Source organism: Rhizophagus irregularis, chromosome 6, assembly GCF_026210795.1.
Source record: "Rhizophagus irregularis chromosome 6, complete sequence".
Lineage (NCBI taxonomy): Eukaryota > Fungi > Glomeromycota > Glomeromycetes > Glomerales > Glomeraceae > Rhizophagus > Rhizophagus irregularis.
Window position 1 is genome coordinate 1,688,995 of NC_089434.1, and position 72,089 is coordinate 1,761,083.

Consider the following 72,089-nt stretch of genomic DNA (forward strand, 5'->3'; position numbering starts at 1 on the left):
ATTATGAACTGTAACTCCAAAAAATTTACTTTGCATGTAATGTAACATACAACATTTATCACTTACTATACAAAACTTTTTGAAATGATTAAAGACGGCGATATAAAATCTTTCCTGAAAATTTATGATGCAGCAATATCATGACGTTTTATATTTTTTTAATAATTACTATTATTGTTCAGTCGAGCGGGATTAAGACATCCAATATTGAAATCAGTATTAGTAGCATTAATTCCTATTGGTCACCGCAGTATTCCAATAACTCCTAAACTTTTTTACATATATAACGAGAATTTGACCGTTACTTGACTAATAAATTTCACAATAATCGTTGTCGTTACCATTTAATGGCTAAATTGGAGCACCAAGTTATTATTTGGTATCGAAATGTTTTTTATTACTTGAGATTGTATACATGAATCCTAACGTTATAAATTATTTGGATAATATTTCTTCTTTTTTTTTACCAAAGAATGTTCGTTTCTTTATTGAATGCAAAAGGAATTATTTTTGGTATGAATTTCGTATGAATTGAATTCTTTTACAAAGTTTCAGGGTGTACGAAATAAATCATAATAATCACACGATATGTTAATCATTATTAAAAAAAATTGTGTTCATGTGTAAACTTTTATTTTTCCTAAATATTTATTTATGCTAATGGTTAACTGTTAAACATGTCTAAAAAATTCATGTTACACTATTAATAGTTTAAATATCAAAAATAATAATCATAATAATATTTTTTTTTATATTAACTTTATTAGTATTGCCATAGTTACAAAACGTAATTAATACCAATGTCGACGTAAATATATCGTGTTAATAAAGTATCTATCTATAAATCTAAATTAATATAAAAGATTCTTGATTTATACTACAAACAAACCTAACTATATTGTGATTAAGTTTATTACAATATAAAAATTGAAACTTACACACCATCACTGTCATCCCTAGCACCCTGAGTTTGCGCGATACATTTTATATTTACGTTCAATTTTTCACTATCCGTCTTAAATTTCTTTACCTTTACCTTTTGATCCTTCTGCGTTACCATTAATATCTTTAATTCTATCGCTAAAAACAGCATTCAATCTGTTAAATTATTCGATCAAATCCGTTTTATTAACCGTCAAAAATAATTTTTTTTCAAACTTTATCACTAAAAAATATTTTTTTAAATTTTTACAAGGAAATTCATTATGCTTACCATCCGACATGAATTAATTCATACAACACTTAATAGAGTGTATTCATTAATTGATTATAATATTTACACTGACATTCACAAACAATACAAATTTCTAAAAAAGAAAATTTTTGCTGACGGACTTAAAAAAAATATCAATTGACATTTCCTATTGTTCACATTAAAAGTTTCAATCATTAATTATTTTTTTTTCTCTGTATTTTGATTTTAAATTTATTAATAAGCCATAATATATATTTAAAAAAAAAATTATTTACATTACAAACTAAGGAATGCATAAAATATTTTGCTACTCTAGCCTTAGTGTTTAAATAATTCAAAATAAAATATTCAATATTGTTTGTATATAATTATAATTTTAAAATCCATCTAAAAAAAAAATGTATATAAATAAACAACAATTAGTAATTAAAATATTATTATTTATAAAATATTAATATTAAGAAACTAACCATCAGGAATCTCAAATTCATCTTGTTCTTCCGAATGAAGGTTTGGATTATTATGTATTTCATCATCGTCTATAAAAATATAAAAAAGTACTTATTTGGGGACCATGGTGAACTCTTCCGGACGATCATTCAGACCAAAAATTCACAGGAAGAAAAAAATTTAAAAAATACTTCATTTTCTAATAAAAACACTTATAAAAAGTCAAGGAAATGGAGTCATATCTACACCAGGATGAGTTTGACTCAAAAATACTAAGGGAAGTCAGCACTTTGGTGAATAAAAATTTTAAAAACGCAGAGACAAGGTCGTCAGAAAATTTGCAAGGCGAGCTTGATAAAATTTTTTTCAGAACGCTGCGAACACACAAAGTAATAGCAGATATAAGTGAAACTACGGGAATAAAGGGAGAGATAGTGGAACTACTCTTAAGAGGTTGCTTGAGATATGCTTATAGAGAATATGATAACGACGTTAAACAGATAGGAAAACAAAATACTAGGCTTCGTTCATGGCTGCGCCAGGCACAGCAAAAAAATCAGCCACATGAAGAAGTTCCAAAAAAAGTAATCGATAGCAATGTTAAAGCACCAACCAAAAGTCAGAACAAACAAAGAAAAAAGGGGAAAAAAAGAGAACGTGAAAAAGAAACGATTAGGGAAATTGCACTACATACACCGGACGATCAACAGCCGATCGTACAAAATTCAAGGGACGTATGTGCAACATCACGTGACATAATGTTTTATGATATACCAGCGCGTTATAGTGAAAGTGAAGTTATTTCAGCCATTAAAAATATAGGAAATGTTCATAGAATAAGGATTAAAAAGCACTATAAATACCAATCGGTAAGAGCTGAAATTAGTTTATTTGATGAATACGAAAGTGAGTTCGTGAGAGAAACGTGGAAAGTACAACTTTTATTTGGTAATAGTGAAAAGAAACAAACAACGATGCAAGTTCGTTGGTTTCCAGGACAAAGTACAGTCAAATCTATAAAAGAAAAATGTAAGTGGAAGGCATACAAAATAATTCGTTCAAATTATTATCAAGACGTAGCTAGAAAAAATTACTCTTTTGAGTATGGCAAAATGGCACGTTTTGGAAAAAACTTAGTATTTCTTGCATACTTTAAAGACAAAGATCAGTTGGACGCAGCTAAGGCATTGGACAAAGGAGCAGACGATACTTGGATTATTCATGGTAAGGGTTTGGGCAATCAACCGGTAGAGATCTCAAAAAGGGACTCACGTAGTGATTTGGTCAGCACTACGCCAAGAAATAATGGAAAAGTAACGCCTGCAACGAAAATACAACCTATAGCCAAGCCAACAATTATAGATAACGTTAGTACAGACGAGGTGGTTGATGTAGTAAATAAATATAGGAAGAATTTATTAGATGAATCTCCACAAAATATCGCATCAACATCGATAAAAGACTACGCCTCACCAAAGAAAGTTGTAGACATAGTTTTGGATTTGAGAGCAGAAATCAACAAAGAGTTGTCACAGGATGAAAAAGATGATGAAAAGTGGATTGACAGATGTAGAAATGGGTACGCTGTGCTAGTTACAGATTTAAAAGAAAGAAAAAAGAAGATGGATGAAGCAAGGTTGGAACGTGATACTTTACAAAAAGAATTGGAAGTAGTTCATACCAAAGTGAATGAAAATCAAAAAATACTGGATAAGATTAAAAGTGAAAAAGAGAAAAAAGCAAAATCCAATGAAAATACTAAACAGGTATCACCATTAGAATTACACGAGTATGAATCGATAAATGAAACATGTAGCAAGAGGCTAGATGAAAAAAAGAAGAATGAACCGATTCGTACTCCAGAATATATGGAGCGACTACAAGCGCAGCGTGATACTTACAGGAAGGCCTTCGAAAAAGCAAAAGAAGCAGCAGAACAACGGAAACGCCTAAGAAAGACACAAGGTGACCGTGTAAAAGAGGAAGAAGGAATAGAAAGTGATAGTGATGAAGAAGAAGAAGATCAAGTGGTGGTAAGTACAGAAGCGCATAACAAAAGAGGAGGAAAACCAGGTAGTCGTGGACAAGGTAGAGGAGGCAGACGTAGATTAGTTAAAAAGAAATAGTTTCACGTATATAGAAATTGTATAGTGTAGATATTTTATTTTAATTTTTATATAGATAGTTTTTTTCTCGTAGTTGTGTAGTTATTTTAAGGGGATCGTGGGTTGACCGAGCGGTAGGCCGAAGCGCCCGGTATGGAGAGGTTGAATTAGTGCTTGCACTGGTTACTTCAAGTGATTCTCCAGTTTAATTTTGTAATTGGTGCGCTTTTTATAATTTTAATAAAGGAGTTTCGCATTTACGCGAGTGAAAAAAAAAAAAAAAAAAAAAAAAAGTACTTATTTAATTAAAATATTGCAAAATTAAAAATTTATAATAAATATTCTACTTACCAATAACTGGTTCTCTCACTTGTTGTATTGTTTCTTTTTTATAATCATTTTGAATTTCTATATCTTTTTAAATAAAATAAATAAAATTTTATTAAATATTGCATAAACAATAAACTAAGATTTAAATTTATTTTACTTACCATTCTTGGAATTTATTTTTAAAGTTTTAAATACTTTAGACAAACTTTTACTGCTGGCTATAATTGAGATAAATTTGTATTATTATTTCAAAAATTTTGGATATATAAATAAATTACCTTTAAAAATACTATTCATTTTTGATGTTTTATTAATCTTTTGATCGTTTGAATTATTAAAATCTTCAACTAAAAATGAAAATTTGGTTAATAAATATTTCATCAAATGAAATTTTAATAAATACTTACTATTGTCAGGAATATTAAAGTCATATGTTTTACTATGAAATGCTATTTAAAATGGTTAAAAAATTATTATAATAGTTAAGAAAATAGCAATAAAAAATATCAACCTTCTTGTCCTTCTATAAACATTTAAATTAAAAAAGAAATTAGAAATGTCATGTCTTAATCAATAAACAAAAAAGTCTTATAAACAATACCTTCTGTTGCATTCTTTGGTTCAGGTAAATTTTCAAATTGATGAATTTTGCTTGTAAATAATTTGCTACTACTTGTATAATTTGTACTAGTTTTTGTTTCAAAATTACTTTTTGCTTTTGATTGAAATAATTCATTTGGCATATTTTGATATGATAAATGAATTTCTCTTATTTTATCATTAAAAGATACAATATCAAGTCTTTTTGATGGATTAGCATCCCAACATTGTTCCATTAAAGATTTATATTCTAAAGGAATTTCTGACATAATTTTTGGTCTCATACCATTAATTATATCCATTGCAAGATTATAATCATCATGCTTATAATTAACAAATGGTGGTTGTCCAAATGAAATTTCCCACATAAGTATTGCAACACTATAAATATCAGATTTAAAAGTATATCCTTTTCCATTAATAACTTCTGGTGCTATGTAAGGAAGATTTCCATATATACATTTTGATGATTTATCAGCAGGTCCACAAAATCCAAGATCACTAATATACCATCTATCATTAAATTGTGAAAATAATATATTTCCAGAGTGCAAATCTCTATGAATTGCCTTCTCATCATGAATCCAATATACTGCACTAGTTATTTCAAAAGTAATTTTAATTCTTTCTTTCCATGTGAGTCGTTCATTATTTTGTTGTAAATAATTTCTTAAATCTGTATCCATTTTTATCATTACAAGCATATAACTTCCATTTGATGGATTTTGTGTCATTCCATAACATCGGACAATTTCTGTACATTCATTATTTATTGTTAAATGTGATTTAGCCTGTAAATATAAAAATTCTTTATTGTAAAACAAACAATTGGCTAATTTATAAATACATTTAGAATACAAACCTCTTCAAACCAACTTTGATTTGCACTTTCAACATTTTCTAATTTTTTGAGTACTACTTTTGCTACCAAGTTTTGCATTCCAGGTCTTTCAATTCTTTTTAATTGTTGTTTTTTAGAATCCCATTCATCATAATATCCATTAATCCAATCTGCAGTATAAATTTCGGAGAAACCACCTTTTGTAAGATATTTAATATTTATTAAATTATTATATGGAATCCATTCAATTATCACATCTGGCATAAGTGATTCCATTTGACATTTCTGTATTAAATTATCAATATCATCATTTCCAGATGTCCAATGTGAAAATTTTCCTTTTAAATAATTTCGAATACAATATTCACAATATAATGTAGCTAAACATTCTTGATTGCAATTTTCACAAATTCTTTTTGTTCCCGTATTTTGAAGAATTTTATTTCGGTCGTAATCTTTAGTTATTTTTTTTATTGCTTCAGTTTTTTCATCATCTGTAAGAAGTTTATCAGCAAGAATTGTTTGTTTTCTAAATTCATGTCGTTTGTGAATATCAGTGTGAATATTATAATCAATTAACGAATATGCTCTATTAACTGTTGCATTAACTAATTCATATCGAATGGTAGACATAATGCAATTTAATTACAAAAGTTTAAAAAGAAAAATTTTTTTATTGGTATAAAAAAAAAAATATGAACTGGGAAAGGAATTTTTGACAACGAAATTTAAGTTTCAAAAAATTCCCGAATAGTGTAACCATAAATTCGAATTTTTTGTATGATCAGCAGAATAATGTCATGTGACAATTACACAATTTTAAAAGATAAACAAAATAAACTATTTTTAGATATGCTTGTTGATCATCCCTATAAATAAATATTTATTTTAAAAAAAAAACTAAAAATAGAAGATAGCGTGAATACTAAAGTAGGAAGTTACCGGATTGTGATGACAAATTTAAAAATAACATTGACAGTAGTAGTGATTATTGAATTAGTGATACATGAAATTACATAGAAAAATTTCTTGTAAAAAAAAGCTTTAAAATTAGTAAATAAAATAAAAATAATTTATATTATATGAAGCAGAATAGATGAATACTTTCGTATTATTTGAAATTATAATATTTCTACATTACTATCAAGTTTTATTGAAATTCTCACTCTATAATGAGTTAAGAAAAGCATCAAACAAAATAAATTAAGAATCTCATACTAACCTTTTTGAGTAAATCAAGTCTTAATTGTAAAATATACTAACATTATAACATTAAACTCAATTTCTTATAAGCCTGATTTCTATAAACAACTTAGCCTGTTTTAAACCAAAACTAGTACTATATTGAACTTATTAATAAATTAAATATTTTTCGTAACATTATAAATTGCAATTCTTTTTTTTTTATAATTCATACATAATTACTAGGAAACAGTAACTGTTGAAGCATCCGAAGCATTATAATCATCGTGATCAATTACTTATCACAAGAAATTGAAATTGTCTACAAAAAATATGTATTGCTAAAGTTAAAAATAATGTATTGCTAAAAAATGTATAGTTAAAAGATGCAGTTTTAGATAAAAATATTTATTACCACTTTAAAAAGCCAATGATATTTATTATTATAATTTATAATTCGGTACAAAAATTAATATGTAACATTTATATTTTGTTTCTACACAAGCGTTACGTCTGATTCTAAAATCCCATTGTAATTTATTGTTTTTGTTACTACGTTATTACTGTAATCGTTTCATAAACTTTATTGGCCATACACGTAGCGCGACGGACAGACATTGCATGAGTAGAATGGAAAGTTCTTCGATAACGCTTTGGACAATAAACTCAGAAACAGGAAATTGTATACTAGTACAACAGTATAAGCAAATTTCATATGATTGCATTTCATTTATAATGACTTAATAGTAATTGTTCATTAACTCGCTAATTAATTCGTTATTTTTGCATGACAGGCATTCTACGATTTCTGTAAAATTAAATTTAAACGCTTGTCAGCGACTGGTTTGATCAGGTTTAAACCAAATTTACTGTCAAGATAATTATTTATAAAATAATAATAAAATGAAATAATCTTTATTACAAATATTTAATGACTTTATGTTCATCCACCAATTAATCAACTATATCATTTGGCAATAAACTAGGATAACGGAAGGTCCGAAGTAGTGATTAAATTACGAAATCTGTCATCTAAGGAACATAGGTTCAGTTTCTAGGATGAGCGGAATAATTGGGAATTATACGGACATCTGGACATTATGTCATCAAGCGCATAAGTATATAGTCCTTCGTTACACTTCAGACTAACAAGGTGTTACTATAAAAAATTAATTTGTAATTTAAAATGATACATTTGATTTATGAAAATATTTTATGCTCTTAGTTAATTATCGCTGTTTTCAAATTAGTGGGACCCCTGTATGTCACCCCTAAGGAAATCGATTTCCAAAAATTTGCGAAAACCCAGAATTTTTCTGAATAACTATGTAGGAAAAGATCAATTATTAGCGATTTCCAGAGGAAATCTTAGGAAATTCTCAATTGTAAAGGTAGTTTGCTTATAAAAAAGTGTTTATGTTACACAAAGTTTTATCACTCACTTATAAGCAAACTATTTGAATAATTGAGAATTTCCTGAGATTTCCTCCAGAAATCACTAGCAATCGGACCTTTACTACAAAGTTATTCAGAAAAATTCTGGGGTTTCCACATTTGCGAAAACTGATTTCCTTAGTGGGTGACATGCAGGGGGTCCCACTAATTTGAAAACAGCGATAAATAACAAAAAAAAAAAAAAAAGTTTAGTTTATCATTACAGGATTTAAGTAGGGTTGAATCGGTCCGGTCTGGTCCCAAAAAGACTGGTCTTTCAATCTGGACCGGACCGATTTAAATTTAAGAAATGATTTTAAGACCTCTAAATTATGCTAAAACATTAAAGAACGTTTCGAAACGTTTTTTAACATGTAATTTAACAAATAAAAAACGTTTTTCGCAAATGTTTTTAATTATTTTAACAAACAACGTTGCGAAAACGTTTTTATTAAGTAATTTACGTTTTGCAACGTTTTTTATTAAAGCAATTTAATTAAAAAAAACGTTTTCGCACGTTTTTTTAATTATTTTATTAATAGGAAACGTTGCAAAAACGTTTTTTATTAATAATTTCACGTATTCGCACGTTTTTTTAATAAAAAACGTTGCGAAAACGTTAAAAACTGAACCGTTTTGGCAAAAACCGTGCCCTAAAAGTAGGACTGTTCACCAATAAGTCATCTAGTAATATTAAAAAAAAAAAATTTTACCATTTCTAGTTATTTCACGGGAAGCCGTTGATATCATTGATCATCATGGCGGAACCGTACCACGGAAACTAGCGTCCCGTATGCAATTTTAAACTACTAATAGACTTTTTTAGCTTTTCCTTTTAAATAATCATAATTGGTATAGTATTCCTTATTTGCATTAACATTTTTGTATTTAATTTAATCATCTGTTGAAGTTTTTAATAAAAAATTCCTCCAATGATAAATTAAAAGCAGCTGAAAAATTATTGAAAGAATGTTAAAAATTCAGTATGTTGGTATGATGATTAATTAAATCTCCACAAAAATCTTTTGATTTGATGGCTAAATTTAGCGTAACTAGTGCTACATTATGACGTACTTTACTGTACATTACTGTATTTGTATAAAACTTTCGGAAAAAATTGCTGAATATCATTCCCATGTTTTAATAAAAGTTACATTTCGATCAACACAATTATTTCTAAATATGTTAACCAACATTAATAGTTTTACTTCGGTAATGCTGGGGAGCCAGTTTTTTCTTTTTTTATTTTGTAATTTTTTGTATCAATCAATAGTTTTGTACCGTTTATTTTAATACTCTTAACAAAATCAAAACACAATTAACGCAGTTGCACTATTTAATTGTTACATATAGAGATGGTCATATCATGCGCATGATGCAACATGATGCAATTGATACATGTGATGCAGCATTTTGCGATCATACTATAAACTTTTTTTTTTTATAATTTACGTAATTTATTTGTATTATCGAATATATGGAAATTTTACAATAATAGTAATTTTACATGATTTTTTTCAGTTGTTTTTTTTCATCTTCATTGTCCGTTTCATCATTTTCTATTCTTCACTATCAATTACTTCATAATCTGAATCATTTTGTAATAATTCTTCACTTTCATCTTCTGTTAATATTTCCATTATATCAGGATGTAATTCTTGTCGCGGACAATTAATTTTATAATTGCTATAAATGTATACCAATTTTAATACCCGTTCATTAGTTAACCGATTTCGTTTCTTTTCATGTCCTAGTTGATTAAAACATGACCATATTAAATGGATCTGATAGTGGCATTATTGATAATAATTTTTATTGAAAATAATTTCATTGATTTTAAAATAATTTAATAATCCCATTTTGATGCGCAGTCATGCACGTGTATGAATCATGACTGCATGGGTGGGGCATCATGTGCATGATGCCTATCCCTAGTTACATAACATGATCAACAAATTTATTATGTTACACTTCGGAATTTTTTGAAAAAAAAAAAATTCATTTTTTCAATTTAAATATTTTAACAATAAAATAAACAAAAAAAATTTTTCCTTTTAAAAACTTTTTATAATAAAATTTTTATATTATGTCTACTATTATTCGAAGAGGATTAATTAATGAAACAGTTAGTAGAGCATGTTCGTTAACTGATTATAATATTCGTACTGATATGCATAAACAATTTGAATTTCGTAAACAATTCATTCTTGATGATAAAATTCTTACAGATGATGAAAAAACTTTAGCAATAAGAATAATAAATGAGTTTTATGATCAAAATAAAGTTCTTTCAAATTCTGGAATAAAAAGAATTTGTGAAAATTGTGATCAAGAATGTTTAGCAACATTATATTGTGAATTTTGTGTTCAAAATTTTTTAAAATTAAATTTTAAAAATTGGACATCAGGAAATTATGATATTGATAATTTAATACAAAAATGTCAATTAGAAACACTTATGCCAAGTAAAGTAATTGAATGGATTTCATATAAAAATTTAAGGGATATTAAATATTTAACAAAAGGTGGATTTTCTGAAATATATACTGCACGTTGGATTAATGGATATTATAAACAATGGGATTCTAAAAATCTACAATTAAAAAGATTTGGAACTATAAGAGTAATACTTAAAAGGTTAGAAAATGTTGAAAGTGCAAGTCAAAGTTGGTATGAGGAGGTATATATATATTTTTTAATTTATTTTATAAAATTGAATCATTCTTTATATATTAAACGATAAAATTCTTAAATTTTTATAGGCTAAATCGCATTTAACTATAAACAATAAACATACTACCATTGTTAAATGCTTTGGTTTAACAAGAGATATACCAAATGGAAATTATATGCTTGTAATGATGGAAATGGATATGGATTTAAGAAAATATTTACAAATTAATAATCAACTTACGTGGAAACAAAAAATTAGAATTGCTTTTGAAATAATTGATTCACTTTTTTTCATTCATCTTGAAAAAGCAATTCATAGAGATTTGCACTCTGGAAACATATTATATTCAAAATATAATGATCGTTGGTTTATTAGTGATCTCGGATTTTGTGGACCCACTGATAAATCATCGAAAAGTATATATGGAAATCTTCCATATATAGCACCAGAAGTTATTAATGGAAAAGGATATACTTTTAAATCTGATATTTATAGTGTTGCAATACTTATGTGGGAAATCTCAACTGGATATTCACCATTTATTGATTATGAGCATAATGATTATGAGCTTGCGATGAATATAATTGATGGCATGAGACCAGAAATTGCGTCAGACACTCCTTTAGAATATAAAAGTTTAATGAAGCAATGTTGGGATGATAATCCATCAAATAGACTTGATATTCAATCTCTTCGGGAAAAAATGAATGAAATTCATCTATTATATCAAAATATGCCAAATGAAGTTTTTCAGGCAAAAAAACTAAATAATATTGAAATAAAAATTAGTGATACAAGTAGCAGATTATTTACAAGTAAAATTTATCAATTTGACAATTTACTTGATCGAAAAAATACAACAGAAGGTACTACTTTTTATATTTTGTTAGAGGAACAAGAAGTTAAGATTATCATTTTATCAAATTATTATAACAACTTTTAAACGACTTTTCTTTTATAAATAGCAATTTATAGTAAAGTATATGACTTTAGTATTCCTGATAATAGTAAGTATTATTAAAAAGGTTTCATTTATTGTTAATATTTATTGAACGAATTTCATTTTTTAGTTGATGATTTTAATAATTCAAGCAATCTAAGGGTTAATAAAACATCAAGAATAAGTAGTAATTTTAAAGGTAATTTATTTATATATATATTTATTTAATTATCCCTTAAATAATAATGGCACAATTATATCTCAATTTTAGGCATTAATAAAGGATTATCTAAGGTATTTAAACCGTTAAAGATAAGTTCAAAGGATGGTAAGTAATATGATATTAAATATTAATTGTTCATTAAGCAATATTGATTGATCAATTGTTTAATAATATAGACATTCGAAATGATCATAAAAAAGTAATAATGCGACGAACGAAAGGATCAGTTAATGGTGAATAAAATTTTTTGACATAAATTTTTTAATTTTGCGATATTTAAATTAAATATTTTTGTCCTTTTATAGATGATGACGAAATACATAATAATCCAAACCTTCATTCAGAAGATCAAGATGAATTTGAAATTCCCGAGGGTTAGTTTCTTAATATTAATATTGTATAAATAATATCTTAATTACTAATTTATATTATTTATATGTATTTTTTTTTTTAGATGGATTTTAAAATTATATTTATAAGTAAATAATATTGAAAATTTTATTTAAACACTAAGGTTAGAATAGTAAAATATTTTACACGATTTCTTAGTTTGTAATTTAAATAATTTTTTTTTAATATTATATCTTATCAATAAATCTGAATCAATATTTTTATATATTAAATCGAAAAAAAAACAAAGAAAAAAAGTCAATGAGAAAGGGACGATAAGAAATATCGTGGTAAAGATTAAAATAAGAATATTCCAGAAAAAAATAAAAATATTAGTAATAATTAAAACCAAGTTATTATAAATTAGTAAAGAATTTTTAAAAAACAACGAAATATTCACTTATAATCTTTTAAATTCTTTAGTTTTAAAGAATTTCCAATTCTCATAAATCTCTAAATATTTATTATCATTCAAACATTTTATACAGTATTTTGACTTGTTTCTATAATAATGTAACGAACTTTTTCTAATAATAAATAATGTATTTCATCCGGTATTACGTGATTTTTTATAATTAAAAATGGTTATAATAAATCGTGTATCAAGCAAAAATTCGTGTATCAGGCAAAAAATTCGTGTATCAGGCAAAAATTCGTGTATCAGGCAATATTAAATCACGGGATACCAGATAAATCACTTATTCGGCACTTCGAACCGAATAACTAACGCTACCTAAAGGTAGCTTGTTATATTGGGAATCAAATTTGATCAGTTGATCTCGGGCTCCGAAGTGCCGAATAACTATTAAGTATCAAAAATAAATTTCATGTATTGATATCATCGATACAAAGAGTAATATTTTTTCTGCATGTAATAATAATTATTTTTTGCATGAGTTATAATTATTTGCATCAGTTATAATTAATAAATTTTTATTTTGCATCGCATATTCGCATCATTAAATTTTTTAATTTTTTTCTATATTAGACTTTTATTTATACATGATTAATTTAATAATCGCGGTGGTAATGTCACTAATGTGATTCGATTTCAGTGTAATTGTAGGTGACATAATTATTTATGCATCAATTAAACTTTTTTTAGTCCATAATTATTGTCAATAATTTTATATCACATCAGCTAATAATTCATAACGTTTTATATATTTTACACTAACTTTATTTCGATTATTAGATAAAATGGTCAAAATGGCCACTATTAATATTTTTATTATGATATTAACTATATGACTAATTAAGCATATTGTGATTATGATGTGTAAATTGTCACGAACTTCTGCCGATTTTCAGCCACAATAAATCAACATATGAGAAAAATCATTTGAATGGTTCGTAATAATTTGCGTGTTCTGAAACTAGAACTTTTTTCATAGTGCATAGAATAGAATAAATTAAAATTTAAGGACCTAAGAGGACCCCGAAATATATATGTAGAGGTCAGGTCCAGAAGTGGTCCAAAATACGCATTCTTTCAGGGCCGGAATTACGATAATTTCAGCCATTATCTAAATTAGGAAATATTATTTTGGCTGGGATTATCCATAAAAGGAATGATCTACATGATTTTTTTGACTCATTATACGCAAACTCTGACCTGACCCTTTTATGTATATTTCGGGGTCCTGACCTAAGAATAATCATCCCTTATAATATTATCATAATTTTTCAAGAGTTTTTTTTTGCATTCATATATATATAATTATCAAATTAAAATAATTCAAAGTAATCATAACGACAACTCAGCTGCGATAGTGCCGCAGTTGTGAGGTCACGTGTGCACGAGTAATTGTTTGCATAATAGGTATTTATTTTGTACCTTAGTTTTGTCATTTATTTCTAGAAATGTAAAAAATATTTTTTTATTACGTTAAACATGTCTAAAAATAGTTTATTTTTGTTGTTTATAATTGTTTGTGTAATTGCCACATGAACATTAGATCATATGGTTACACTTTTTAGAGTTTAGTAACTTTCAGTTCATCGTCAAAAATAATTTCTTTTTTTCACTTTTTTTCAATTCATATTTATTTTTTTTTTTAAACAAAAAAAAATTTTTCATTTTTTAAAATTTTAGCAACAAAATTGCAATTATGTCTAACATTCGATATGAATTAGTTAATTCAACAGTAAATAGAATAATTTTATTAACAGATTTAAAAATTTATAATAACATACATAAATATTATGAATTTCGAAAACAAACAATTCTTACTGATAAACTTCTTACAGATGACGAAAAAATTTATGCAATAAGATTATTAACTAAAAATTATGATCGAGATAAAGTTATTACTAATTCAGGAACGAAAAGAATTTGTGAAAATTGTAAGAAAAAATGTTTAGCTACATTATATTGTGAATATTGTATTCAAAATTATTTAAAAACAAATTTTAAAAATTGGACATCCGGAAATAATGATATTGATGATTTAATACAGAAATGTCAAATTAAAACTATTGGACCAAATTATATAGTTGAATGGATTCCATATAATAATTTAGAAAATATTAAATATCTAACAAAAGGTGGATTCTCCGAAATTTATACTGCTGATTGGATTAATAGCTTTTATAAAGAGTGGGATTCTAAAAATCAACAATTAAAAAGATTTGGAAGTGTAAAAGTAGTACTTAAAAAATTAGAGAATGTTGAAAGTGCAAATCAAAGATGGTTTGAGGAGGTTTGTATTTTAAATTTATTTATAAAGTTAACCAACTCTTTATTTACAATAAAAGTTTTATATTTTTATAGGCTAGATTACATTTAATTATAAGTAGTAAGCGTGGTAGCATTGTCCGTTGTTTTGGTTTAACACAAGATCTATTAAATGGAAATTACATGCTTGTAATGTTAAAGATGGATACGGATTTAAGAAAATATTTACAACAAAATTATAATCAACTTACATGGAAAGAAAAGATTAAAATTGTTTATGAAATATCTATTGCACTTAGTAATATTTATAAAGAGAAAGCAATTCATAAAGATTTGCATTCCGGAAACATATTATATTCTAAATCAAATGATCGTTGGGTTATTAGTGATCTTGGATTTTGTGGACCTGCTGATAAATCATCAAAAAGTATATATGGAAATCTTCCATATTTAGCACCAGAAGTTATTAAAGGAAATGGATATACTTTTAAATCTGATATTTACAGTATTGCAATACTTATGTGGGAAATTTCATCTGGATATTCGCCGTTTATTGATTATGAGCATGATGATTATGAACTTGCAATGAATATAATTAATGGTATGAGACCAGAAATTATGTCAGATATTCCTTTAGAATATAAAAATTTAATGGTACAATGTTGGGATGCTGATCCATTAAAAAGACCCGATACTATTACACTTGAAGAGCAGATAAGAAAAATTCATTTATCATATCGGAATATGCCAAATGAGTTGTTTCAGTCAAAGACAATAAATAATTTTGAAATAAAAACCAGTACAAATTATACAAGTAGAACATTATTTACGAGTAAAATTTATCAATTTGACAATCTACCTGAACAAAAAATTGCAACGAAAGGTATTACTTTATATATTGATGATTTTTTTTCATTATTACTAATTTTTTTTTTAATTTAAATAATTGTTTACTGTCAATTTATTATTTATTCTGATTTTTTCTTGGTTTTTTTTTAAAAAAAAATAGCACTTTATACTAGTAAAGTATATGATCTTAGAATTCCTGATAATAGTAAGTATTTATTAAAATTTTATTTAATGAAATATTTATGTATTAAACAAACTTTTCATTTTTAGTTGATGATTTTAACGAACAGAAAATTAAAAGAACATCAAAAATAAGTAGTATTTTTAAAGGTAATATATTTTATATATATTTAATTATCTTCAAATAATAATAATACAAATAAATCTCAATTTTAGTCAGTAATAAAAGCTTATCTAAGGTATTTGAAACGTTAAAGATAAGTTCGAACAATTGTAAGTAATATAATTCTAAAATTTAATTGTTTTGTTAAGCAAGATTAATTTATTTTATTTAAAATATAGACATTCAAAATGATCATGAAAAAGAAACAATACAACAAATGAAAGAACCAGTTAATGGTAAGTGAAACTTTTGCTATAAAATTTTTAATTTTGCAACGTTTAAATATTTTTTTTCTTTTATAGATGATGACGAAATATATAATAATTCAAACCTTCATTCAAAAGATTAAGATGAATCGGTCAGTTAAAAAAAAATTGATTTTGATCTCAAAGAATAATAATAACGATGATTTTTGGTGATGATTTTTGATTCCAAGGATATGATCCTTTTAAATAAAAAATCAAATAATTAATTAAATTACAAAACATTAACTTTCGAAATTCCTGATGGCTAGTTTCAATAGTATTAATGTTGTATAAATAATATCATAATTACTAATCTCTATTATTTATATGTATTGATTTTAAAATTTAATTATATACTGAATATTTTATTTTGTTGAAGCTAGAGTAGTAAAATATTTTATGCGTTCCTTAATTTGTAAATTTAAATAATTTTTTTTTCAATATAGCTTATTAATAAATTTAAATCAATATTTTTTTATTTATTAAATCTATCGGTTGTCTGTTAAAAAATGGATATTCAGATATCTGAATTGAATGGATATCTGAATATAGTTTGGATCTGTTATACAAATCAGTACCAAATTTGATTTTAGACATATATTGTCCTTCGCTTCACTCCAGAGTCACTCCAGAGTCACTCCAGACAATTATGATTCATATTTAATATACCCTATAAAAAATTTTTATCCGAATATTTCCATTATTTCTCCGTGTCTTCCGTAAAAATTCCGTGAAAATGATACATTCACGGATATCCGTGTTAGCGAGATGAAAATTTCCATGATTTAAGGCTATAAATTCCATTAAAATGATACATTCACGGAAAAAACATGGAAAGATAAAACACAGATCAGATTTTTTACAGGGATATTATTTGGAATTTTGCAATTTGAGCTGATTTTTTATTTGATAACCAATATGATTCGATTAATTCAATTTTGATAGAATCGATTCCAATCACTAGACATTTTGATAACTTCTTGCAGCATTGCGTAATAGTATCTGCTAATTAATATTGCAATATATTAATAAATGATTTAATTATATTTACTCATCATTTTTTAAAAAACCCTATTATGTAATTACCTATATTTGACAATGTCTTTCAAATTATTATATTATTTATAAAAATGACCTGTAAAAAAAGTTGATTTATTTATATATTCCAAGCTAATTAATAACCTTATATCACGGAATCTATCAATTATTTTCATTTACGTGAATCCATGAGAGGTACATTTTTACGGGATTTTTACAGAAATAATAAATAAAATTTTTTATAGGGTGAAAAAATTGACTGACCGGTTTTATTTACAAAGTTCAAAATGGGTATATTTACTTCAAAATGGCAGTCTCAAGATATTCAAAATAGGGATGAAAAAGGTAGATTTTAGTGATAGTATTCTATGACTAGACCATAATTTAAAAATCCAATAATTTCATTTAATTCAATAAAAACATTTTTTTGAATGGTGTTCTACGCAAACTCAGACCTGATCTTTTATGTGTATTTTTTCGGGATTATTGTGAAATTCAAAAATCCATAAAATACGCAAATCATAATTAGTTTGCTTTACATTTGTCAAAAAAATTTTTTGTATGGTCCTTTAATAAATTTACAGGAATGATAAATCATATAGTGTTACGCAGTAAAATGTCGCGCAGCAATCACATGATATAACCGGACCCGTGATGTTGATCAATGTCGTAAATGTCGAATATGTTCGACATGTTCGATATATCGAATATATAGCATTTATCGAATTTATAGCATATATCGAATATGTAGCATTTATCGAATTTATCGAATATATAACATTTATCGAATATATAACATTTATCAAATATATAGCATTTATCGGATTTGTTCGATATATTAGATATTTTTTTTTATAAAAATTTGTTATAAAAAGACGGTGTAAATGCGCTTTAGAAAAAATAACTACAATTAGAATTTAATAAAGTTAGTTTTAGAACAGTCCTTTATAAAAATCATTAATAAAATTGATTATTAAAACTCATATACACTTTATTTTTCGTGTTATTTCTTATACACTTTATTTTTTTATTCATTGTTCATATTTGGTTAGTTTAATCCTTTACTTGCGTCTGATCGTATAGGCTATTTGGAGAGCTATACCATATTCGCATTTTTACGTTGGATTTACATTGAATTAATAAAATTAGTATAAGATTTACGCTGATCCTGTTAATTTCCGACCCTATTAATCCTTCTGCTTACATTTAATTTAACGCTTATTTTTAAGCACATAAAGAACTGACATATAACAATAGTAAATAATTTTTTGGTATTGCTAAACATCACCTTTACCAGCATTAGGATGGCATTTTGGGTGGAATTACATTCATATTCTTAATTTTGCCCCAAGTTCCATCCTAATGCTGGTAAAGGCGATGATCGCCCAGGCGATGTTTAGTAATTTTCATATATTGTATATGAAGTAGTGTATTAATAATTTTTATTTTTAAATATATTTTATTGAGATTGATCCTGAATATATATCATTGATTCAAATATGATACAAAATTAGTTTTTCGAATGTAAAATAATTATTCATGTAGTTAATTTTCTTTTGTATGAGACTATGAGTTTTTCGAAGATGTGGGTGACAAATTTAATAGCACTTCTCAATGAACTTCACTATTTCATATTTAAAGTTTTGCAACCAATCTTATCGATCAGGACAAGATAAAATAAGTTTAATACTTTAAATGAAATAATCTTTAATATAAAAAAAGTAAAATATGTAATAGTTTTATGGATTTTTTATAAATAGGAACACTATTATTAAAATTTTTTAACTATTTTATTGACTAATTATAGCGTAAGAAACTTCAATAAATTTGTTAGAAAAATTTTCATTTCAAATAATTTACAGAGAAATGAGAGAATTCAATTATTCCGCTAACATAATATACTGTACGTATATATTTTTGGTTTACTGATTTTAGGTCTTTTTGTTTACAAAAAAAAAATTCAGCATGTACTATATGAAACAAATCATAATCACAAAGTATTACAATATCATCAATATTTTCTATTATTTTTAATTCCTTCATCAAATTTAATAAATTATAGTTTTTATAATTTTACACTTAGAATTCTCGGTAAACTCTAATTTACATTCATGTGTATTTTTAGTTACAGTATTTATTTATAAAATGTAAAAATATTTATTGTAACGATAAACATGTCTAAAAATAGTTTATCGTGTTTATTTTTAAATTTGTTTGTATAACTGTTACATAACATTCAAATCGTACTAAAATTCAAATTTATGTTACACTATAAATTGTTTCTGAATTTTGAAATTAAATTTTTTTTCTTTTTAAAAAAAAAAATTTTTCGTTTTTCCAATTTATATTTGTATTTATTTAAAAAAAAGTTTTCATTTTAAACCTTTATAATAAAATTGCATTATGTCTACCATCCGATACGAATTAGTTTATGCAACAGCTAATAGAGCATATTCGTTAATTGATTATAATATTTACACTGATGCTCACAAACAATATGAATTTCTAAAACGAACAATTCTTGCCGATAAACAACTTACGGATGATGAAAAAACTTTTGCAATAAAAATAACAGATGAGAAATATGACCGAGATAAAATTCTTTTTAATTCAGGAACAAAAAGAATTTGTGAAAATTGTAAACAAGAATGTTTAGCAACATTATATTGTGAATATTGTGTTCGAAATTATTTAAAAGCAAATTTTAAAAATTGGACATCTGGAAATAATGATATTGATAATTTAATACAGAAATGTCAATTGGAAACAACTAGACCAAATGTGATAATTGAATGGATTTCATATAGTAATTTACAAAATATTAAATATCTTACAAAAGGAGGATTCTCCGAAATTTATACTGCAGATTGGATTGATGGAGAATATGAAGAATGGGATTCCGAAAAACAACAATTAAGAAGATTTGGAACTACAGAAATAGTACTTAAAAAATTAGAAAATGTTGAAAATGCAAATCATAGTTGGTTTGAAGAGGTTTGTATTCTAAATGTATTTATAAAATTAGCCAATTTTTTGTTTTACAATAAAAGTTTTTATATTTACAGGCTAAATCACATTTAACTATAAATAATAAATGGCCAGCCATTGTCAGATGTTATGGAATGACACAAAATCCATCAAATGAAAATTATATGCTTGTAATGATGAAAATGGATATGGATTTAAGAAAATATTTACAACAAAATAATGAACGACTCACATGGAAAGAAAGAATTAGAATTACTTTTGAAATTACTAGTGCACTATATTGGATTCATAAAGAGAAGGCAATTCATAGAGATTTACATCCAGGAAATATATTGTTTTCAAAATTTAATAATGGTTGGCTTATTAGTGATCTTGGATTTTGTGGACCTGTTGATAAATCATCAGAAAGTATATATGGAAATCTTCCATATATAGCACCAGAAGTTATTAGTGGAAAAGGATATACTTTTGCATCTGATATTTATAGCATTGCAATACTTATGTGGGAATTTTCATCTGGATATTCACCATTTATTGATTATAAGCATGATGATTATAATCTTGCAATGGATATAATTAATGGTATGAGACCAGAAATTATATCAGATATTCCTTTAGAATATAAAAATTTAATGGTACAATGTTGGGATGCTGATCCATTAAAAAGACTTGATATACAATCTCTTCGGGAAAAAATGAATGAAATTCATCTATTATATCAAAATATGCCAAATGAAGTTTTTCAGGCAAAAACACTCAATAATATTGAAATAAAAACTAGCACAAATTATATAAGCAGCAGCAAAGTTCATCAATTTAAAAATTTACCCGAACCAAAAAATGCAACAGAAGGTACTATTATTTGCTAAGTTTTTTGTTTGATATGATGACGTTACTAATTTTTTTTTTTAATTTAAATGATTATACACATTATAGAAGAACAAGAAGGTTAGTTTTTTTATTGTTATTTTATTAACTATTGTAATAATTTATAACCTATTTTTCTTATTTTTAAATAGCATTTCATAGCAAAACATATGATTTTAGTATTCCTGATAATAGTAGGTATTTATTGAGATTTTCATTTGATGAAATATTTATTAATCAAATTTTCGTTTTTTAGTTGAAGATTTTAATAATTCAAGCGATCAGAAGATTAATAAAACATCAAAAATAAATAGTATTTTTAAAGATAATTTATTTATATATTCAAATTTTTGAAATAATGATACAAATTTATCTCGATTGTAGGTGGTAGTAAAAGATTATCTAAAGTATTTAAAAGGTTACAAATAAGTTCAAAGAATGGTAAGTAATACTATTCTAAGTTTTAATTGTTTATTAAGCAATATTTATTATAATCTTACTTATTTATTTATTTTATTTCATAAAAAAGAAACAATGCAACAAATGAAAGGATCAGTTGATGGCAAGTAAAAATTTTTTGCTATAAATTTTCAATTTATTTTGCAATGTTTAAATCAAAAACCTTTATCCTTTTATAGATGATAACGAAATACATAATAATCCAAACCTTCATTCAGAAGATCAAGATGAATTTGAGATTCCCGATGGTTAATTTCTTTAATATTTTTCTATTTTTCTTAATATCGTATAAATAATATCTTAATTACTTATTTATATTATTTATATGTATTCTTTTTTTAGATGGATTTTAAAATAACAAACGATATTGGAAATTTTATTTGAATTATTTCAACACTAAGACTAGAGTAGTAAAATATTTTGCGCGTTTCTTAATTTGTAATTTAAATAATTTTTTTTTATATATTATATATTATCAATACTTAAACTTTTTTAAAAACATAAAAATTTTGTGAAAGAAAAAATTTTACTGCCTTTTCTGTCTCATCACTGATGATTTTATATTGTTTTATTGACAGTTATTATTCCAAAGTTGTGATAACCGCAGTCAAAAGCCGCAGTTTAAAGTCGTTGGCATACAGTATAATCTTAACATCATTTTACAAATCTAGATTGGATTGAATTTTTTCATGGAAAAGTACATATCTTCACAATAAATTATGATTTTATTGTAAATTTAATTGTGGTTATATAATGTTGGATGCAAATGTAAAATAACCGATAAAATTTATATTACTTCATTGCTAGACTTTAACTTTTGGAATTATTTGCTTTCAAGATTTTTGATCATCAAAATCACGAACCATCGAGATATTGTTGATTAAACAAGAGGAGTAAAAGAGTAAAAACTTGGATATTTTTAAGATATTATAATATTTACCATAACTAGTTAAGCTGGTAATAAACTTTTTATAATCTGGAAACATTTAGTATAATTTTTCCGGACCCGTGGTAAAATCCCAATGATCCATAATACTGATAGTAAAATAAATAATCTATAAATTAAAATTTTAATTATTCATGATATGTATATATTCTTCATTGATATTGTCATATCATAAAGTCATATGATGCTGATAATCAAAAATCAAATAGTTAGAATTACTAATCAATTATCATAATTACTGTAATCAAATTTTATTTAGCTCAAAAAAAAAAAAAAAAAATTTTTCAACATTTTGTTTTCATTCAAACAAAAAAAAAAAATTATAAATTTTAACCAATTATATTAATAATGACAAATATTTATGAAGAATTAATTAAACTTAAACTTAGTGAACATGAAATAAAGAAATTATATATTCATTTCACTAAAAATTATAATCAAATATATGAGGCGGAATTAATTCTTAGCAAGTATTGCAAAACAGATGATGATAAATATGAATATTTAGAATCTTTATTAGAAAGTTCCTTATTACCTGATGGACCTGTTGGTATGTTATAATAATATGTTATAGTATTAATAAACTTTATTATTGAGATTTTTTTTTTATTCATATTTTTTGTTTTTAACATATGATAATTAATATTTGTATTGATATCGATTTTTTTCTTTTAGTAACTAATAAATTAAGAATAAGAGATGATTTTTCCGAAGGTATATATCAAATAATTCTAAAATTTAATATTTTTTTATATTATAATTAAAAATAAAAAGTATTTCCTTTCTTTATTAGGTTTAATATATCAAAAACCAAAACCTTTACTTTCTACTATTGGTATTAATTGGGAATATCAACCAGATCCATCTTTACATAATATATTGCGAAAAGAAATTAAGGATCATTATAGATATTTTACTCAAGAAAAATTTGATAAGGCTTATATGCCTATTTATTTCTTTTTATCTGGTGCTGGTACAGGAAAATCACGAAATGCTACTGAATTTCATAATACAGTACTTAAATGTTTAAATAATAAAGAAGATGATTCAAAATTAAAGGATATGATTCAAAATGCTTTAGTGTTTAATGTTAGCTTTGAAAATGGTACTAGTTTAAAACAAGTGGAATCTGATACTTATAAAGCTATTGGTACTCGAATGTTATTACAACTCCTTCCTGATATGAATTTGGATGAAATTATTTCAACTTATGAGGCACCTTATCCATGGGAAGTTTTACAATTGGTTGCTAAAAATAAGAAACAAGATTTGAAAGAAATTCCAGTTTTCTTAATTATCGATGCATTACAACATATTATATATGATTCAAGAAGGGATCATTTAGATCCTGAATACAAATTTTATCGGACTATATCAAATATTGCAGATCTTACATGTCAGGGTGCTTTTTTGATTCCATGTTGTACTGCTACAACTACTAGTCCAATTCATAGTGTTACAAAAAGTCTATCTAATAAATGTGTATACCTACCAGTTCCTACTTTACATTCTCCAACAATTTGTAAAGAAAATTCTCAGGAATCAACAGAAGTCTTTCCAAAAGATCTTATCACAAAAATTCTTGTAGAGGATTGTGGAGGACATGGGAGAGCTCTTGAAACTTTACAAGAAACTTTAATAAATCATCATGATGTTAGTGAAGACAACATTAACTTACTAATGAATGATTTGCGTAATGCATTAACTAATAGATATATTGATGTTTTTAGTCTTTCCAATGCTGAAATTCAGACTATTGCAAAAGCAATATTATTACGTCAACCTTTAGATTTTGACAAGAATATTCCTGGAATAAATAAAACTCCAGAACAAATTGTTCAACATGGACTTGTTCAATTTGAAAGAGAAGGTACTATTGTTAATTCCAAAACAGGATATCTCGTTGCACCATATAACTGGATTTGGATATTAGCACAACAAATTGGTATTGATGAGTTACTTCAAAAATGGCAATTTGATGATTATAAAGAACAAAAATCATTATTATCATTAGAGTCTCAAAGTTCGCGAAATTTTGAACAATTTATTGCAACCATTCGTTGTTTAAAGTCACGGATTATAAAAGAAGGCGAGTTAACGAAAATTTCTGAAGTTCATTCAGGAGCACGATTGAATGGAGATATTGAATTTGTAAATCATCATCTAAAATTGAGAATTCCTGATTTTCAAGAACCTACAAATTCTGAAAATTCTAATGTAAATATTTTATGTGGAAATGAAATTATTAATATTCGACAAGGCAGATATTGTATTGTTAATCATGCATCTGCACAATATGGTGACTCTTTTATTAGTTTGGATTTAGAGAAAAATAAAGAAAAAGTAAATGAAAGGAAAAAATATTTTCCCTTAATTTCTAATGAAGTTCATCAATACAAATTCTGGAATGATAAAGAAGTTAATCAAAAAGTTTACCTAAATGAACGAAATAAAGTTGCATCAACGCACGATTTTTTAATGCTCTATACAACCAAAGATTGTGATAAGCTTGAACTCCCAGAAAATTCAGGAATTGTTGATAAAAAAAATTGGAATAAATACTTTGGACCATTTGCAAATAGAGCATTTATATTTGCTACACCTCTTGATATTAATACAACAAATCGTAAAAGTCTTCAACAAATAAGAGCTATTGGTATCCAAAATACAGAAAAAATCTTATCAAAGAGGCCATTTATAAATATTGAAAATGCAATAGAAAAAACAGGTTTATCGGAAAATGTTTTGGAAAAATTTAAATTTCCTTTTAGAAGGTATCATAGTCTAGCTCGTGTGAGTCATAAAATTTGTCAAAATATATTTCGTTACATATAATTGTATTCCATATTATAATCCCTATTGAAGGAAACTTTATATTAAATATATTAGTTTGAAGTTTAATACTAGTTTAATAAATTGAAAAAATTAAAAGACCACAAATAATTTTAAATATTATGTTTTTGTGAGATATCAATATTTATATAACTACGGTATTTCAAAGTAAAATATATAAATCAAAAGTATTCTAAACAAACACTCATTATAAATTAATTATTTTTAAGTATCAGTTAACCATACATTTTCGTCCGCTATCATGATGCTTATTTTCATATTAATGTTGTATACAGTTCCAAGTTTATTTATGGTTTATATATAAGATAATATATTTCGTAAATTAGCATTATTATGAAAAAGAAAAATAATCTTTACAGAACTGAAATGATTTTTCATTACATGATAGATATAAAATGAACGCGATGCTGATTTCAAAATCGATCATATTTCTTTGTTTTGTTTAATATAAGCTTTTTTTTGTGATTTCATATTTCAACTCGAGAACTTTTAGTTGCATCAAGTCTTGAATCATATTTTTAATTAAATAACTATATCACCTTTGCGTTCAATAATACTGATCTTAGGAACTATATGAAATGCTCCAATTTTGCCATCATACACGCAGTTTGCGTTTTTAGCTTAAAGAATAAAATTTTATTATGAGAAAAATGAATGTTAACATGATAATGACAATAAGAAGATTATATGAAAAGAATACGTCACTAATACGTCCATGATGTGGTGATGTTTTAGTTTGTAAAGCTGCATACTGTAAATTGTTGGAAATGCCATCCTTGAGAAAAATGTAAAGTAAAAAGTTTATTAACATTGAGGGCTTAAAAAAAATTGGTGTTTATATTACTTTAATATTACAAATATTTTTATCACAACCTAAAACAATGATTGGCAGTGAAATTTTAAAATGTAAGTCGTAATGACGTATTTATTCTAATGTAGTTATCATTTGAGTTACTCATTATTATGAGGTAATCGAAATTCGGGACCGACCTTCGACAAATCGAATTTATTTGACGATCATTTAACCGACAAGTAACATTTCACCAGATGATCGGATCGTGAACATATCATTTAACACTAGGATATATATCCTTGTCTGTTTATTTGTCGCATAATATAAAGTGTAATTTTTTTATTTTCAAAGATATAACTTTTAAATTACATTATATTATATGTTATAAATTCTGGCTAGAATGCTTGAATTATGTTGGATTTTTATAATTTGGCGACTATCACATGATGCAGCTCTTCTAAGATAATGAAGTGGTACAAGTCCAAAAAGGTTTTATTAAACTATCCGATAAGAAGGTCTGACAAGTTCATGTAACTTTCATTATCTTATCATTTGTTACAAAAGCAACACCTTTCGTCTATATAAACAATAGCAAAATTGACAAAGTCACAAAAAAAGAATAAGCAAATATGAGTATGTATAAACAAGATAATATCTCTAAAGAAACAATAGCAACAATGGGAAGCGTTATAAGCGACGCAACAGATTTATTCGAAGAAGTATTACAACGAATAGAAAACCACGAAGACAAAAAACAAAGAAAAAATTACTTGATGAAATTTATTAGAACTTTAAAACAAAAACAAAAAAAAAGGAAAGAGTAAACGGAAACTCGTGATATTACTTCTGAAAGCAAAAGCTTTATTTTTTAAAAAATAAGACCATATCAGTAAAACAAACAGAAGAATATAAAGAGAGAAGTAATTCGCAAAGAAATTCTATTACGGCAACGAAAAAACTCAAGAATAGATAGAAGGCACAAAAAAATTATCATTTTTCGTTTCATATCGATTTAAGCTAATTAGGTGTCATTAATGTTATTAAGTTTTGGTGGTTCAGAATCCCAAAATCATTCTTTATTCTTATCTTCTCTAGCACTTAATTTTTTTTTATTTGTCCGCAGTATGTAACTGCGATATTTTATTTATTTATTTATTTATTTATTTGTAACAATAAAACTTTATGTATTATGGGACAATTTTGTCCAATAATATATTTTTGTATGTGGGTCGTAAGAATCTGGTAAAAATTATTAGTGTGTGTGGACATGTTGGTATCAAACTTTTTTACTCGGATAATTTACACCTTTTTGTATTGGTAAAGCGCAGTCATGGTAAGAATTCTTAATATGTATTAAATATTTCGATTAAGAATTACGTGCATAAAGCTTTAAGTCATCGATATAATTGTACGCCTGAAGGCTTTATAAATATGTCCAAAAATTTTACAGGACGAAAACAAAAGACAGAAGAGGGTTTTTTCGGTGAAACCAGTATAGAAATGTTGCCTTCGTAAGCTTATTAAGCTTTCCAACTAAACTTTGCTTTTGACAGGTTCTTTACGCATAAAGTTTGGTCATTAATGAGCTACAAAAAGAAGGGGGACAATATCGTACGTTTAAAAAATTTTTCCGCCTTCTTTCTGGCCGTTAAGGAGTTAAAGGAATTTTTCGATCAGTATTTTTTGGAGAGATTGTTGTTCGCTACGAGTGGCGCAGCAAAAGTCATGCGACTACCCTCACTTGACATAGTATGTGACGAATAGGATTTTTTCCACTAAATAAAAATTTATGAAAAATGGAGACAAGGTGATGAAATAATCACGTGAATTTTCGTGATATTTTTTCGTGGTTACGCTGGGAAAGTCGAAGAAGCACAAGATTAAGTTAGTGTATATATTATTAAATACAAATTAAAACAGAACAGACGGAAAAGGAATAATAAGTATCAAAAAAATCAGCATTTTATTATTTCTGCATACTTAGACTCTTATTAAACTCGCATATTAGATTATATTTCATCAGTTGAAACGAGCATAGAATGCATCTTCTGTTAAATCATCAATTTCTTAGTTATGATAATGTCTATGTTATTCGATCATTAGCGGGTTATACATTAAGTTTTAAGTATTCGAATTAGATTTAGGAAGGAGATCTACTAGAAATACTGATAGAAACAGCGTTGACCGACATGCAATTAGAGAAGGAAAATATTTATACAGATAATATTTTATTATTTTATTAATCATAAGTATCATGATGCTACGTATTATTAGAAATATGTTACCATAATTGAACTTTTTTAAAAAAAATTAAAATTTTTTTTCATTTTATTGTATGAATCAAAAAGTATATGAGCGTAGAAAAAAAAATATTCATTAAAGAAATATTGTATATAGAATACAGTGTGTATCTTGAGGAGTAATAGAATCTAAAGATTTTTCTTTTATTAAAAGTATATGATACAATACTTCTATTATATTATGTTTTTTATTGTTTTACTAATTACAAAATATATAATTAGTCATAATAAAGTAATACGTTCATAAATAAATAACACTAATAAAGAAGCGGAGAAAAATATGTTAAGTTTTATGCAAAAGCATTACAAAAGTAATTATATGGAATTAAATGAACTATTCAATTTATTAATATCAAAGTAAACGATCTTGCTGATGTTAATAAATAAAAAGCTATTGATTAATCCAGTCAAACTTTTTTTTTTGTAATTTGGATTTAAATGTCGCAGTTATTATTAGAAGTTTTCATTTATCAAATCTAAAATGAAAGTTACAGTATATATGTAAGACAATTAAAAAATAGTATATACAGTATATAAATCATTGTTTTTTTTTGTGGTTAATGAGCTATTTAGGATTACTTATTTTAATAATAAAAATATTAGAATATTATTTTTATTGTTTCTTGCTTGACTGAAAAAAATTTCAGTTGGCATTTTATATTCCTAAGATGATTCATATTTTATAAACTAGAATATGCGATTTGCCAGGGGACTTCGTCCCCCAAACATAACATTTATAATTAAAAAAATTTTTTGATATAAATAAATTGAATTGTATGTAAAATATTACCAAATAATAAAATTTTATTATAATTAAACCTATAAAAAATCATGTTTTTAATAAGGTTTTATACAATTTTTTCTTAAAAATAATGTTTCTAATCTATATAGGGATACGGAAAAATGCACAATTCCATATCACAAAAATGTATCATTTTGCATGATTTGACCATAATTTATGCCGAATTTATATTGATTTGATCACAGAAATTACATAATTTAAGCATAGAATTTACACGATTTGGTTAATGAATTTACTGCTTAAATTACAATTATTAATATTAGTTGCATTTATATGAATTTGATTTTAATAATATTTTACTAAATTATTAAATCAAATATAAAATCCTTAGTATCATGTGATTATAATTAGCCAATAATATAAATTAATTCTTATTATTTAAAATAATGACGTAAGTTGTAATAAGTGTTTTAAAGTTAATACAGCTACAAAAAAATAAAATTTTATGAAAATTAATATTCAAGTGCTTTTAACCTGCCTGAACAACTTTCAATTAATAAATAAAGTTGATTTCATTTGTCCAAAGTGGAGATATTACGCTCTAAATTAAAGAAAAATAGAAAAGAGAGTTAATATCATCAAGAAAAATGCAATCTTCTTTAAGCACTACACCTACATTCATGAAAATTAATATTCAAGTGCTTTTAATCTGCCTGAACAACTTTCAATTAATAAATGAAGTTGATTTCATTTGTCCAAAGTGGAGATATTACGCTCTAAATTAAAAAAAATAGAAAAGAGAGTTAATATCATCAAGAAAAATGCAATCTTCTTTAAGCACTACACCTACATTCATGAAAATTAATATTCAAGTGCTTTTAATCTGCCTGAACAACTTTCAATTAATAAATGAAGTTGATTTCATTTGTTCAAAGTGGAGATATTACGCTCTAAATTAAAAAAATAGAAAAGAGAGTTAATATCATTAACAAAAATGCAATCTTCTCTAAGCACTACACCTACATTCATGAAAATTAATATTCAAGTGGTTTCAACCTGCCTGAACAACTTTCAATTAATAAATGAAGTTGATTTCATTTGTCCAAAGTGGAGATATTACGCTCTAAATTAAAAAAATAGAAAAGAGAGTTAATATCATCAACAAAAATGCAATCTTCTCTAAGCACTACACCTACATTCATGAAAATTAATATTCAAGTGGTTTCAACCTGCCTGAACAACTTTCAATTAATAAATAAAGTTGATTTCATTTGTCCAAAGTGGAGATATTACGCTCTAAATTAAAAAATAGAAAAGAGAGTTAATATCATCAACAAAAATGCAATTTTCTCTAAGAACTACACCTACATTCATGAAAATTAATATTCAAGTGGTTTCAACCTGCCTGAACAACTTTCAATTAATAAATGAAGTTGATTTCATTTGTCCAAAGTGGAGATATTACACTCTAAATTAAAAAAAAATAGAAAAGAGAGTTAATATTATCAAGAAAAATGCAATCTTCTTTAAGCACTACATCTACATTCATGAAAATTAATATTCAAGTGGTTTCAACCTGCCTGAACAACTTTCAATTAATAAATGAAGTTGATTTCATTTGTCCAAAGTGGAGATATTATGTTCTAAATTAAAAAATAGAAAAGAGAGTTAATATCATCAACAAAAATGCAATCTTCTCTAAGCACTACACCTACATTCATGAAAATTAATATTCAAGTGGTTTTAACCTGCCTGAACAACTTTTAATTAATAAATAAAGTTAATTTCATTTGTCCAAAGTGAAGATTATAATGTATTTGGAAAAGAAGTTTAATTTAAAAAAATTTTATATAAAAAAAATGTAATATGAAAATTAAGAACTGAGTTGACAAAAATTTGAAATAACATGAATTTTAAATTAATTCTTTCATTAATTATAAATTCAAGTAGTTTAAAATAAAAATAGTAAGAAAAAATATTTTTTATGAAATATCACATTATTTTCTAAAAGAAAGTCTTATAAATTTAATTTGTAATTATGTAATATCCAAATATTTAATCTTACAAATAGAAAAAAAATGTAAAAAAAATTTATGATGTTTTATAAAAAAAGAAAAAATTTTAAATTTTTGAAAAAAAATTTCGTCTAACACTTTTTAATTGATTATCACAAGATCTGCATGATCATCTACACGTTTTAATTTTTTTAACGAAAAAAAGAAATATATTTGAATATTTTATTTCTTTGTAAATCAATAACGATCAACAAAATTAAATACAAATATAAAACTTATTGCTTGATGCCGCAAGTTAATATGTAGTAAAAGTGGCACAAAAATGAATATTTTGTAATTTTATTCTAATGATATCAAAGAAGCAATATTGCAATATTGCAATATTGCAATAACAACGTCTATAGCTATAGCTATAGCTATAGCAATAGCAATAGCAATAGCAATAGCAATAGCAATAGCAATAGCTATAGCTATAGCTATATAGCTATATAGCTATAGTATAAGATTCAACTACGAAGTTCACATGGTGCATTCCCAAAAAGATGAAAATCTGCATGAAGATCAGAGGACAAACTACAAATTAAGCGAAAAAGTGAATGAATAAGGAAGGTCATGCAGGATGATCACCACTTCAAAATCATACTATCGCCAAATAATCAAAAAAATAAATGAAATTTAACCCGATTACTTTATCGTAAAAAATCGGAATTGAGGTATTACATACGATAATATTTTAGGTTAAAATCACGAACGACTCGTTTGCAATCCAAAACGATTTTTTGTGTAAACTTATGGTAACAAATTGTTAAAATACTGATAAATTCAATTAATTTTTCGAAGGATGGCTATTTTTATATTTGTGTGTAATAATGTTAGTTACAATGATATTAACAATTTCGTATCAAAGTTTATTAACCAATAAGAGCTTCATGGAGTATAAATATTGGAAATTAACTTGATTAGTCTATGGTATTTAATATATTTAACCAAGAACGTTATTTTATATTATGTAAACAAGAACTCAAGCTCACTTGCGAATGATATATTTTCTTGTAGGTTTTGTTTCTATCTTTTGCTTAGATTTTTATGGTCAAGAAAGGTTTACGATACGTAAATATGAGTTTTATATACGTAAATTAAAATGGATATTAAATAGCCAGAAACAGATTATATAAATCATTTAAAGAAATATCTTTTACAAACTTTATTATAAGTCTAAATTTCAAAATACACTTTTATTCTTGCAAATCAAAATTTTTTCAATTTTTTATATCTATTACTAATCAATTTGAGAAATAATCCATTTCATAATTTTCATGACACCGAACATTCTTATTTGGTGATTTTTAAGCTTAAATGTATACGAATGTAAAATGGTTTGAAGTTGAACATAAAGTTTAATTAATAAGGTGTGAATTTAATTAATAAGGTGTGAATTCAGTTGTAAAATTTTAGATTTGAACTAGCTGTAACCTGTTGCGTTGCAACAGGATTAATTTATGCTAATGCGCAGCTCGTTTATAAAATTCATGCTAATAGCCTTTTTTCTTTTTTTACTACAAGCTTTTCTTTCTTTACATAATCTTTTTTTACATTATTCAAGCACCTCAATTTCAAAAATTTCCTGAAAAGAAGTCATTTGGATTATAGTATTAACAACCCTTCGCATTATATTTATAGAAGAAACAGCTGCATTAGTATCATTGGAAACATATCCGATTTATGAGGACCCAGAAATATATATATAGGGGTCAGGTGATGAAAAAAATTTTTTACTGAGCTGTACGCATTTTTTCAGGGCCGGAATTATGATAATGCCAGTCGGTTACTATAATAGGAAATAAAATTCTGACTGGCATTATCAAAAATTATCTAAAAAGGAAAGATTTTCATGATTAATAATCAAATATTTTATTTACCACTAAAAAAATTTACTATGACTTATGTTATGGAGACAACCGAAAAAAAATTGCAATAAAGAATGAACTGTAAAAAAAATAATAGCAAAAAAAAGTCTTTCATTCTATTGTCATTAATCATTAATCATTATTAATAATTAATAAACAAAATTTGTAATAATAATCAAAAAATCTATTTAGCAACAAGAAAAAAAATCACAAACCAAAAACGAATGATAAAAGAAAATTTTATTATGGTTTTGAAAAAAAAAATATTAAAAAAAATAAAAAAAAAAATATTTTCCAGTAACTAAAATACAAAATCATTAAAAAAAAAAATATTTTTTATTTTGAAACAAAAAAAAAACAAAAAAAAATAATGACTAAATAAAAATTATTTTCGGTTTTGAAACAAAACAAATTTATTTTTTGGTTGTTTGAACCAAAAAAAAAAATAAATAAAAAGCAAAAATTAAAAAAAAAATTATTTTCGGTATTGAACTAAAAAACTGAAAATAAAAAAAAATCAATTAAAAATAATTTATTTTTCAGTTTGACCAAAAAAATAAAATAAAAAGATTAAAAAAAAAATTTATTTTCGGAATTGAACTAAAAAAACCTAAAATAAAAAATAATTAAAAAAAAAAAAAAAGTAAAAAAATTTTATCCAGGTTGAAAAAAAGAGGTAAAGAATATAAAAATATAAAAACTTAAAAAAAAAAAGAACAGTTTATAAGAAGAACCAGTAAAAAAAAAGATATTTAAAAAAAAATATAAAGATAAATCAGATATCTTCAGCGATCTGCTGTGGCTGATCTATGGAAAGCCGCCATGGTCAAAAGTGCGTAGCAAAACATAGCGTGTATACGCTATGTTTTGTAGCGCATATACATTATATTTAACGGCGGGTTACCCCTGTTCTGTCTGTTTCAGGGGTAACCTGTTGCAAAAAATAGCGTTTAATACGCTATATTTCATAGCGTTATATACGTTATATGTTATGACGGGTACCCGTTATAAGAAACGGCGGGTACCTGTTATATGGAATGGCGGGTACCCGCTATAAGAAACGGCGGGTACCTGTTATAAGGAACGGCGGGTACCCGCTATAAGAAATGGCGGGTACCCGTTATAAGAAATGGCAGGTACCCGCTATAAGAAACGGCAGGTACCCGTTATAAGAACTGGCAGTCAGCATATTAACTTTTGATATCAATAATGATAATTATTTATTTAATGAAATTTTATTTGCAAATATTAAAATTTAAGTCACCCATTTACGATTTTAAAGAAAAAAATCACCATATATTTATTTTTATTTAAGTGTAAAAATAAAAGAAACAATAACAATAAATAAAAAAGATAAGTAAATTACAATGATCAAGGAGAAAGATGCTAATAAAAAAATGAAATAACAGTGGGAGTAATGGAAAGTAATAGAAGATGAAAGGTAGTAAAAAAGAGTAATGAGAAGTGATAGGAAACAAAAAGGAGAAATAGGACATAATGAGAGATGAAAAGGAGTGATAGGAGACGAAAAGAAGTGATGGGAGACAAAGAGGAGTGATAAGAAATAAAAAGGAGTTATGGGAGACAAAAAGAAGATGAAGAGGAATGAAAAGAAGTGATGGGAGATGAAAAGAACGAAAAGGAGTGATGGTAGACGAAGAGGAGTGATGGAAGATGAAAAGGAGCGATGGGAGATGAAAAGAAGTGATGGGAAGATGAAGAGAAGTAAAAATTTATTAAAATTGTAAATTTAATAAAAAATTTTCCAATAAATTTTCAATCAATTTTTATAAAAAAAATTAAAAAAAAATTTCAAGCCAAAATTCTCGATACACTTATTAAAAAAAAACTATTATCAATAAAATTTTCTATTAAGATTTCTAAACAAAATTCACCATCAAAAAAATAAAAAAAATTTTCAACAAACAATTCTCTAATGAAATTCTCAATCAAAAAAAATATCCCCGATTAAAAAGATTCTTACCACCTATTAAAAAAAATTCTCAAAGAATTTCTATATCAAAAAAAAACTCTCCTATTAAAAAAAAAATCTTTACCGAAATTCTCTATCAAAAAAAAGTCTCCCCTGTTAAAAAAATTTACACTAACGAAATTATCTATCAAAAAAAAATTCTATGATGAAATTTCTATCAAAAAAAAAAAAATTCTCAGCGAAATTCTTTAATGAAATTCTCTATCAAAAACAATCCCCCTATTAAAAAAAAAATTCTCTAATAAAATTCTCTGTCAAAAAATACTTTCACCTATTAAAAAAAGTCCCAAAAGAAATTCTTTATTAAGGAAAACTCCTTCAATTAAAAAAAAATTCGTAACAAAATTCTCTATCAAAAAAAATTTCACTTGTTAAAAAATTTTCTAACGAAATTATCTATCAAAAAAAAAATCTTCAAATAATTTTCTACAAAAAAAAAAAATCTCAAATAATTCTCTATCAAAAAAATCTCTCCTGTTAAAAAAAAATTGCTCCGACAAATTAAGTATACGTCAAAAAAAAAAAAATCTTATTAAAAAAAATTCTCCAATGAAATTTCTATCAAATAAAAGTTTTTAACGAAATTATCCATCAAAAAAAAAAAAACTCAGAAATGTCCCTATCAATGAAAAAAATTTTCTAACAAAATTTTTTATCAAAAAAAATCTTCTTATTAAAAAAATTCCCAATGAAATTCTATCAAACAAAGCTTTTGCCTATATTAAAAATAAAAGTTCTCTACAAAATTTGTTTATAAAACTAGAATATGCGATTTGCTGGGGGACTTCGTCCCCCAAATATAACATTTATAATTAAAAAAATTCTTTGATATAAATAAATTGAATTGTTACTGAATAATAAAATTTTATTATAATTAGACCCTATAAAAAATCATGTTTTAATAAAATTTATACAATTTTTTCTTAAAAATAATGTATCTAAACTATATATAAGGATACAGGAAAATGCACAATTCCATATCACAAAAATGCACCATTTGTATGATTGACCATAATTTATACTGAATTTATATTGATTTGATCAAAGAAATTACATAATTTGAGCATAGAATTTACAAGAATTGGTCAATAAATTTACTGCTTAAATTATAATTATTAATATTAGTTGCATTTATATGAATTTAATTTTAAATAATAATATTTTATTAAATTATTAAATCGAATAGTATCATGTGATTATAATTAGCCAATAATATAAATTAATTTTTATAATTTAAAATAATGACATAAGCTGTAATAAGTGTTCTAAAGTTAATACAGCTACAAAAAAATGAAATCTTATGAAAACTAATATTCAAGTAGTTTCAACTTGCCTGAACAATTTTCAATTAATAAATAAAGTTGATTTCATTTGCCCAAAGTGGAAATATTACACTCTAAATTAAAAAACAGAAAAGAGAGTTAATATCATCAAGAAAAATGCAATTTTCTCTAAGCACTACATCTACATTCATGAAAATTAATATTGAAGTGGTTTCAATCTACCTGAACAACTTTCAATTAATAAATAAAGTTAATTTCATTTGCCTAAAGTGAAGATGTTATGCTCTAAATTAAAAAACAGAAAAGAGAGTTAATATCACCAAGAAAAATGCAATTTTCTCTAAGCACTACATCTACATTCATGAAAATTAATATTCAAGTTGTTTTAACCTGCCTGAACAACTTTCAATTAATAAATAAAGTTGATTTCATTTGCCCAAAGTGGAAATATTACGCTATAAATTAAAAAACAGAAAAGAGAGTTAATATCATCAAGAAAAATGCAATTTTCTCTAAGCACTACACCTACATTCATGAAAATTAATATTCAAGTTGTTTCAACCTGCCTGAACAACTTTCAATTAATAAATAAAGTTGATTTCATTTGTATAAAGTAAAAATATTACGCTATAAATTAAAAAACAGAAAAGAGAGTTAATATTATCAAGAAAAATGCAATTTTCTCTGAGCACTACACCTACATTCATGAAAATTAATATTCAAGTGGTTTCAACCTGCCTGAACAACTTTCATTTAATAAATAAAGTTGATTTTATTTGCCCAAAGTGGAAATATTACGCTATAAATTAAAAAACAGAAAAGAGAGTTAATATCATCAAGAAAAATGCAATTTTCTCTAAGCACTACACCTACATTCATGAAAATTAATATTCAAGTGGTTTCAACCTGCCTGAACAACTTTCAATTAATAAATAAAGTTGATTTCATTTGTATAAAGTAAAAATATTACGCTATAAATTAAAAAACAGAAAAGAGAGTTAATATTATCAAGAAAAATGCAATTTTCTCTGAGCACTACACCTACATTCATGAAAATTAATATTCAAGTGGTTTCAACCTGCCTGAACAACTTTCATTTAATAAATAAAGTTGATTTCATTTGCCCAAAGTGGAAATATTACGCTATAAATTAAAAAACAGAAAAAAGAGTTAATATCATCAAGAAAAATGCAATTTTCTCTAAGCACTACACCTACATTCATGAAAATTAATATTCAAGTGGTTTCAACCTGCCTGAACAACTTTCAATTAATAAATAAAGTTGATTTCATTTGTCTAAAGTGGAAATATTACGCTCTAAATTAAAAAACAGAAAAGAGAGTTAATATCATCAAGAAAAATGCAATTTTCTTTAAGCACTACACCTACATTTATGAAAATTAATATTCAAGTTGTTTTAACCTGCCTGAACAACTTTCAATTAATAAATAAAGTTGATTTCATTTGTCTAAAGTGGAAATATTACGCTCTAAATTAAAAAAAAACAGAAAAGAGAGTTAATATCATCAAGAAAAATGCAATTTTCTCTAAGCACTACACCTACATTCATGAAAATTAATATTCAAGTTGTTTTAACCTGCCTGAACAACTTTCAATTAATAAATAAAGTTGATTTCATTTGTCTAAAGTGGAAATATTACGCTCTAAATTAAAACACAAAAAAGAGAGTTAATATCATCAAGAAAAATGCAATTTTCTCTAAGCACTACATCTACATTCATGAAAATTAATATTCAAATGGTTTCAACCTGCCTGAACAACTTTCAATTAATAAATAAAGTTGATTTCATTTGCCCAAAGTGGAAATATTACGCTCTAAGTTAAAAAACAGAAAAGAGAGTTAATATTATCAAGAAAAATGCAAGTTTCTCTGAGCACTACACCTACATTCATGAAAATTAATATTCAAGTAGTTTCAACCTGCCTGAACAACTTTCAATTAATAAATAAAGTTGATTTCATTTGTCTAAAGTGGAAATATTACGCTCTAAATTAAAAAAAACAGAAAAGAGAGTTAATATCATCAAGAAAAATGCAATTTTCTCTAAGCACTACTCCTACATTCATGAAAATTAATGTTCAAGTTGTTTTAACCTGCCTGAACAACTTTCAATTAATAAATAAAGTTGATTTCATTTGTCTAAAGTGGAAATATTACGCTCTAAATTAAAACACAAAAAAGAGAGTTAATATCATCAAGAAAAATACAATTTTCTCTAAGCACTACATTTACATTCATGAAAATTAATATTCAAATGGTTTCAACCTGCCTGAACAACTTTCAATTAATAAATAAAGTTGATTTCATTTGTCTAAAGTGGAAATATTACGCTCTAAGTTAAAAAACAGAAAACAGAATTAATATCATCAAGAAAAATGAGCACTACACCTACATTCATGAAAATTAATATTCAAGTAGTTTCAACCTGCCTGAACAACTTTCATTTAATAAATAAAGTTGATTTCATTTGCCCAAAGTGGAAATATTACGCTCTAAATTAAAAAACAGAAAAGAGAGTTAATATCATCAATAAATGCAATTTTCTCTAAGCACTATACCTATATTCATGAAAATTAATATTCAAGTGGTTTCAACATGCCTGAACAACTTTTAATTAATAAATGAAGTTGATTTCATTTGGCCAAAGTGGAGATTATAGTATATTTGGAAAAAGAAGTTTAATTTAAAAAAATTTTATATAAAAAATAAATGTAATATAAAAATTAAGAACTGAGATGATAAAAATTTGAAAATGACCTGACATGAATTTTGAATTAATTCTTTCATTAATTATAAATTCAAGTAGTTTAAAAATAAAAATAGTAAGAAAAAATATTTTTTATGAAATATCACATTATTTTCTAAAAGAAATACACTTAAATACACTTATAAATTTAATTTGTGATTATGTAATATCCAAATATTTAATCTCACAAATAGAAAAAAATGTAAAAAAATTTATAAAAAAAGAAAAATTTTTGAAAAAAATTTTCATCTAACACTTTTTTATTTTGATTATCACAAGATCTACATGATCATCTACACGTTTCAATTTTTTTAACGAAAAAGAAATATATTTGAATCTATTTTTATTGAAAATCAATAAAGATCAACAAAATCAAATACAAATATAAAACTTATTGTTTGATGCCTCAAGTTAATATGTAGCGAAAGTGGCACAAAAATGAATATTTTGTAATTTTATTCTAATGATATCAAAGAAGCAATATTGCAATAACAACGTCTATAGCTATATAGCTATTGCAATATATATAGCTATATAAAATTGAATCAAAAAAGTTCACATTGAGCATTTCCGAAATTATGAAAAAATGCATGTAGATCGTATGACAAATTACAAATTAAGCGAAAAAGTGAATAAATTTGGAAGATGATCGTCAGAAATTTATCATCCAAAAGCATACTATCGCTAAAAAGCCAATAAAAAAAAAAATTTTTTTTTAAAAAAAAATTTTTTTTTAAAAAAAATTAAAGGCAGGTACCCGATATGTAAAATGGCGGGTACCCGATATGTGAAACGGCGGGTACCCGATATGTGAAGCAGCAGGTACCCGATATGTGAAGCGGCGGGTACCTGATATGTAGAACGGCGGGTACCTGATATTTGAAACGGCAGGTATTCGATCCCTTAATAATTTAAAATTTGGTCCAAAATAAATTAATAAACCGTTATAATATAAAGCGCATACGCGTTAAATTATGTAGCGTATACACGTTGCTTTTTATGGCGGGTTACCCCTGAAATTGACAGGTTAACCCAACAGAACAGGGGTAACCCACCGTGAAATATAACGTGTATACGCTATGTTTTGTAGCATGTACACGCTATGTTTTGCTACGCACTTTTGACCACTACCACTTGCCATACTGATCGCATCGTACCGTGAGATCAGATGGATGTGTTTTAAATTGTTTTTATTTTTTTCAAGTCCTTTCGCTATAATTTTGTAAAGTGCTCTATTTCCTAATTATTATTTTTTCTTACTATTTTATTGCATAGTTGAAAAAGTTTTTAATACTAAAACACATATTTGAACCATTTTTATTGTAAACTTAGGATGAATAACTTTCAATAAGTTTTGCGCGTTGCGCTTGTTGATAGTTTAAATATATTTAATTATAGAAGCTTGCATAGAAAACATGGTGTCTAAAGTTGTCTTTTAAAGCATAACTTTTTTTATTACCTTTTATAAAAAAGAATTGCGATAAATGGTATGCAAACGCAAACAAATCAGACCAATAAAATCTGATCTTACGTGATGTTATTTTTGCCTTTAAAAATTTCCAATCAAAATAAATGTATAACCATGATATTTTATCTATAATAAATCAAGCGACACATCACAGTCATCGCACGTTTCAAATTATTTATATGGAGGTAATCTAAATATCACTGAATTTTAGTTATATAGATATAAGGTATTAAATGTGAAGGTTGTTAGACTGAGTGTAAAGTTATTTGTTGCTGAAAAAAAAAATTCAACTGTAATGTAAATCAAATTCGTAGTTATTCTTCTTTTATAGTAACTTTCTGTTTTGAATTTCTCTTTCCTGATAAAAAGAAAAGTAAAAGGTGGGTTCTTGAATTTTCAATCTATTCTATTTTGTGAAATATTAATTTTAAATCATTTCTGAAAAGAATTTTACCTAATCTAAAAAATCTTTAGCTAGACGTTCAATTTTTAATGAAACTCAATTAATCTTGGAATATTTATAAATGGATTGAATATATTAAAATGTGTCCGTACTATAAATATTTACACTTATTGGATTCATTTCAATTTTTGAATTAATTAAAGCTTTCATTTAAAATTACCGAATGAAATAGAAATATTTATAATACATAATATAAATTATAAATTACTATATTTAAAATAGAAATAATTAATTTATTTAATATATACAAGGTAACCAAATAATTTGATGAATTAAATCAAAAACGAAATCTAAATTTAATTAAATTAAAAATGGTAATCAATTTTTGATTTTTTCTACATTGTCAGATATGGTATGATATCAAAAGAGTGCATCAAAAAGATTGAAATTTTACATGAAGATCAGAGGACAAATGAATAAATAAGACGGAAGTCAATGCAGGATTAAAATTAGATTGTTACGAATCGTTGAATCATATGATGTTGGCCTACAATTACGATATTCATGTGCCAAAAAAAAAGTATCATATTATTTTACTTTGTTAACTTGATCAAATAAATTGATCTAATGATTTTTATTTTTTTTTCTCACAATTTAACAAATTTTTTTTTTTACAAAGATGTTTGGTATGCTATTGAGACATACGATTATAACTCATGAAAATTATCAACTAAAACCTTAAACCAGTGGTGTGTATTTTAAATTATAATTATACTAATAATTTTTGATTATTTTATTGAATTTTCTCTCTGTAGTTCTGAAATCTTTAAAAAATAAAGCCTAAGGAATAAGAATAAACTAAAGAGTGAAATCTTTGATGTTAAGAATGACGTTGTTCGAAACAAAATAAAAATGTTCGTGAATTAAAAAATGAAATTGGAAATGTTCGTAACAATATTAACAAACTAAAAAATGAAATTTCTGGCATTGAGAAGAGTATTCAGAGTTAAATTGGAGATATCAAAAATATTTGCAGTGAGGTCCAGAATTTTTGCAGTGAGATTCGTGGTGAGATTAAGAATGTTCGCAGTGAGATTCGTGATGAGTTTTCTATGTTCATGAAAGTATTCAAAACAAAATGGCCAATCAGAAACTTCAAGTGTTTATATATTTCATGGGTGCAACAGGTATTTATTTAAAATTATATTTCTTTTATTTTAGTATTTAAATTAGTAACTTATTGAATTTTATAACCAGGTATCAGTAGTTTCAATGAGTAAGATTTGCCATATTACAAAAAAATATTATCAATTAACATATATTTCTTTTACAGTTTATCACATGAAGGCATCAGATAATGTTAATTTGAAAAAATTAAATCTTCCTTATATTACAAAAAGATATTATCAATTAACATATATTTATTATACAGTTTATCATAATACGACGATTTACTGAAAAGATAACAGTATAATCAATTGAATATCTCAAATGTATTACACTATTACTAAATAAAAAATAAAAAATTTATTCATAGAAAAATATGTATAATTTAAGCAACTCGAAGTACTCACTCTTTTTCATAAACTCTGTAAGGAACTGGTCAATAATCATTTTCATCATTTTCAATATCATGTATGAATTCAATTATTGTATCTTTTGGCCCTTTGTGGGCTCATTCTTTTATTTCATCATAAAATTTTTTGCAATCAAATTGATTGCTGAAATGTATGTATCCAATTCTAATAAAAATGTAAACAAAATGTTAGTAAAAAATAATAATAATAATTTGTCTAAAAGTGTTCCACATACTGATTGTATCTTCTTTTAACAATATGAACAAAGTTTAACGTCATCATTTTTTATAACCATTTGTCAATCTCCACATAGGTTAAGCCTCTCTTATTGCAATCAAATTTGATTGTACGCTCTAACTTGTTACAACACGATAAATGTTCGTATATTGGTAAGTCTAAATCTGCAAAAAAAAAAAAATGATGATAATCAATAATGATCCAATTTAAATCAAGAAAAATCAACCAATGAGATTCTTAATAGAATTAGATCAAAATGGGTAAGATTTTCATGCAGGTGCATTGGTTTCTTTGAATGATGAAGGAGATACATGATTGATTCCTCCTTCAGATCAGTAGACCTTCTCAAAGAGACCATAATTATGAGAATGGCCACTTCCTACTATTACAGTTGCTATGAAAGAGCTATTTTCACAACTTTTACACCTTTACATTACATTCTTACAATTTTTTACACTACATTCTTACAACTCTTTACATTACATCCTTACAATTTTTTACATTCTCGCCATGCAGGTGTATTGGTTTCTCTGAATGATGAAGGAGATATATAACCAGTTCCTCCTCCGGAATCAGTAGACCTTCTCAAAGAGACCATAATTATGAGAACGGTCTCTTCCTACTATTACAGTTGCTACGAAAGAGCCACTTTCACAACTTTTACACCTTTACATTACATTCTTACAATTCTTTACATTCTTGCTTAGTCTTACAACTATTACATTTTTTTTCTTACAACTATTTACATTCTTTACATTCTTGCCTACATTCTTACAACTATTACATTTTACAGATATACATTTTATAATTATTACATAAATTATTTTTGCATGTATACTTACTGTTATCCATTTTAAAAAGCTACGAGAATGAAGAGACTGAGAGTGAGTGGAGTAAGTGAAAAGATTTGATATTTATATTTATCATGAACTGATTTTGTTATTATGCGCGTGATTAATACTAATTTTACTGATTTAAACTTTTTGTTATTATACGCGTGATTTTACTGATTTAAACTATTTGTACTTATACGCGTAATTAATTCTAGGATACTATAATCATGTCTTTATATCAGAATTAAGTCCGATCAATTTTAGGATACTCTGAACCTTTTTGATTGTTATTTCATGTCTTAATATCAGAATTTTAAGTCTGAAAACTTAATTTTATATTCTAGAAGATGGAAAAACTTAAGTTAAAGAATGCGAACATTACAAAAAAAAGTAAAAATGTCATGAACACAGATTGTTATGCTGTCAAGCTAAAAAACATGGTTTTCAAAGTTTATTTCAAAATGGTGAATCACTGATTATGTAAACAATGAAGAAACTTTGCTTTTGAAGAACAACTCTTTTTACCGATGAAAATGGTATTTAGTCATATGATTAATAATCGTTATTTGTAATCGTTGATGGAAACTGAGATTAGGGTAAATGACACCTAATAATTAATTATTTATTCGCATGAGGCTCTATTCTGATACCTTTGAATTAGTCCTGGTATAAAAATGTTTTTTTGAACATTTTAAACTAGAAAAATTTTGAATCATATACTGAAACAAATCAGAATCTACAATAACATCTTTAATTTCTAATTGTGATTTGTTCTCTGGATTCCTTTGGAATCATTTCCTTTTAGGAAACAAAGAAAACGCATGTAGAAAATTAGGAATCCAAGTTTTACAAAGTTTAAGGGACAATAATCTAAGTGGAAAAAATTTTATAATCAAGATCAGTAACAAATAGTTCTGATTTTTTCCCGTGATCATTTTTTGTGACTTTAAAAAAGTCATTCTTTTATTTCCTAAAAGGAAAAAGTTCAAAAAACAAACATAAGAAAATAACTATGTTCGGATGCATAGTTATTTGCAGAGATGACTTGAGTTATCAGTAGCTGTTCCTTCAAACAAGTTCGGACACAACTAGCTATTTCTATTGATATTCTCATTAACTAAACCTCTTCAAAATCCTACGATTAGTTTCATCAAAATTTTACTATAGATTTATTATAGTTTCAGCAGAGTTTCGGCAGTTTCGGCATTTATAATAAGTTTCGGCAGTTTCGCCATTCTCCAAAGTTTCGCCAGTTTTTTAATATAACTTTAATATAGTTTCGGCAGAATTTCGCTTTTCGGCGAAACGCCATCTTGCCTAAACCCCTAGGTTTCGGCAAGCAACCTTAATTCTCATTAATCTGTCTCCTTTAAAGTAGAAGATAGTCTCACTATGTGCTACTATCCGGAAATGCCCAATTTTACTGGAATAATGATTCCCCGTTTGCATGTAATAGATCTTGTTATATTAGTTTTTTTATCTGACAAAAAATTAATACAATTAAAAAAAGATAAATCCTTAGTATGAGATCAAGCTGCGCAGCGTGTGATTTTTCATGCATTTGATGATTCTTATCATATATGTTTTGTCTGGTCGCTCAAAGATGAGGTTCACCACATCGGACTTGAGGAACTCAAGGCAGTCTAACTAGTCGAATTAGATAGGTATATCCCGCCTAGTTATTACTGTAAGGATCGGACAATTTCAAGATCATCAGATATTCGAGACTAGTTAGTTATTCGCTTTTTAGTCATACATTTTAGTTACGCATTTTCATTACACATTTTTCATTATACTTTTGTTGCTCAAAAAATCATAATTTGGTTAGTACTATAACTGTTATACTGGTCACTTACAGTTTAGTATTGCTAAGTTATGGTCAGCTTCTTGGCAAAGGCGCTTTGTTAAGAAGCTAATACGTATTATTGTAGAGTATAATAAATAGATTTATACCTAGGTATTTTTTTTGTGCTTTTCGGTTGGTTGAATTTTTTTTTTGTTTCCTGTATTACACGACAGAATTATAGTCTAGGATCATCATTTAGCCGAAAACAAGATATTGTTATTATATGACAGTTATGATCAATGTTTTCACGTCGACAACCTTAATTATGATTAGGGATGGCAACAGTCGGTTATGGTCGGTCATCGGTCGGTCATGACCGGTCAAGAACCTTTGACCGACCGACCGACTGTTTGACCGACCGTTTGACCGATCATTTTTTTTATATTTTCGCAGTGTTTTTATTAAGGCAATTGAAAAAACGTGCGAAAACATTTATTTTTTATTAAATTATTAATAAAAAAACGTGCGAAAACGTTTATTTTTTATTAAATTATCAATAAAAAAATGTTTTCGCAACGTTTCTATTAAAATAATTAAAAAAAACGTTGCAAAAACGTTTTATTTTAATTATATTATTAATAAAAACGTTTTCGCAACGTTTTTTGTTAAAATAATTAAAAACGTTTGCGAAAAACATTTTTTTTTAATTAAATTATTAATAAAAAACGTTTTCATGACGTTTTTTATTAAATTTTTCATAAAAAAATTTGGTCAGTCAAACGGTCGGTCAGAAGTCTTGACCGACCAATATCGGTCACGGTCATGACCGGTCATAATCGGTTAATGACCGTGACCGTTGCCATCCCTAATTATGATGAATAAGTATACGTTAATAAATAACCATATGAGAGATAACATTTCTATCAAAAAAGAAAATGGAAGTGAGCAAGGCTTTAATTTTATTAGAACATTAGGAACTTCCGATACTGGTCCTTTGTACTTTTGCAGATAACTAGGGAATAACTTTTTCGTTCGTTCTATGTTTTCTCATTATTGTGAAAGCTCTTCTACTGCCTATAAACATGAATCCAATCTCAATCAATGAGATCATCCCGCATGCTGAAAATAATAATATGTCATAATTTAGAAACAGAGCTATAGATACGTAATGATCTGGAACTGTGTTTCGGAAAATAGTTTTGCCGTTAGTTAACTAATAACTAAAATGCATGTGCTATCTTGTCATCTGACACTCTGAAAAATGCTTAGAGTGTCATGTGTCATCTGGCGAATCAGAGACATGCTTACAAAGAAAGTTAAGATATACAGTGGTGATCAAAATTATTTGATAACGAGGCGCATTATTGTTGATCATTTCCAAAAGGTGGTTCTCTCTGATATTACAAATGGCATAGCTCCACCCGATTGCTGTATTTACGTTATATCACACTGTGCTTGCATAAATTTGTAAGTCTCTTACTTTCCATATGTCTATCAAAAAATATTACACATGTCCACATTGTTTCATAGTAGATAGCGATTTATTTTTTCCGAAGTTATCAGGTCCAATGACAGTAACACAAGATATATAATACTTTGATTAGTAGAAAGAACAAAATACAGTACTTTCTTAGGCTATGAGATAACATGTCTAAATGAAGAAATTCGGTCTAAATAACGTATATTACATGGTTAATGATCAATACATATTAAATAGATATAAACGCAAAAAGGACATAGGTTATGCCTACGAAGTAAATTTTAATATTTTTATTGACAAGAAATAGAATAACTAATAAAACAAAATAAATGAGAAGCAGGTTGTTTTAAGGGAGGAAACACTCGAGCCCTAACCCATAAAACGAGAGTTCCTTCCCCACTACTCATTATTTCGTACCCACACACTAATCTTATCTAATGTTTTACACTAGAAACCTAGGTTTCTAGAACTTCCTCTGCAAAGGTTTTAGGAAATGTGTTCCTAATACTATGAGAGTTATTCTTATGATAAAAATTTTTCACAGTTTGTGCGCAAATCTTTCCTATGCCATAATCACTAATTTCAATTGCTATTCTATTGCATACTTCATCCAAAGTTAATTTTTTTTCGGACATAATTCTATCGGTAATGCGTTTAAAACGAGTCCAAATGTTGCACGAAATACCTTCGGATGATGCATTGGACGAAGAGTTGACGGATGAGTTAATTGATTCTGTCTCATTTTGCCCTTGGGCGGTCTCCGACTGATTAACTCTTTGCACTTCCTCATGTCTTCTTTTTTCTTCATAGAGAATAATCATGTATTTTATGTAACTATACATTTTACAGCTATTATTGTCTCAACTATAAATGATTTTAATGTAACAATGAGTATTTGCTATAAATAAATATAATTATTTTCGTTGCTTGTTAATATTGACAGTATCCGACATTGAATAAATATTGCAAAAGTATATTCCACATTGCTTCTACCGGCCAACCATGATCCTTTCATCATTTGTGCTACAAAATAAAGTTTGATATTTTTTATTTTTTTCACAATATTTTTTCCACATGTATCACAAAAGATAATATATAACTATTTCAACAGGATTAATTTATACGCTCATCTTTCATTTAAATATTTTATTTTATATATTGAAATTTACTACAACTTATATTAGGGGAAACAACAAAAAAAAAATTGCAATAAAAAATGAATAAAAAAAAAATAGTAGCAAATTATAACTAGAGAATGAGACTTATGGGAGGAGTCCGGAGCGTGATCAGGGGTCCTTTCACTCATTTGTATAACATTTACTTGTTTGTTTGACGTCAATATGATGTCCCAATCAGAAATGACACGACGTGCACAAACGGAACTAACCGAAAAATAAAAAAAAATGCTAATAATTTTTCGGTTTTGAACTGAAAAACAACAATAGAAAAAAGTTTACAAAAAATAGGTATTGAGCTAAAAAACTAAAATAAAAAAAAATTAAAATTTTTTCTTCGATTTAAAAAAAAAAGAACCAAAAAATAAGAATATTAAAATAAGTATTATAGTTATAATAATTATTTGAAACAAATTATTTGTCTAATTAAAAATTTTATTAATTTTTAGTTTAAATAAAAATAATTTATTTATTCTAACTGAATAAAATCACACAAATTACACGAATTATTTATTTCGATCTTGATCATCGATCCAAACCTAAAAGGCAAAAAAAAAAAATTTTGGTAAAAATAAAAATAAAAATACAATATCAAAATCCAGTTAAAAATTATTAACCAGACATGACAAATATGAACGACGGTACACAATTCAAATTATTTGTAATCTAAGCATGACAAATTTTAATTATATAGTTTATATAGATATGAAAATAAATTGAATTATTCAAATTACAAACTAAGAAACCTTACTACTCTAGTTTTAGTGTTTAAATAATTTAGATACAAGAATACATATTTGTAATAATTTAATAAAAAATTAGCAATTGAAGTGAACATTATCACATTTTATTTGTTAAAAAAAAGTAATTTACCATCAGGAATTTCCAATTCATTTTGTTCTTCGGAATGAAGATTTGGGTTATTATATATTTCAATTTCGTCTTAATTATCAAAATAAATAAATTGAATAAATACAAAAAAAACGATAGTATAAATAAATAGATTTGACATTTTACTTACCACTAACGATATTAGACCCTTTTGTTTGTTGCGTTGTTTTTTATATTAAATTAAAATTACAATTAGTAAGTGTATGTATTGATGAATAATATTAGTTAATATACTTACTATTCTTTATTTGTAGCTTTTCAAACATTTTGGATAATTTTTTACTATTAGCTAAAATTTAAAATTTAAATTATTATAATTTACCCAATTATTCTCTATAAGAAAACTGCTATAGAAATACATAAATAAATTTACTAACCTTTATTATTCATATTTGATGACATACAATCATTCCTATTGCTTGACTTATAAAAATCATCAACTAGAGAAAAGTTAAAATTAATAAATATCTAACTACAAATATAATTTGAAAATACTTACTATTATTTGGAATATTAAAATCATATGATTTTTTACTATGAAATTCTGTTTAAAATAAATGTCTAATTATTTATTACTGTTATGTAAGTAATGCAATATTATAAAATAATTTTAAATGAAAAGTTGTATTTATATTACCTTCTAATTCCTCTATTTAATATAAAAAAAGTAATACTTATTAACAAATATTTTAAATAATAGAAATAATGTTTGTTTAAAATATTACCTTCTGTTGCATTTCTTGGTTCAGATAGATTTTCAAATTGATGAAATTTACTTGTAAGTAATATACTGTTCGTACTACTATTTGTTTTATCTAGTTCTAAATTCCTATCTATTTCTGATTGAAATGATTCATCCGTCATATTTTGATAATATAAATTCGTTTTTTGTATCTTATAAAAAAGCGTATTATGATCAGGTCTTTTTGATGGATCAGCATCCCAACATTCTTTCATTAAATTTTTATATTCTACAGGAGTTCCTAGTACAACTTTTGGTCTAATACCATTAATAATATTTATTGCAAGATTATAATCATGCTCACGATTAATAAATGGTGGTTGTCCAGATGAAATTTCCCACATAAGTATTGCAATACTATAAATATCGGATTTAAAAGTATATTCTTTTCCATTAATAACTTCTGGTGCTATGTAAGGAAGATTTCCATATATACATGTTGACGATTTATCAGCAACGCCACAAAATCCAAGATCACTAATATACCACCGATTACTAATTTCTGAAAACAATATATTCCCTGAATGTAAATCTCTATGAATTGCATTTTCCTTATGAATAAAATGAAGTGCCCTCACTATTTCAAAAGTAATATTGATATTTACTTTCCATGTAAGTTTATTATAATTTTGTTGTAAATATTCTCTTAAATTTAAATCCATAATACGCATTACAAGCATATAATTTCTATTTGATATGTTTTGTGTTAAACCAAAGCATTTGACAATAGTAGAATATTTATTGCCTATAGTTAAATGTGATTTAGCCTATATAAATTTAAAGACTTGTTAATAACATAAACCTGGTCACAGTAATTATAAATACATTATTTAGATCACAAACCTCTTCAAACCAACTTTTATTTGCGCTTTCAACATTTTCTAATCCTTTAAGTATCACTTTTAATCTTCCAAATCTTTTTAATTGTTGTTTTTTAGAATCCCATTCATCATATCTTCCATCAATCCAATCTGCTGTATAAATTTCAGAGAAACCACCTTTCGTTAGATACCTGATATTTTCTAAATCATTATATGGAACCCATTCAATTATCACATTTGGTTTAAGTGTTTCCATTTGACATTTCTGGATTAAGTTATCAATATTAACATTTCCAGATGTCCAATTTGAAAATTTTGCTTTTAAATAATTTCGAACACAAAATTCACAATATAATGTAGCTAAACATTCTTGTTTACAATTTTCACAAGTCCTTTTTGATCCTGAATTATAAAAAATTTTATCTCGATCATAACCTCTAATTAACCGATTTATTCCATAAGTTTTTTCATCTTTAGTAAGAGAATTATCAGCAAGAACTATTTGTTTTAGAAATTCATGCCGTTTGTGTATATCATTATGGACATTATAATCTATTAATGCACCTGATCTATTAACTGCTGCACGAACAATTTCTTCTCGAATAACAGACATTGAATTTTTTTTTTTTAAGCAAGCTTTAGAAGGAAGGAAGTTTTATAAATTAAGAGCTAAGAAAAATTACGGCAAGAAAAAAAAATAGGCTGAACGAAAGTTTTTGTAGCAGAAATTGTTAGGTAATGATGATCTACGGTCTTACTAATCACTATGCACCAAATATCGTACAAATTCTACTAAGTATTGTAATGCCGCGACTTACTTAGTAGAATTGTTAATTGTGGGGCGCAGTATTATATTTAGTTTTAGTGTATAAATTTTTTTAGTATTATAAATGTGTAATGTTGCAACCGTATGATGTATGTGTTCACTTTTATTTTTAGATATAGGAACGGGAACTAGGATCGAGATATAACTATAATAAGAAGTAGGTTCGAAGATCAAAAATTGAGATATTTTCCATGTAGAGAAAAAGGTTTACTAAAAGTAAAGAAAAATAAAATAAAATATTTTTTATGAACTTAGAATTTATTTTGATGAAAATCATTTCTTACAAAAAGACGTACGGTGTACCGTTTGGATGAAAAGTGCCAAAATTTCGAAAAATTGATTTTTCGATTTTTGAATTTTCAAAATCTCCTTTTATGGCAATGTAACGTTACACAAATGTCCAAATAAGGAAGTTAGTGTTACAAAATTTCCTTTTTTGGACGTTTTGTGTAACGTAGATCTATCCTATAAAAGGAAAATTTCCTTATAAGGCGATTTTAAAAGTTCAAAAGTTCAAAATTTCGAAATTTCAAAAAAAAATTACCATAAAAGGGATTTTTTTTAAGATTTTTGAAATTTCGAAATTTCGAAATTTTGAATTTGAAAATCGCCTTTTAAGGAAATTTTCCTTTTATGTAAGGGATCTACGTTGCACAATATTTAATTTATAGTGCCAGCCAGAATTATAATCTCCTTATACGGAAATTTTGTTTAAAAATATTTTTTTAACAAATCTGGTGGCTAAACTATTTACCCGAATTCCGAAATCATGTGTTAATATTTATTTTTACCAAAAATTGGAGTAATTCTGGCCGGATTTAAGAAAAATATTAATGTAACGTTACACAAATTTCCAAAAAAAGGAAATTTTGCTTCTCGCAAAAAATTGGAAATTTGGTTTCACAAATACTCCAAAAAAGGAAATTTACATGGCGATCACTTAATTCCGGCCAGCATTATAGCTTAATTATAGTGTGATAATTTTTTTAATATTCTTTTTAATATTCTTTTATATTCTTTAATTTTTATTTAATTTATTAGTAGTATTACTACAAAATTTTTTTTTTCATGATTTTTTGGCTAGCATTATGAACCATATGATAAATAAGATCATAATAAATAGATTTTAATTACTGAAAAAATTCTGTTTTTAGAATACTTATAAAAATGGAAATGTGAAGAGTATTTAAAGTATTTATTATATAAGGTGATAAATTTTTGCTATGATTATATAAGAAAAATTTTGTAATAATACTAAAAAAGCTATTTATTACAGACATTATACTTTCTATTTTTTATTTTCAATAATTAATCTGTTATTATTTATTATTATCTAATGGTAATGTTGTAGGCTAAATTTTAACAATTGTTTAAACTGCTAAATTTTATTTTAGATAATTTTACCTAAAATGCAAATTAATAAAATTTTTTTTTTAATAAATTTTTTATATTTTTTCCAATAAGTCTCTCCAATATTTGCCTTTAATATCCTTTTTATATTATTTTATTATAAGTAAATTTATTCATTACATATATAATGCATTACACTTTCCTTTTTGAAAAATGTCTAAAGTAGAAGTAAATTATATAATTTCAAAAAAAAATTTTTTTCTAAATAAAATTTTCACCATATATATAAAATAATACAATCTCTTAAACATATATATTAAATGTACTATTTTAATCTGCTCTATAAGTTTACTTAAAATACAAAATGAGGTTTTAAATGCCATTTTCTTGTTTTTCTATTTTTGGATATAATTAGCAAAATCTTTGTTTAAATATAAAGTTAAAAATAGTATTTAAAAACTATTTTTTTTCTTTAAGTAAACTTATAAAACAGATTAAGATATGCTTATTTTATGATTTTCAAATTTATATTAATTTTAATTTATAAAAAAAAGAATATTTATTAAAACAATTTATTAAAAAGAAAAAAATATTAATTAAAAAGAATATTTATTAAAAAATTTATTAAAAAGAATATTATATAAGTTTTATCATATATTGCTTTTTCTTTATTAAAAATATTAATATATCGCTTAAATACAGATATTGGAAAATGCTAGCTATTAGTAAAATTGAAAATCATTTTGTATAATTGAAAATAATTTGACAAAAAAAACAAAAAAAAATTAAAAAGTTTATTAAGAAAAAAGTTAAAAAGTTTTTTAAGAAAAATTAAAAGATAAAATATAATAATTATAAAAAAATTTATTAAAAAGAATATTAAATAAGTTCATTATATATTGTATATATTGTTTTCTTTTTATTAAAAACATATTTAATATATTACTTAAATACAAATATTAAGCCATTAGTAAAATTAATAATTATTTTGTATAATTAAAAATTTGTTAAAAAAAAAAAATTAAAATGTTTATTAAAAAAATTAAAAAGCTTATTAAAAAAAAATTAAAATGTTTATTAAGAAAAATTAAAAAGTTTATAAAAAAAGTTTATTATAATTTATTAAAAAAAATATAAAAATTATTTAAAAAAAATATTATATAAGTTTTATTATATATTGCTTTCTTTTCATTAAAAACATTAATATATCGCTTAAATACAGATATTGGAAAATGCTAGCTATTAGTAAAATTGATAATTATTTTGTATACAGTCAACCCTTGATATAGTGAATTTTTCAGACAACTATAATAAATTTCCCCTTGTTATAATGAATTAACCAATTAAATCTCTTAAAATCTTCACTATAACTATATAGTGAAGTTGAGGTCTGGAATCTAGGGTTCGTTATGACAAGGATTGACTGTAATTGAAAATTTGATAAAAAAAAAAAAATTAAAATGTTCATTAAGAAAAATTAAAAAGTTTATAAAAAAAGTTTATTGTAATTTATTAAAAAAAATATAAAAATTATTTAAAAAGAATATTATATAAGTTTTATCATATATTGCTTTCTCACTATTAAAAACATTAATATATCGTTTAAATACAAATATTGGAAATGCTAGTCATTAGTAAAATTGATAATCATTTTGTATAATTGAAAATAATTTGACAAAAAAAAAACAAAAAAAATTAAAAAGTTTATTAAGAAAAGTTAAAAGAAAAAAAAGTTTTTTAAGAAAAATTAAAAAATAAAAAAATAAAAAAATAAAAAAATAAAAATGGGTTTTATTTTTTATCATACCTGTGTTATGTCACATTCCTATAACATATTACATATAAAAGTCAAAATGACAATCTAAATCTCTTTTGATATATTAAGAAAACTTGCAGAGCGGTCAAAAATACATATAGTATAAGGTTTCTTATAGTACATAATAAGTGCATAAGGTTTCACACCAGGATTTTTTAAAAAAATGGAAAATCTTAACAAAGTCATGTGATCAAAATGATCAACATAATTAATATATAAAAATTACCAAAAAAAAGGAAGATGTGACATATTGCAGGTGAAAAAAAAACATATTCCTATAAAAATTATAAAAAATTTTATAGTAAATTTATATACTGCGGGTGCGATATTATCACCGTGTTGCATTATCATCACGTGTTTAAATTTATTGATTTATGTCGTCATACAGTAGTCATAGTGGCTTAGATAATATTTATATGATTGATTTTATCGACTCAAATTTCGTGTTGCAACCTCTTCTTTCAGTACGTACAAAAATCGAAAATGGAATGTCTGTACGACAATACTCAAGGTAAAAAAAATATTTTATTTTATTTTGACGTTCTAGAGACTATAGTTGCTCTAAATACTTTAATGTAGGTACACTAGCTGAAGAATTTAATCTCGAAGAAACTATAGAAGTCATTGAAGGTATGTATTTATTTTATTTTTTTCCTCTATCTTTACTATTTGTCTTTGAAATAAGTGTAATAACTGTGTATTTGTATATAGATGTCAAGAATAATGATGAAAGTAATATAACTTCGGGACCCATTTTAGGACTGGAGCTTGAAGGACAAGAAGCTTCAAATTATCCATTGTTAGCTCAACCTATAGAATTATCTGTTGGGACACGCTTTAGTTCTTGGATAATCGCTGAACACTACTTAAAGGAATACGGAAGACAGAAAGGATTTGTAGTTAATCGTTACAGAGTTGAATATAGCAAATCATCTGCTGACCCTAATAATCGTATTGTTAAAAAGAGAACATTTGCTTGTGAGAATGCTGGGAGATATAAACCTAATAAAACAAGGCCTATTGAACAACAACGTAATAAAGGGTCAAAGAAAACGAACTGCAAATGGCATATCAATTTGAGCAAACCTGAAAGTAATGGTTTTATACATATAACTTTCGTTTATCTTGAACATAACCATACTATAAATGCTGATAATACAAGGTTTGCCACTTCATTTCGGAAATTTGATAATGAGATAATGTCCCAAATAGAACATGCAGTTGTACATGGACATTGTGATGCACATACCATAAGAAATTTATTACAGCCTCTATTTCCAAACCAATTATTTCTTACGCAAGATCTCTCAAATGCAATTCAAAAGATCAAACGAGAAAAAAAGGTTGCTGGATCTGATGCGTCACAATTGCTGAAATTTCTTCTTAAACAACAAAAGGATGAGCCTACAATGGTTGTCCAACCATTAATTAATGTAGATAGCAATCGTTTGTGTGGTATATTTTGGATGACGGCTAACCAAATCTTATTGTGGTCTCGATATTCAGATGTCATCTTACATGACAATACCTCAAGAACAAACAAATATAATTACCCTTTATCATTGTTTATTCTTGTTGATAGTGATGGCAAATCGCGTTTAGGAGCACAAGCTTTCTTGAATGATGAAACTCAAGAAAGCTATGAATGGATCTTACAACAGACTTTAGATGCTACCGGTATAGAACCACAAGTAATAATGACTGATATGGATCCCGCAATGGATGCTGCATGTCACGTTGTATATAAAAATGCATATCATGTACATTGTATATGGCACTTGTCACAAAATTTACCGAAGAGGCTTAGATCAAAGCTTGGAAATACAAATTTCAAATCCTTTATACATGACTTTTGGAAAACACGAAACTCATTGTGTGTTGATGTTTTTGAACAACGATTTCAATCTTTATTAGAAAAGTATCCTAATGGTAATGAATACTTATGTAATACTATTTACTCAATTCGAGAATCTTGGGCTTGTGCCTTTACAAATCGAATATTTACAGCAGGAATGCAATCTACACAGCGGGTTGAATCTATTAATGCGGTTGTTCATAAAGCAGTTGCTTCTAGTTCCAGTATGGCTGATGTAGTTGAAGCTTTGGATTCTCGAATGCAAAAAGAAGCATTAAATAAAAGTTTTATTGCATGGAAATATAACACAACAGTTTATCATCAACCATTTGTTATAGAAAGTTTTTTTAGTAAGATTAATAGTGAGATCAAGAAGTATTTTTCCCCACGAATTGTCGAAGAGATTCATAAACAAATGTGTGAGTCTATACTTTATAGATGTGAAAGAATAGATATTGATGAGGCTTTTGCGTTTGATGATGATCAATTGGTAAGAATTTTTATTAGAATTAGGTGTATTTAGGGTGAGAATTAAGATTAGGTGTGAGTTAGGATTAGGGTTAGGGTGCGGGTTTAGGGTTAGGGTTAGGTGTGGATTTAGGGTTAGGATTAGGGTTAGGATTAGGTACGGGTTTAGAGTTAGATTTGGGGTTAGGGTTAGGTTAGGGTGTGGGTTTAGAATTAGATTAGAATGTGGGTTATGGTGTTGTTTTAGGTTTAGGATCGTGAATAGGATCAGAAAGATATTTTATTAATGAATTTTACTTTCTTTTTTAGTACCAGGATGACCTAGCTAAAAATAGTATGGATCAGATGGTGAGAATATTCAATATTATTGTATTGAATTTGTTTTTGTATATTATTTAACATTTCTTTTTACTCTAGGATCTAGATATAACAAGTGAGGCTGAGATTATTAAAAATAATGAAGATTGCTATGACTATTGACAGGTTTATTTGAAGGCATTATTAAAATCAACTTCAAGAGGTTCAATTAGGGAGATTTGGCGAATTATTCCTTATATGACAACAAAAACTTACCAACATATTATTATACTTAATGATGGTACCCATTTGTGTACCTGTTTGTTATTGTTTTCCCATGGAATTATTTGTCGTCATTACTTCAAGCTAATGGTAGAAAATCAGGATGCTGTATTTCATATTTTGCTAATGTCAGCAAGGTGGTTGCAAGATAATGCATGGGAAAATATAGAATCTCTTTATAATGAGCCTTTTATTAGTGCAGGTGGTCATAAGTCTCAGAATACTACTTTACAAGGATTTATTCCTAGACATTATAACAATGTTCAAGAAGTTCAAGTTCGCCATCAGATGTAGAAAAAGATGGAATATGGTCGAATTATGGGCCATTTTAAGAAAGCATTAAATTATTCAATAGAAGAAAATGATCAAAAGAATTTAGACAATCTGATCTTATCTTACATTGCTAATAAAGAAAAACAGCGTGAAAACACTCAATTGGCTGTTATTGAAGGACATCAAACTTCGGATGATATTGTAAAGTTATCTGATGGACGTGTTTATAATGCTAGTGATATTAAGGATCCATTAGCACATCGTGGTAAAGGCAGACCTCCTACAAAACGATTAAGAGCTTTTAATGAGGAAACAAATAAAGCAGGCACTAGTAGGAGACAACAAATTAATGTTGGTTATGAAAAAAATGAAAAAAACAATGTAGGTGAACGTAAATGTGGTTTGTGTCACAAAACAGGCCATTATGCTCCTAAGTGTCCTGGCAAAGAGAACGTATAACAAAAGTTATAATGTCTATAGTAATGTTGAATAATAAGTTAGATAATTATTAAATGTATATAAATTAGTATTGATATATGCCAGTAACTGTAATTTTTTAATTTTTATTAATTGTAATTACTAATTAATTAATAAAGCGATGTCATGTGATATCACATGATATACCAGGCGATGTATAACATTTATTGCACCATGCGTTGAATAAATTTACTAAAAATTTTATTAAAAAGAATATTAAATAAGTTTATTATATATTGTTTTCTTTTCATTAAAAATATGTTTAATATATCACTTAAATACAAATATTGAGTTATTAATAAAATCAGTAATAATTATTTTGTATAATTGAAAATTTGATAAAAAAATTAACAAAAAAAATTAAAAAAAATTAAAAAGCTTATTAAAAAAAATTAAAATGTTTATTAAGAAAAATTAAAAAGTTTATAAAAAAGTTTATTAAAAAAAACATAAAAATTATTAAAAATTTATTAAAAAGAATATTATATAAGTTTTATCATATATTGCTTTCTATTCATTAAAAATATGTATTACTCAAATACAAATATTAGAAGATACCAGCCATTGGTAAAATTGATAATTATTTTGCATAATTAAAAAATTAATATAATGCTACTAATAATTATTATTATTATTATTATTATTAAAAAAAATTAAAAAGTTAAAGTTTATTAAAAGTTTATTATTTTGATGATTGCATTCTATTGGATGGATATAGCTTATGATAATTTGTTTATATGGTATATGAACTTAATATTAATAAAGTATATATTGATCATTAAAAAAAAAAATTAAAAGTTTATTAAAAAAATTAAATTTTTTTTAATTAATAAAGAATATAAAAAATTTATAATGCTGGCCGGAATTAAGTGATCGCCATGTAAATTTCCTTTTTTGGAGTATTTGTGAAACCAAATTTCCAATTTTTTGCGAGAAGCAAAATTTCCTTTTTTGGAAATTTGTGTAACGTTACATTAATATTTTTCTTAAATCCGGCCAGAATTACTCCAATTTTTGGTAAAAATAAATATTAACACATGATTTCGGAATTCGGGTAAATAGTTTAGCCACCAGATTTGTTAAAAAAATATTTTTAAACAAAATTTCCGTATAAGGAGATTATAATTCTGGCTGGCACTATAAATTAAATATTGTGCAACGTAGATCCCTTACATAAAAGGAAAATTTCCTTAAAAGGCGATTTTCAAATTCAAAATTTCGAAATTTCGAAATTTCAAAAATCTTAAAAAAAATTCCCTTTTATGGTAATTTTTTTTTGAAATTTCGAAATTTTGAAATTTTGAACTTTTAAAATCGCCTTATAAGGAAATTTTCCTTTTATAGGATAGATCTACGTTACACAAAACGTCCAAAAAAGGAAATTTGGTAACACTAACTTCCTTATTTGGACATTTGTGTAACGTTACATTGCCATAAAAGGAGATTTTCCTTATAAGGAGAATCTCCTTATAAGGAGATTTTGAAAATTCAAAAATCGAAAAATCAATTTTTCGAAATTTTGGCACTTTTCGTTCAAACGGTACACCGTAAAGACGTATTTTTAGACTGAATTAATTTGGGATTTTATATTTACATTAACATTTATTATGAATTACTTTATTTAGAAATATTATTAAACCAAGCATTATATTATTATATTTGTGTAATCTTATATTATTAATAAAGGATTATTTTTGTTAAAGCCGCAATGGCAACGTGATTTTTCACGGGCGTAGGCTTTGCAGTATCTGCAAAACTCCGTAAAAATGAGCCTTTCATGGAAATGAAAATAATTCGGTTACTAATTCCGTAAACGTGAGCCTTTTACGGAAAGAAGATAAGAAGATGGAATATAAAAAACGGATCGATTTTTTTTACTGGGCTGCATTCACGTTATGCCTCAGTAGTGATTTGTATCCAGATCTAACACACCCGGATATCCGGATTTTCCTACCATAACGGTTATCCGGATGTGATCCAAATATACTATCTATTTATTGAATTTATTTAAGTTTATTGTCTTATTGATTACCATAAAATCGCAAAACTCCATTTATTTTTAAACGTTTACATTTCAAATGCCAAACTGTCAAAGTAAAATTACATCCTTTTTATCCTAATCTTTTGACTGTTAAGAGATCAAGAATCAAACTTGAATTGTTTGATCGTGAGGTATTCTTCCAAAATTTTATCATAATTTTATTATGATTCATCCTCCAGTTGATACTCAATTTATGACAAAATAATATAGTAAAAAATAAATAATATTAATTTTGAATTTCATAATAAGATGCAAGAAAATACATGATATTATCCGCCAAAAAACCATTACAGCTGATTTCATACCTAGTCACATACCGAGAGACAGCTCGGTACATTTGGTAAAACTCGGTAAAGTTCAGAATAAGGTAAAAACCATATTGTTAGATTCGGAGCACTGGTCAGCACATTGGTGTAGTTTTTAAGTTATACCGAATCTTACCGAGTTTCTCTCGCCATGGAGTCCATGGAGTAAAAATTATGGGTATCCCGTATATTATGGAATCAGCTGTAAAACAACCGTTAAATATCCGCGAAATTAACAGATTAATCTGGATGTTATGCGGATACTATCCAATAGGATAACTTGATATAGAAATCCTTGACTGTAAGATCAAATTTTACTAGTATTATAATTAGATTAGTGGCGCAGTTCAATATTTATTTTCAGTATGTAGTTTATTTTTGAAGTTTATGTGGTTAATAGTGATCCACAAAGTATATGATTATGATAGAAGAAAATACGTTTATTATGAGATGTCCGAAAAGATAGGATTAACATTTATCTTTAACCAATCATTGAATAACCAATAGAAACTATGTAGATCCAGCCAAAAAAAAGCAGACTCGTGATAATTGCCGCAATTCTTTTATCAGAATTCCAGAAACCGGTTAAATTTTTTTGCTGAACGTAATAGACTCTTACAAATTTGCATGTTAAAATTGTACCTGACCTAAAGGAAAGCTACAAACTAAAAATTTGTAAACATACTAATGACTAATAATAATTCTATAAATAATTAATAAAAACTAAAAAAAAGTCAATCTTTAATACAATTTAAAATAATTCTGAAAAAATGAATAAAATACAAATTAATAATAAGTTTAATTATTACTTTTAGAAACAGTATCAAAAAAAAAATACTTACCATCAGGAATTTCCAATATATTTTGTTCTTTTGAATGAAGATTTGGATTATTATATATTTCATTCTCGTCTATAAAATATATTTGTTAAATTATAAATAATACAAATTTTAAATAAAAATTTTGATATAACATTTTCACATACCATTAATATTAATATTAATATTCGCTCTTTTTATTTGTTGTATTTGTTGTATTGCTTCTTTTTTATAATAATCTCGAATATCTTTTATTTCAAAAAAAAAAATCATTGAATATTTTAATAAAGTTCATTGTTACTTGTAATTTCTTTAAATGATATAAAATTATATTTACCATAATTTAGATTTACTTGTGACATTTCAAATATTTTGTTGGACAATTTTTTACTATTAACTAAAATCAACATACAAATTAATCATTAATGTTTGTATTAATTTGATGAATAAATAGAATTAATTACCTTTAATAGAAATATCCACATTCTGAATATCTGACTTATTAAATTCATTAACTAAAACAAGAAAGCAAGCGTAAGTCGATCATTATACATTTTATTGTACAATTTTAAAAATATTAATAATTACTTACTATTATCAGGAATCTTAAAACCATATGATTTACTATAGAATACTATTAATATAATATTGTTTTAAAAGTTATATCAATAATATTTAACAATCATAAATAAAAAATACCATTACATACCTTCTTGTTCTTCTATTATTATTAAATTAAAAAAATTAAAACAAAAATATTAATATACTGCATAATATATTGCATATTAAAAAAAAAATTTATAATAGATAGTAAGAAACTATACCTTCTGTCGCATTCTTTGGTTCGGGTAAATTTTCAAATCTATGAATATTACTTGAAATCAATCTGCTATTTGTAGAATTTGTTTCTAAACCATTAGGTTTATATACTATTGGTTGTAATAATTCATTTTCCATATTTTGATATGATAAATAAATTTCTTTTATCTGCTTCCTAAGCGTTTTTATATTAGGTCTTTTTAATGGATCAGCATCCCAACATTGTTTCATTAGTAGTTTATATTCTAAAGGAGTTTCTGGCACAATTTTTGGTCTCATGCCGTTAATAATCTTCATTGCTAGACTATAATCATGTTCATAATTTATAAATGGTGGTTGCCCAGATGAGACTTCCCACATAAGCATTGCAATACTATATATATCAGATGCAAAAGTGTGTTCACTTCCAGCAATTAATTCAGGTGCTATATAAGGAAGATTTCCATATATACACTTTGATGATTTATCAGCAGGTCCACAAAATCCAAGATCACCAATAAGCCAACAATCAAGAACTCGTAAATACAAAATATTTCCTGAATGTAAATCTCTGTGAATGGCATTTTCTTTAACGATTCTATAAAGTGCATTGATTATTTCAGAAATAATCTTAATCCTTTCTTTCCATGTAAGTTGACTATGTTTTTGTTGTAAATATTTTCTTAAATCCATATCCATTTTTCTCATTACAAGCATGTAATTTCCATTTAATGGATCTTGTGTCAAACCAAAACAACGGACAATATCTACCCATTTATTTCCTATAGTTAAATGGGATTTAGCCTATAAAATTTAAAACTTTTATTATACAGTAAAATATAAAATGTATTTAATTTTAAATGAAATTAGATAACAAACCTCTTCAAACCAATTTCGATTTATACTTTCAGCATCATCTAATCTCTTAAGTATAACTTCTTGAGTTCCATTTCTTACTAATTGTTGATTTTTAAAATCCCATTCTTCATAATATCCATCAATCCAATCTGCAGTGTAAATTTCGGAGAATCCACCTTTTGTAAGATAATTAACGTTTTTAAAATTATTATATGGAATCCATTCAATTACTTTATTCGGCATGAAAGTTTCCATTTGACATTTTTGTATTAAATTATCAATATCATCATTTCCAGATGTCCAATTTAAAAAATTTTCTTTTAAATAATTTCGAACACAATATTCACAAAATGATGTAGCTAAACATTCTTGATTACAATTTTCACAAACTCTTTTTGTTCCTGAATTATAAATAATATTATTTCGATCATAAAATTGACATAATATTTTTATTAATTTAGTTTTTTCATCATCTGTAAGAGATTTATTAGATAAAAATAATTGTTCATGAAATTTATTTCGTTTGTGTATATCATTGTAAATATTATAATCAAATGACATATGTGCTTTCAAACACAATTCATAAATCAATTCATATCGAATATTAGACATAATGAAAATTAATTACGAATTCAATCAATAATATTGGATTAATAATAAAAAAAATTTTTGAATTTGATAAAAAAAAAAGCATGAAAAATTTCAGAATAGGACTTTTAAACAATTTATATTCTATTTCGTAAGTAAGTTTCCGCGATCAAGGATCAGCGTTTGTAAAATTGCGCCAATTTCTTTCTTTAGCAAATCATTTCTATTCTAAGATTATAAAACCTTTTATTTTATATTTTTACATACAAAATTTCATTCAACAATGGAATTAAAAATTTTGAGTAATTTACGATCTATATATATATATGTGTATATATATATATATATACGTATGTACATATATATGTTTACTTGTACACCTTTGTGAATTAATTTTGAATAATAACTTTTTTATTGTTTGTTTATGCAAATTACTTTATAACAATGAATATGAAACATACAATAGTTTTATTATTTATATCTTGCATGCATTATTGAATTAGAAAATAATTATAAATTATTTAAAAAAGAAAGAGAAGGCCTGAAATACGGCCGAGTCGGTCAGGATAATAAATATTTAATATATTGTATATGACGAATTGTGGGCTGGAATTGATATAAATATATATGTCGCCCGGATATCCGGGTCCGAGCGACCAATTGCAGGCCTCTATATCGGATAATCTTAAGCCTTAGCCGAGTTATTTAAAAAATTTATCTGCATTGTCTATAATACTATCATCGTTGTGAATATCTAAAATAATTTATATGTTAAAAATATTTTATCTTAATAATAATATCTCATTTTTATATCTGCAGAAATCATTATCTTTTACATTAAAAATGTGAAGATCACTACAATTTTTTTTTTTAAATATTGTCATATCGAATAATAATTTGTTGATTGTGAAAGAAATGATTAGCATCCAAATAATAAATAATGCATCGTTAAAATTTCTTGATGTATTATTTTGATAAATAATTACTTATTATAATATAATAATTGATAAAAGTCTTGTCCTATGAACTTTTTCATAATGGTCTAAATACTTTTCTTGTAAATAATTCAAATATTTTCTTTTTCAACTACGAAATAGTTTCTCAAAATCATTTATTTATTATTTAAAAGGAGAGAGTTTTTGATTGGTTAGTTATAATTTTAAATTAAACGATAATGGTGGTTTTTGTGACGTAATTAAATTCTTAATCAATTTTTTGCAACTCGTTTGAGATCTTATTGGGCCAAAGTCACATGATAATATGAATGTGATGTTTAGAGTGACAGACATTTTACTAATCAAAATACTTATAAAGTGGTGGGGGTGAACAATATTTTTACAAACACGTGACTGAATTTAGGACGTATGCCAATTATGTAATCGTTACATCTTGTTCTAATTATTACATTCGCTGAAGTTACAAAATCCAAAGGACATGTAGCGATAATACACCATGTAAATTACTCGTTCATATTAATTTAATAATATTAGGAGGGCCAAGCAATTTTTTAAAAATCTACGCTACACACATAACAAAAGTCATGTGATTTAAAATATCTTCGTTTAAATATCTTAATTGCGAATTGATGATAAATTAATTTGTAAACAATCTATGATCTAATAAGTAAACTTGATGTCCTTTTCTTACATTGCACATATAATAAAAGTTTTGTGATTTAATATTGGCAAGATTCGTAATAATACAATGAATAATATGACATATAAGACGTAATAACAGTTTGAAAGAATAAGGCAAAATGCTGAAGCCTTTTTACCAGTTTATCGAACTTAAAATGCCAATTTTAATTTTAAATACGAAATGTTATTGCCCGTGGTGATTGTCACACCTCGCATCACGAACGAATCTCCAGTGAAATAAATGGAAAAATATGAAAAACGAAAAAAAGATTACAGAAAAAAACGATAAAGATCATAAGTCTAAACAGTATGTTATTACATTCTTATTATGTAATCTATGAGAACTTGAAAATCTTAACGAACCCGCTTTTTAATAACAAATTTCTCATGTTGGTAGGTTTACAAAATAATGGTCTATTATAATGAGTCGGGTATTGTGACGGATTTTGTAATAAATTACTAAATTTTCAGTTAAAAATTTAGAAAACTTATTTTGGCAAATAAAGAAGAGGGTAAATAATTAATTATAAATTAAAATTAATGGAAATTTTTTTTCTTTACGACCCAAAAAAAAAATGGCAGCCGGATTTGTTCCCAGGTTACACAATTTGCGCACATGGTCCAGATGATTATTTTCGGTAATTTATTATAAACTTTTTATTGATCGATCGTTGTTATCCTTAACGGTTTAAACAATTCTAATCGGAAAAATTTCAATACCTTTCACCGATTGAAATTGGTGATTTTCTAAAATTAGTATACAAGAAAAAAAGAATTTTACCATATCGGAGTTATTTATTGATTGTGAAAATGGGACTGGATCTACAATTACAAAAAATAAGGTTACAAATCTTGCTTATCATATGTAATTTTTTTAATAATTTTTCTAGAAATTAATTACTTAATTGCTTAATAATGTTTATTTGTCATATTTTGTTATTTTGCTAGTATTTTGTATACCAATTCAATAACGAAAATCAATACTTAAAATAAAGTTAAGGTTTGCAACATAAAAAAATTTTTTATTATTATTTTGTAAATAATTAAATAGGAAAGTTATTGAAATTTACATTTGTAAGTGAAATGAATTGTCTTACACGTACTTTATTATTAAAAAAAGGGTAATAAAAAGGAAAACAACAGATATAAAAAAGGAGAATAAGGATTAAGATATAAAGTTATAGACTTATAGAATTTGATGAAGTTAATGAATAAGGTTTATACGGAAGTTTCTTTAACTTTAATAAAAGAGGAAGTATTAGACGCTATACTAGCCTTTCACAATTACATCATATTTTAATATTTTTGGTACCAAAATATTCAATAAATCATAATACTGCGGATTTATTAATTTGCGTGGCATACAGTATATACATAAGCAGTATCTAGTGTGGCCATTTTTGTTTATACTTAGAAAATTTTAATTTTCACGTAGTAAAAAAAAAATATTTGACAAATGTCGCAACGACTGGAAAATTATCACGTGTTTAAATCGTGTTTTAACAATCATCCTTTCGTAAGTAATTTACTGCGCCTTTTTTCTGAAATATTTGTTTCAAATATTTCAACGGACTCTACTCTATTAAAAAGGATTTTATCTCAACGGGCTCTTAATAAAAAAATCTCTTATGGTTGATGATGTTTTATGTTAACAATTAATTCTTACTGGAGTTATAATATAAATTCATTATGAGCGTTTAATAAATCAAAATCATAGTACATACTGTAACACACCACGAAAATTAAATACTTTTGTATAATCATTATTTTTTTTAGTATTGGGGAAAATTAAAAATTTAATCAACCCCAATGTCAACGTAAGTAAATACATTGTATCAATAAAGTATCTGTCTCGTCACTTTCACAATCCTCCGAGTAACCTGATTTTGCGCGACACGTTTCTTTTTTTTTCCTTTGATACTTTATATGTTCTTATCATTAAAATATTCCTTCGGATCCGTTAGACTATCCCTTGTACCATAAATTGTTCGTCTTCCGACTTTTTCGATACATTATTGTTTGAGTTCATTTAGATCTTCCTTATCCTAAAACTATCGCCCTTCCCTATAAGTTCGTCTTGACTTTTCAATTGTAGCCCTTCCCCATATCATCTTCCATTCCCGATTTGTATCATCATTTATTAAAGTATATTAAGATATATCTAATTTTGTTAACTTTTCCGAAAAATCCTCCATATTTCGTAATATTTTCTTTAAAAATTTCACCGTCTGTTGCATTACTTTCAATTGAAATTTTTTTACATGCTTGCCATCCGTATCTATTTCTTAATTCTTGTGGACTTAAATCAGGGTCGAACTTTCTAAAGAAATATTGACGACCGTTCCTTATAATTGTGATATTAGCTCCACATCGCTTGTACGTATTTTCGTACTCTTTGGTAAAGCGCAGCTTAGCTCTGACCATCTTATATTTATAACATTGTTTGACAGTAATTTTTTCCACATAACCTACATCTCTTATACATTCATAGATATCATCGTCCGACCAATACCATACAATGTCATATCACTTGATTTATCGGAATAACTATTTACTTTCCATTGATATATTTACTTACATTCTTTTTAAAAAGGTGCTTAAAATAAAATTACCAATTATTTTAGACTGCTGCTGGTCTTACTGGACAACTCGTTGGTCAAATAGCTAAAATTAAAGGAATGAGAGTTGTTGGGTCTACCGGATCCGATGAGAAAGTTGATTTTCTTTTGAATGAATTAAAATTTGATGCTGCTTTTAATTATAAAAAGGTTAATCTTGATAATGAGTAATTTTGTGTATCTGAATTTTTTCCGACTTTTACGCCTCCTAATTGTATCTTTATTCTTCGTTATAAATTTTTTAAAAGAATTCAGTAAAAGTAATTGTAATTGTTATTATAATTGATATTGTAATTATTGTAATTGTAATTATGAACATTAAGAGTTTTAATGCCAAATTCTTTCATAATTCGTTCATCGCGTTCTTTTTCCTCAGCAAGCATCATTTCAAGTTCTGTAACTTCAACCTTACTATTTAAAGCAGCTTCAGCTTCGGCTATCATAACAGATATTTTACTATTAAGTCTTTTAAGGATAATATCTTCTTCTTCTTCTTCTTCAACATTATTATCGGATGTATTATTGAAATTATTACTCATTTTTGAAGATGATTTGTGATGTACAAATCTACGGCCACGACGAACACGGAATTGTCTTCTTCGTGAAGTTGAATTTGTTGGTGAATGTGTTGGTGTTGATTGAGTAGTTGGGTAATTTTGTTGCGGAGGTGATGTAGAAATTGTAAGAGAAGGTTTATCAGTCTGAGTAGTTGGATAATCTTGTTGTGAGGGTGATGTAGAAATTGTAAATGAAGGTTTAGTTTCAGACTGAGTAGTTGGATAATCCTGTTGTGAGGGAGATGTAGAAATTATGAGTGAAGGTTTAGTTTCAGTAGAATTATCGTAAGGTGGAGGAGGTTCTTCATCTTCAACGGTTTCTACATTTTCATCCCAAGTAGAAACATCTTTTTTCTTATGATCATAGACATTTTCATCATCATCGATATAATTTTGTCTCGTTGAATGAACTCCAGTATTTAATGTATTCTCAGTTAATATATTTATAGCATCAGTGGCAAAATCGGAAGTATAAGTAGCAAGTTCTACAACTTTATATATAAAGTTTGCCACAATTCCAGGACGACATATTTTAAAAATTTCTTCTTGCATTTTGTGTTGATATTTTTTTAAAAAATTTGGGTATATAGTAATATGGAAAAAAAGTAGAATAAAGAGCAACAAAAAAAATAAAAATCGATTTTTGTTGCTCTGTGCGAGGTATTTTTTTATTATATCTTTTTCGTACAGGTATTGGTAAAAAAAAAAAGAAAATTTTGTATGTATGTATGGATATATATATATAATTTTTTTATACATGTTATTGGATGACTCAAAGGATGACTCAATATTTTTAAGTGGCTCAACTTGTGAATTTTTAATAGAAAAATGTCTTTGATCCGATGATAAATTTCACGATAAAACTGTAATATGAGTCATAATAATTTGTAATTAGATAATTAAATAATATTTATTTGTAATAATGTGATATATAAAGATATATTATATAATATACATATAAGTAATATATAATATAATAAGTGTTGAAGAATTTTATATTTTTTAATGTTATTAATAGAAAGATTTATAAACATTTCTTGATATTTTCTTTTTTGTAAATTTTGGGTTCAAGAACGGAATGCAAAAATACATGGTACATTTCACAATAGGTGTTGTTTTTTGTGATAGTAGATGTATAATAGAATAAGCGTAATTCGCATAATATCAAATTGTAGTATCACCAAATTTCAGATTTTTTGATTGATAAAATCATTGATCATCAACAATCAATAAATGTATATTTTATTTAGATTGAGTAAATTTACAAGCAACTTCATTTAAAATACTACTTAATGATTAATTATAATATAATCATACGCAGTAATCTTTAATCTATCAAAATTTTGCACTTTAATATTATACAACCCAAATCTCTTCACTTCATCTTTAAAATCAAAACAATTCATCATCATAAGTTTTCACAAAATTAAATTTTTTAATAGCCAAATACTTAACCCTTTTCTTTTTCATAATATATTCTTTTATAGAGGGTAAAATACTTTGGTCATTAAAGTAATAACAGATTAATAATTTCTTAATAAAGGTATTTTGAGAATTCTTTTGAAATACTTCTTCAATGTGGTAAAGTTTCAAATGTAAATATTTTAATTTAGGAGGAAGAATTTGTCCTAAATTTTGTAATATTAGTGAACTATATTCAGTTCGATCACCATGGACTGTACATTAATATTTTCAATTAAATATAATTTTTGGTACGTAAACTGACTTCCAATTGTATAAAAATCAAAACTAATTTTATATTTTTACAATATTTCAAATAATAATATTTGTGATACTTGCTATTAAACCTAAAGTTATTGTATTTAAAGTATTTGAACAATTATATATATTTGATGATAATAATGATTTAAATAAAGATAAATAATTTTTATTTATTAAAATTTTCTGTAAATGAACTATTGATTGTAATATGGAATTTTTAATTATCCTACATTGAGTAGGGATTGGAACCGTCAAAAAAAAGCTTAACCGGTTAATAACCGGTTAATTAGAGCGTCTAACCGGTTAATAGTCGGTTAATTAATCGGTTAATTAACCGGTTAATTTGTAATGAGGCTAACCGGTTAATAACCGGTTAATATATAAATTTTATATTTTAACGTGTGTTTAGAGGCCTATTTTTTGTATTTTAACGCGCGTTTAAAGATAAATTTTTGTGTTTTTAACTAAATAGTATTATTTAAGAGTAATTTCTGGTAAATATTTATATTAAAATGTATACATTAGTAAAAAATTACATACAATATATTGTAATTACTTACTACCCAGTCATGCAGTGGTCACCGGTATCAGCACTAAGTTGAAAAGTTTTTTAATTATATTTTTAGTTCTATCCGAAATTCCATTCCAATTCTGATGGCCACTGCAGTATTCAAATTTTTGCATTTTTTCTTATTTAAAATACTATACCCGATCATATGCTGATTTCTGCATAAATCAAGGTTATAACTTTAGAATATTTTAACATAAATAATGTTAAATTATAAATATCATATGCAATATATTATATTAAAATATAAGATTGCAGGTTTATCATCGAATCTATTAGGGTGGGCAAAATTAAAGTTAATGCTAGTAAAGTTAAAGTTAGAAGTTGGCTAGGAATTACTAATTTAGGATGATCTGTATTTTAACCGGTTAAGTTAGCCGGTTAATTAGTCGGTTAATTTAACCGGTTAAATTAACCGGTTAACCGTTTTTTGAGAGGTCTTAACCGGTTAACCGCCTTAACCGGTTCCAATCCCTAACATTGAGTGTCATTGATACTATAAAATTTCAAATTTCTAATATTGTGAATAAAATTTGTATTCTGTAAAATTAATTCAAGAATATTATTGATAAATACGTTACAAAAAATCATTGTGTCCTCAATTTCGAGGGTATGTAAATTTATTTCATTTTCAAAAAATATTGTTAATAGTGGTACATATATATTTAACCTATCAATATGATATAGTGAATGTAATTTAACAGATAAAATAAAATTATATGTATTTAAATATTTTAAAAAACTATAGTGTATTTGAAGGTAATGAATTATTTATTTGATTTCATTTTAATATCATCATTTAAGTAAATATTAATAACACGATATTTTGATTTTCCCATAATAACGGAATCGTTAAACGACACCATAATCTGTTAACTAAAATACATGAATGTAAAGTTGAATGATCCTTTTGGAAATATTTTATAATTTTTTATGTTAAAAGGGGAAGTATCAAATTGTTATTATTACGCCGATCTTAGTAAATTTGATTACGATATTGTCGCACAATTCGTCATATTTTATGAAGTCGCAGTAACTGACATGGCAGTTTGCTATTTACCACCGAAGGAAAATCGCAAAATGTCGGAATAA

At 25.6% G+C, this 72,089-nt stretch overlaps 9 protein-coding genes across 9 annotated transcripts; 6 read left to right on the top strand and 3 right to left on the bottom strand.

Moving 5' to 3' along the window:
* Positions 1–1,875: 1,875 nt before the first annotated feature.
* OCT59_026119 (uncharacterized protein) lies at positions 1,876–3,771 on the top strand (the record flags this gene model as incomplete). Its single annotated transcript, XM_066142962.1, has 1 exon — positions 1,876–3,771. One exon carries the CDS (start codon positions 1,876–1,878, stop codon positions 3,769–3,771), a length of 1,896 nt encoding a protein of 631 aa, XP_065992528.1.
* A 184-nt stretch (positions 3,772–3,955) lies between these two features.
* Positions 3,956–4,613, bottom strand: OCT59_026120 (uncharacterized protein; the record flags this gene model as incomplete). The annotated part of the gene is made up of 6 exons (XM_066142963.1): positions 3,956–3,975; positions 4,102–4,164; positions 4,242–4,298; positions 4,359–4,427; positions 4,488–4,529; positions 4,592–4,613. The coding sequence occupies 6 exons, from the start codon at positions 4,611–4,613 to the stop codon at positions 3,956–3,958; spliced, it is 273 nt and encodes a 90-aa protein (XP_065992529.1).
* Positions 4,614–11,544: 6,931 nt separating this feature from the next.
* Positions 11,545–12,439, top strand: OCT59_026121 (uncharacterized protein; the record flags this gene model as incomplete). The annotated part of the gene is made up of 7 exons (XM_066142964.1): positions 11,545–11,677; positions 11,777–11,818; positions 11,882–11,950; positions 12,023–12,079; positions 12,151–12,207; positions 12,280–12,348; positions 12,429–12,439. The coding sequence occupies 7 exons, from the start codon at positions 11,545–11,547 to the stop codon at positions 12,437–12,439; spliced, it is 438 nt and encodes a 145-aa protein (XP_065992530.1).
* A 3,121-nt stretch (positions 12,440–15,560) lies between these two features.
* Positions 15,561–16,582, top strand: OCT59_026122 (uncharacterized protein; the record flags this gene model as incomplete). The annotated part of the gene is made up of 6 exons (XM_066142965.1): positions 15,561–15,642; positions 16,051–16,095; positions 16,161–16,220; positions 16,287–16,343; positions 16,413–16,469; positions 16,536–16,582. 6 exons carry the CDS (start codon positions 15,561–15,563, stop codon positions 16,580–16,582), a joined length of 348 nt encoding a protein of 115 aa, XP_065992531.1.
* A 4,839-nt stretch (positions 16,583–21,421) lies between these two features.
* OCT59_026123 (uncharacterized protein) lies at positions 21,422–22,183 on the top strand (the record flags this gene model as incomplete). Its single annotated transcript, XM_066142967.1, has 7 exons — positions 21,422–21,452; positions 21,524–21,565; positions 21,628–21,684; positions 21,756–21,812; positions 21,901–21,933; positions 22,010–22,078; positions 22,173–22,183. The coding sequence occupies 7 exons, from the start codon at positions 21,422–21,424 to the stop codon at positions 22,181–22,183; spliced, it is 300 nt and encodes a 99-aa protein (XP_065992532.1).
* A 941-nt stretch (positions 22,184–23,124) lies between these two features.
* On the top strand, positions 23,125–25,611 carry OCT59_026124 (uncharacterized protein; the record flags this gene model as incomplete). The annotated part of the gene is made up of 3 exons (XM_025311772.1): positions 23,125–23,326; positions 23,452–23,490; positions 23,570–25,611. 3 exons carry the CDS (start codon positions 23,125–23,127, stop codon positions 25,609–25,611), a joined length of 2,283 nt encoding a protein of 760 aa, XP_025168466.1.
* Positions 25,612–61,584: 35,973 nt separating this feature from the next.
* OCT59_026125 (uncharacterized protein) lies at positions 61,585–63,562 on the bottom strand (the record flags this gene model as incomplete). Its single annotated transcript, XM_066142968.1, has 9 exons — positions 61,585–61,595; positions 61,676–61,744; positions 61,819–61,899; positions 61,989–62,048; positions 62,116–62,166; positions 62,244–62,285; positions 62,361–62,372; positions 63,199–63,253; positions 63,329–63,562. 9 exons carry the CDS (start codon positions 63,560–63,562, stop codon positions 61,585–61,587), a joined length of 615 nt encoding a protein of 204 aa, XP_065992533.1.
* Positions 63,563–67,341: 3,779 nt separating this feature from the next.
* Positions 67,342–68,321, top strand: OCT59_026126 (uncharacterized protein; the record flags this gene model as incomplete). The annotated part of the gene is made up of 3 exons (XM_066142969.1): positions 67,342–67,349; positions 67,842–67,908; positions 68,157–68,321. 3 exons carry the CDS (start codon positions 67,342–67,344, stop codon positions 68,319–68,321), a joined length of 240 nt encoding a protein of 79 aa, XP_065992534.1.
* Positions 68,322–68,401: 80 nt separating this feature from the next.
* Positions 68,402–69,259, bottom strand: OCT59_026127 (uncharacterized protein; the record flags this gene model as incomplete). The annotated part of the gene is made up of 1 exon (XM_025332713.1): positions 68,402–69,259. One exon carries the CDS (start codon positions 69,257–69,259, stop codon positions 68,402–68,404), a length of 858 nt encoding a protein of 285 aa, XP_025168217.1.
* Between the last annotated feature and the right edge of the window lie 2,830 nt (positions 69,260–72,089).